At 43.3% G+C, this 68,674-nt stretch overlaps 1 protein-coding gene across 4 annotated transcripts; it reads left to right on the plus strand.

The window, feature by feature from the left end:
• Nucleotides 1–7,705: 7,705 nt before the first annotated feature.
• On the plus strand, nucleotides 7,706–56,294 carry PRRC2C (proline rich coiled-coil 2C). 4 transcript variants are annotated; one of them, XM_075286482.1, is made up of 35 exons: nucleotides 7,706–7,991; nucleotides 21,560–21,732; nucleotides 24,077–24,254; nucleotides 24,361–24,467; nucleotides 25,700–25,825; nucleotides 27,049–27,290; nucleotides 28,251–28,330; nucleotides 28,677–28,795; nucleotides 29,307–29,397; nucleotides 32,785–32,938; nucleotides 34,688–34,771; nucleotides 35,341–35,836; nucleotides 36,126–36,406; nucleotides 36,597–36,843; nucleotides 37,328–37,541; nucleotides 38,534–40,834; nucleotides 40,976–41,208; nucleotides 41,834–41,985; nucleotides 43,891–44,224; nucleotides 44,582–44,667; nucleotides 44,754–44,939; nucleotides 46,420–46,671; nucleotides 46,774–46,866; nucleotides 46,947–47,048; nucleotides 48,167–48,425; nucleotides 48,507–48,710; nucleotides 49,079–49,200; nucleotides 49,491–49,609; nucleotides 49,711–49,942; nucleotides 50,022–50,123; nucleotides 50,614–50,820; nucleotides 51,653–51,759; nucleotides 51,900–52,035; nucleotides 52,675–52,902; nucleotides 54,380–56,294. In XM_075286482.1, the coding sequence occupies exons 2-35, from the start codon at nucleotides 21,621–21,623 to the stop codon at nucleotides 54,653–54,655; spliced, it is 8,262 nt and encodes a 2,753-aa protein (XP_075142583.1). In that variant the 5' UTR covers nucleotides 7,706–7,991; nucleotides 21,560–21,620; the 3' UTR covers nucleotides 54,656–56,294. The 4 variants fall into 4 exon arrangements, with proteins under 4 accessions (XP_075142583.1, XP_075142580.1, XP_075142582.1 ...); XM_075286479.1 differs by having other exon boundaries at nucleotides 7,707–7,991; nucleotides 54,371–56,294; XM_075286481.1 differs by having other exon boundaries at nucleotides 7,707–7,991; nucleotides 41,834–41,979; nucleotides 54,371–56,294.
• Nucleotides 56,295–68,674: the final 12,380 nt, after the last annotated feature.

Raw genomic sequence — 68,674 nt, forward strand, 5'->3', positions numbered from 1 at the left:
CAATGAAACCTCTCTCCTTGAAGTTCTTGATGAAGCGATAGATTGTTGACTGAGGTGCAATCTTTCTAGCTGCGATACTCTTCCCTGTTAGGCCATTTTTGTGCAGTGCAATGATGACTGCACGTATTTCTTTAGAGATAACCATGGTTAACAGAAGAGAAACAATGATGCCAAGCACCAGCCTCCTTTTAAAGTGTCCAGTGGTGTCATTCTTACTTAATCATGACAGATTGATCTCCAGCCCTGTCCTCATCAACACCCACACCTGTGTTAATGGAGCAATCACTGAAACGATGTTAGCTGGTCCTTTTAAGGCAGGGCTGCAATGATGTTGAAATGTGTTTTGGGGGATAAAGTTCATTTTCTAGGCAAATATTGACTTTGCAAGTAATTGCTGTTAAACTGATCACTCTTTATAACATTCTGGAGTATATGCAAATTGCCATTAGGAAAACTGAAGCAGTAGACTTTGTAAAAATTAATATTTGTATCATTCTCAAAACTTTTGGCCATGACTGTAGTATTCGATTGAGTAGGTATTCGATCGAATACTACGGTATTCGAAATACTCGTACTCGATCGAGTACCACTCGCTATTCAAATGGAAAAGTTCGATGCAGAACCAGCATTGATTGGCCGAATGCTATACAGTTGGCCAATCAACGCTGGTTCTTCTCCTACCTTTAGACGTGTTCTCCGTGCAGCTTCCCCGCGGCATCTTCCGGCTCTGAATTCACTCTGCCAGGCATCGGGCTTGTAGTGCAGGCATGCGCAGTCGGCTCTGCCCAGGCCCGATGCCTGGCAGAGTGAATTCAGAGCCAGAAGATGCCTCGGGGACACTGCACGGAGAAGACTTCTCGGAGGATCCAGCCCGACCCTCACTCGTGGACTTGGTAAGTATAATTTGATCGAATGTTGCCTACCCCTGAAACGAGCATTTTCCCCCTATAGAGTATAATAGGGTTCGATATTCGATTCGAGTCGTCGAATATTGAGGGGCTACTCGAAACGAATATCGAACATTTTACTGTTTGCTCATCTCTATTACTTACCTCTCGGGATCCGATGTTAATCCTGGCTGGCTTTGGGTCTATATGTGTCAGGATACGGAGTCGCCGCGGTCTCCTTGCTGCGCGGCGTCTCCCTGGGAGACGTGTTAGGAGTTCTATTGGGTATGCTTAGGTCATTAAGGGTTAATCTTTTCCTTGCCTTCAGTCTCCATGACGTTAGCCATCAGGTGTGTTCTCTGCTGCTATTTAAACCCCACCCAGGCATGGATCCTTGCCAGCCATTCACTTTGTGTTTCCTGGTCCCCCTGCTCACTCAGATTCCCTGTCTGTTTGTATTCCATATGTTTCTTGGTTTTTAGACCCGGCTGGTATTTTTGACTATCCCTTGTCTTTTGATTCGGTACCTTTTATTATATCTCCTGGCTTGACCTCTTGCTCGTCTGACCTCGCCTTCTCTTCTGTGTCTTGCTGGGACTTGTGGTCCTCCCTGGTTCCATGCTGTTTAGTCTTTTGTTTTGCATTGCATTTACACTCACCGGCCACTTTATTAGGTACACCTGTCCAACTGCTTGTTAACACTTAATTTCTAATCAGCCAATCACATGGCGGCAACTCAGTGCATTTAGGCATGTAGACATGGTCAAGACAATCTCCTGCAGTTCAAACCGAGCATCAGTATGGGGAAGAAAGGTGATTTGAGTGCCTTTGAACGTGGCATGGTTGTTGGTGCCAGAAGGACTGGTCTGAGTATTTCAGAAACTGCTGATCTACTGGGATTTTCACGCACAACCATCTCTAGGGTTTACAGAGAATGGTCCGAAAAAGAAAAAACATCCAGTGAGCGGCAGTTCTGTGGGCGGAAATGCGTTGTTGATGCCAGAGGTCAGAGGAGAATGGCCAGACTGGTTCGAGCTGATAGAAAGGCAACAGTGACTCAAATAGCCACCCGTTACAACCAAGGTAGCCAGAAGAGCATCTCTGAACGCACAAAACGTCGAACTTTGAGGCAGATGGGCTACAGCAGCAGAAGACCACACCGGGTGCCACTCCTTTCAGCTAAGAACAGGAAATTGAGGCTACAATTTGCACAAGCTCATCGAAATTGGACAATTGAAGATTGGAAAAACATTGCCTGGTCTGATGAGTCTCGATTTCTGCTGCGACATTCGGATGGTAGGGTCAGAATTTGGCGTCAACAACATGAAAGCATGGATCCATCCTGCCTTGTATCAACGGTTCAGGCTGGTGGTGGTGGTATCATGGTGTGGGGAATATTTTCTTGGCACTCTTTGGGCCCCTTGGTACCAATTGAGCATCGTTGCAACGCCAAAGCCTACCTGAGTATTGTTGCTGACCATGTCCATCCCTTTATGACCACAATGTACCCAACATCTGATGGCTACTTTCAGCAGGATAATGCGCCATGTCATAAAGCTGGAATCATCTCAGACTGGTTTCTTGAACATGACAATGAGTTCACTGTACTCCAATGGCCTCCACAGTCACCAGATCTCAATCCAATAGAGCATCTTTGGGATGTGGTGGAACGGGAGATTCGCATCATGGATGTGCAGCCGACAAATCTGCGGCAACTGTGTGATGCCATCATGTCAATATGGACCAAAATCTCTGAGGAATGCTTCCAGCACCTTGTTGAATCTATGCCACGAAGAATTGAGGCAGTTCTGAAGGCAAAAGGGAGTCCAAGCCGTTACTAGCATGGTGTACCTAATAAAGTGGCCGGTGAGTGTACACTGTGCTTTCTGTTTAGGTGTGACCCCGTGACTCCAGTCCCTAGGACTTTCAGGGCCTCCTCTCCCCTTATCCTAGCCGCCGGATAGGTTAGAAGCCGTGGTAGGCGCACTTCAATTAGGAAGTGCATTGGTCTACCTCATCTCAGATATTACAGCATAGTTATATGGTCACTAACGGTAGTGTGAATGCCCCCTAACATACAAGGAGCTGTGTTGCTTGCCATACAGTTTGTAGCATGAGTTTAGGTACTGGAGCAGAGCACATCATATGGTGAGTGAGCAGCACAGCTCCCAGCATGTTGCTCCTGGTTATGCTGTCTCGATACAATTCATCAGCAGAGGTGTTGACTGTCAGACCCTCACTGACATAATATTATTTTTAGGATAGGCCATCATTATTAGAAAGGTAGATAAACTATTCAATATACGAGGCCACACTTTATATTGGCTGGACAGTAGAGATGAGTGAACACTAAAGTGAACACACTGTTCGGCTGTTCGAACGGATTTCGAACCCCATTATAGTCTATGAGTGGAAATGCTTGTTTCAGGGGTAGGCAACATTCGATAAAATCATACTTACCAAGTCCACGAGTGACGGACGGGCTGGATTCTGCTTGAAGTCTTCTCCCGGTGCAGGGTCCCCGCGTCCTCTTCCGGGTGGAATTCACTCTGCCTAGGCATCCGGCCTAGGCAGAGCCGACTGCGCATGCGGCTCTGCCCAGGCCCGACGCCTGAGCAGAGCCGACTGTGCATGCCCGCGCATGCACAGTCGGCTCTGCCTAGGCCGGATGCCTAGGCAGAGTGAATTCCACCCGGAAGAAGAAGCGGGGATGCAGCGCGGAGAAGACTTCGGAAAGGTAAGAGAAGAACCAGCGTTGATTGGCAGAATGTATAGCATTCTGCCAATCAACGCTGGTTCTGCATCGAACATTAAACTTCGAACAGCTAGTAGTTTTCGATCGAGTACGAGTATTTCGAATATCGTAGTATTCGATGGAACACCTACTCGATCGAACACTACTCGCTCATCTCTACTGGACAGGTAACACGATTTTTTCTATGCTGTTATTGTCTGAGGTATATGGAACAGACTGACAAACCTGTGGGATATTTTTATATTGTGGGCATATGTTTGCACTAACACACCCACAAAGTGTCCGTCACTTCCTGTTTTCAGCACTTTATTAGCATTGAATGACTTTCATCTGTTAAAGAGGACCTTTCACCATATCCGGGCACAGGCAGTTCTATATACTGCCAGAAAGCTGACAGTGCGCTGAATTCAGCGCACTGTCGGCTTTCCCGATCTGTGCCCGGTGTGAAGAGCTTACGGCCCGGTACCGTAGCTCTTCTATGGTCAGAAGGGCGTTTCTGACCATTAGCCAGAGACGTCCTTCTGCCTCGCGGCGCCAATCGCGCTGTGCTGTGGAGCGGGGAGGAACGCCCCCTCCCTCTGCTCACACAGCTTGTCCGTAGACGAGCATTATCAGGAGAGGGAGGGGGGAGTTCCTCCCGGCTCCACAGCACAGCGCGATTGGCGCCGCGAGGCAGAAGGACGTCTCTGGGTAATGGTCAGAAACGCCCTTCTGACTGTAAAGCGCTACGGTACCCGGACCGATAGCGCTTTACACCGGGCACGGATCGGGAAAACCGACAGTGCGCTGAATTCAGCGCACTGTCAGCTTTCTGGCAGTATATAACACTGCCTGTGTCCAGATATGGTGAAAGGTCCTCTTTAATTTTCCAATTGTCTGGGGGGGGGGTCAAGCACTCATTGGAAGGTATGTGGTTGTTCATGTGTTTGGAGCAGATGGTCATATGACCAGTGGTGTAACTAGAAGATCACAGGCCCAGTAAAGGCCTACCTATCATATGCCATTTAGAATATTGATATATTTTCTGTAGAACTCCCAAAGGCTTCAGGCCCGGCAGCGACTTCTACCTCTGTGCCCCCTTTAAGAATATCTCCCAACCACAGTTCTTTTCATAGACAGAATGGGAGTCTAAAATGTAATGTGTATGGCCAGCTTAAGGGATCCTTAGGTCAACCACTGTATGAAGCTATGTAGTTTCGCATAAGCTGTGTGTGTTATGCTTTTTATCAGCGGTTCCTCTATTTTTGTGGACAAAGTGAACAGTCTAAGGGTTGGTTCACATCTGCTTTTGTATTCCGTCCAGGGAGAGTCCGCATGGAGACCCCCCGAACGGAATACAAACGCAATTGCTGTAAAAGCACACGGACCCCATAGGGTATAAAGGGGTCTATGTGGTTGCTGCGTGCAGCCTACATGAACCATGTGGACAGGAAAGTAGATGTGAACTACTTTCCTGTCCGCACGATCCCTGCCGAGATCTGGCGGTAAATCAACAATAGACCAATTGGGTAAAACCCAAAAAAATATATAGATAACTGCGCTGAACCAATGTTCAAAAACACGATTTTTTATTGAAGACACCTATTAAAAAACACACGACGCTGATATGCCAGCGTTTCGGGGTAACCACCCCCTTTCTCAAGTGATACAAGGTATGGAGCAAAGTTGAACCTTAAAAAACATATAAAACAGAGATATAGAGATATTTCTTAATAAATAGTTTACCACACAAATTATATATAAATAAAATAATGGTTTAAAACAACTACAAATATCTATATCCAATTGATATAACAATGTGTATAAAAAGCACTCCAGGTGTGCATATTACTAACTGTTGTAACGAAATAACGTGTATTACAAACATATTCTATACATGCTTCACATCAATTTCAATGCTAAGAGATAATATTGTAAGCAACTGAAGAATGCTGATACCTGTAGTCCAATGATAGGCAGGCCTGCAGTGCTCGATCCTGTGTCTGTCAATAATGATGACACTCTGACATGTGGGAGCATCTTATAATACGAAATCCCGCGAACTAAAAGTGCACGTGCTTGGATCAATCCCTTATTAGTGTAAAAAGTTGAAAAATGTCTGGATTATTAGCCTCCTGGGCTTTTCTCTGTTAGGTTATACAGAGAGAATAAAGAATATTAGTTATTCAAAACTTATCAGTCTGTCCGACCGGGCTTCTAATACATTGTTTCGCGTCCCGTTACTATGCGCATGCGCGTCAGTGTTATCCCATTGTGAGGCTTGAATGCGATTGAATCGCAGACGCCGAGTGAGGCTTGAATGTAGCTGGACCGCAGGCGCCGGGTTGGCGCATGCGTACTCGTTCATACTATCGTCTCGGGAGGCAGCTTTGCCTTTGGTTATGTTGCTGATCACTATTATTCTCTGTAGTGGATGTTAGTTCTAATTGGCTTATTTCTTAGAACGGAACGCTGGATGAAGCTGAGGACAAAAAGAATATCATCCATAATCTACTCAAATGGTAAGTAAGTTATTGTTTATTTGGACTATTATTGTTGATGGTTAAAACTAAAAGGAGGGCAATCTTTTATTCTTCACGGTCTATTGAATTCACACGTACTAATTAATATTTATATTTTTAAGTGCTAATATTATATCCCTGACGTTTGTTGGTACCCTATAGTGAGATCTGGCGGTAAGCACACGGACCCCATTATAGTCTATGGGGTCCGTGTGCTTTTACTGCACCAGCGCTTGCACTTGCGTTTGGTATTCCGTTTGGGGGGTCCCCATGTGGACTCCCCCGAATGGAATCCAAACGCTGATGTGAATGAGGGCTAAGGCCTGATTCGGGATTCTGTTCGGGGAGTCCACTTGAGGACCACCCGAATGGAAACCTATATGCATAGCAAAGCAGTTACCTTGGAAAACATGCGGCTCCCATATATTATAATGGGGTCCGTATGATTTCCGTTCAGTTTCCACATCAAATCAAACAGGCTTTATTGGCACGTCCGAATAGATATTTGGCATTGCCAAAGCTAGTAATGGGGGCGGGGAGGGAGCTGGAGTCGAGGGGGAGAGTATGGGGGGGATGATTTGGGGTACAAAAGTCCGTAGAGTCTCATCTTCCTCTTAGTTGGTGACAGCTGTATGGGGGGTGGGGTGGGTGATTTGGGGTATAACAGTCCGTGAGGTCTCATCTTCCTCTTTTTTAGTGACTGCTATATATGAAACATGCAGAGAGAAAGGTGCTGCTTGCAGGGCTTTTCTCTCTAAAGGTTTCATGCGGAACCCGGGCGAACACCACACAGACCCCATTATAGTCTATGGGGTCCGCGTATTTTCCCTATGTGTATAGGTTTCCGTTTGGGGGCTCTCCAAGCAGACTCCCTGAACAGAATCCCTTACGCCGATGTGAATCAGGCCTAAAAGGACAAAACTGGTCATTTTCTAGAAAGGGGTCACACTTATTATTAATCACCTAAATAACGGGCTATGGGCTGGCACAGATATCAGCAGGGGGGGGCGCTTACTTATAAATCAGGCACAATCTTAGACAGTGCAGGAGATGTGAAGCCCAACATTCACAACCCAGATCTTCATGAATTTCCCCCTTTAATGTCATTGGGGCGATCAATTCGATCACATCTTTCATTTAGGATCTGAAATGGTGACAGGAATCTGGATTGATGGGTTGCTATGTGCAGCACACTGATTCCTTATAAGCACAGTACTAATTCAATGAGCCCATTTTCCTATTTAAAACGTGTGTGCAAAAAAAATTCCGTGTCCCGGCCTATCAGGACCCCATGCCCTGACACAATCCGGCACCCTCCATAAATCTCACACGCACAAAGCCGTCTATCTACCAAGCCCACTCGTCTTTCTCTCGTGTCTATTGTACCCGGCTGCCCAAACCAATCATGGCCGACGAACAATTATCCGTCGTTCTCAGACCGTCTAGCGTCACGTGCCGAGAACCGCAGGCGCCATCTTTGTTCCTGGCAACTTCCGCAGAACGTCTCCCTGGGCCACGCTTCTACGCCTTGCGTGTTGACGTTGTCCGTTGGCGGTCGGCCATCTTTTCTGGCGCCGGGGCTCTCGCTCTCTGGTGTGTACGGAGGGGAGTCTAACGGGGAGTCCAGGCTGCGAGTAACGTGCTTGCGGCCTGTGAGACTCCAAAGGGGGGTTCGGTTTACAGTAACAGACTCGGTCACCTAGGAACGGCAACTAAGCAGAAGCAGCATCCGTAGCGACCCTTTCCATAAGCGTCATAAGTACGCGCCACTAGCACCGCCATTCACTCCGCTGCCGGTCACACACTGCTCGCTGCTCATTTTCCGCTGGAAGACGCACGAACACCCAGGTGAGTTGTCCTTTATATTCTGTGCGGTTCTGTGGCGCCTTTCTGTGCAGGTTATTGATGTGCTGTGTGTGTAGTGTGACTGGTGACGTACAGGCCGCAGGGTTCTCACATCCTGCCCCGGCTCATAGTGGATGCCGGGGGCCCTGCACCTTCTTGTGGCCCTGGACAGGAGTCATTGCTCGGGCAGACCGCCTGGGATCGCACACCAGGGATGTGTGATCGATCTCCATTGATGTGGGGAGGATCCCCCACCCTAGTTGCTGATGGATTGCTTATACTGTACAATTCTAAAAAGATGCTGATTGCAGGAGATCGATTGTGATCTGTTGTAATCACTGATCCAAAAAATCCAAATCCTAGTGATCTGATGTCTAACCTACTACAGGTATGGGCGTGCTGCTACATCTCATATACATCTGCATTGATCAGATGAAGTGTGTGGATGAAGCCGCCACATGTATTGGATAATTCTCATATCTCATCCCCCCCCCCTCCCCTGGATCCTCCATTGATTGATGTTAATATGATGGAAGGTGCACGCTCAGGGTTGTGCAATCTGCATCTCCTCTATGGATTTCCGGTTCACTGCTGGTTAATGGAAAGGATGCAGTTACATCTGTCTCCACCTGCCCGGTGCTACCCCCATTGTATATAGATTTCCTCCTATCCCTTTACAGGCCCTGGCCATTATGTAGTGCAGCAGAGATGGTATAAATAATAGAGCAGGGCCGTTACTGCATTCATCTTGCAGCAATTTCACTTATGGCATGCCTTCTGGTATGTGGTTGTATACTATGGGACTATCGGTGTATAGTGTATCACTTCAGTCTACTTATATTCAGTGTATGTTAGGAGACAGCCGTAAGACCACCAGATGGGACAGGACGGCATCATCTTTGTCCTAGAATGGCCTCCTTGGGATTTCAGATACAATCTAATACACAAAAGGTTTCAGCTCATTATCTTCACAATGAAATCAGGAAGTGAGCTAATCTCTGCTGCCCCTACCTCCCTTTGTGGTGGGACCTCCTGGGCACTTTTTAACCCTGTCTTCTCTGCCATTCCCAAGTGTCATATCCAACCTAGTTCTGTATTTGTGTGTATAATATATGTATGTCTGGACCCAGTACAGAACTTCCTTTGTATATATCTAAAATATCCCCAATGTGTGTTTTTATCCCCCTTGTGGTTGAAATAGTCAAGACTGTCCCTTTAAGGACAAGAGTAATTATAATTTTTTATTTTTTAAGTCTCACTTCCTGCAGCGCCAGTTGTATTTCTTCCAGTGTCATGTTCCATTTACTGTATTTTTTCACTAAAAAAAATCTTGTATGAAACTAGGAGAAACCTGCTATACTGTGTTCGTTTTTGACATTGTTTCCACTGTTTACGATGTAGTAAAGTGACACGTTAAATTTAACATCAAATTTAGTTGATTTTTTTTTTTTTCTTTTTTGTTACATTTTACTACTTAAAAAGAAAAACTCGGGTTTCTGTATTCTGAGAGCCGTAACTTTATATTTTGATCGATGAACTCTCTTTTAAAGGGGTTATGATAGGTCATTAATACCGGATTGGTAAGCGTCCGGCACCCCCAATGATCGGTCTACCTTATAGACCTTGCATATACCATACACTGTCATTTCAGTATATTGTCAGGGGTATGTTCCTATTAAAATGGTTTAACTGGCTGACCGGTGAGGGGACCGAAGTTTAGATCTCCATCGATCTGATAATTAGAGATGAGCGAGTAGTATTCGATCGAATATCTCACGGCCATAGGAATGCGTGTAAGTGGCCGATCACCAACGGGTTATTAGATATCAAATATTCGATGCGCTTAACCCCTTGGTGATTGGCTGCTTACACGCATTCCTATGGCAGCGAGGTATTCGATCGAATACTACTCGCTCATCTCTAATATAGATGACTTCTAATGGCATAGCGTAAAAAGAATATTATTGCGAGCGGACTGTGAGCTGCCATGACCACTGTCCAGCACCACTACACTGACTTCCCAGACGCCATGGTCACTACTAACCTGAGCAGCTAAACTTCTGAGATTGGTGTTGTCTCCAGTCATTGAAATTGCTGATGTTCCTGAGCTGTATAATTTAGCCGAGCCGTCAGTATGTCACCTGTCCTGTACCATGCTGCCATCATTGCTGAGGATATTGAGCAGGATATGGAATATAATATAGCATCACACACGTTACTTGTATTATGACAGTTCTGAATAAGAGCCCGAGATCCTATGTCTTATACCTGTCTGTTATGGAATTGAATAGGCCCATAGAAGCAGGGCTGGCACATGTATGTTATCTGTGGGCTGCCTGTGCCATTTTACCATGGACCTAGGCCAGCCGTCTGTATGTAACCTTAATATGTCCTGCCCTTTCGGTTGATATTGGTTAACTTAAATTAGTTTATCTAGACCTGAACCCATTACTAAGAATTATTCTTGTATCAGGGGTTAATGCTGTTGTTCAGCAGCGCAGGAATTTTTTTAAAATAAAAATCTGACCCCTGCAGTATGGTGCATGTTCATATATGTGTGGGTTTCCTATATATACATGCAGTATGATGCATTCAAAGATGTCTAGAAATCTGTAGATAGAGGATGTGGAAGGTTTCGGCATACCGTGGTCCTTGAAGATTAAAATGGCCTCAGGATACAATATTTTCTGCATACAATGTATGGCTGGGGGAGTCCAAAAAAATCGTCATGGTCAATTCACTGATAAAACCCTGTATTAGTGACCGGCTGACTAGTAGCGCCTCCCTTCAGTATAGTGCAGTAATGCATGTTCTAGATGAGCCCCTCCAAGTGAGAGCGACCCCATGTTATTATTCAGGTGCACTCTATATATTTGTCCCTGTCACATCATAAGGAATGGTTTACAGCTTCTAGCAGCTCTTTCCGGTTTGTGTGTGTGTATAAGAATTCATTATATCTATTATCAGTTACTTGAGTTTTCTTTCATCTTTATATCTTTCTTGGTTTTTGGTGACATTTTAGGGTCTTTGCAACCAGTTACTAGTTTCCCATACTTGTGGTCTTGAGAGTCCCTGGTCGTTCAGGAACTAAAGTAAAATGGATGCTGATGATCTAGCCACAGAATAGAACATCGATATCAGATTGGTCAGGGTATGACAGCCAGATCGTATCACAATTTTCTGTTTCGGCCACTTGAAGCCATTTATTAGGTATACGGCTGATAGCAGCCCTGTTCCTGTTGAAGTGAATGGGTGTGGGGTCTGCCATTCCAGGCACCGCCATTATACTGTACAGTGTAGAATTGGCGCCTGGAACTGCAACCCTGCTCCCATTCACATGAATGAGTAAGGCTGTATTCCTGGTATACAGTAAAAAAAAAAAAAAAAGTATAGACGTCACAGCAGTAGGGCCTCTAGCAAAAAAAATGTCCTCTATGGGTTCTGCACCCCTGTTTGAATGGTTAGTAGGGTCCTGGGGATCATCCAAGCTATTCTACCTAAGACTGACATATAGTCCAAATATGTAAAATGACAGAGAGGCAAATATTTGAGAATTCTGCTTTATTCACTTTTTTAGGGTATGTTCACCTGGAGTTTTTTGCAGGCGGATTTTGACACGGGAACCGCCACAAAACCCACTTGCAAAAGGGCCTCCCATTCATTTCAATGGGATCCCTTCACCCTTTTTTCGCGTTTTTTTGTTTGTTTTGTTTTTTTTCAGCTAGCAGGAAAAAGAGACATGCCGCATCTTCCTGCAGATCCCGCAGCTCGAGACACACTCCTCATTAGGCACATTCATTTGGGCCTAATCAGAAGCGGCTAGCCGCGTTGGAGGTCACATAGCAGAAAAGGTTTCCGCCATGTGAACATACCCTTACATATACTGTTTGGTTTTTTTTAGTTGCAGTGGTAATTTTGAAAAGAGATCAGCAAAAAGTGGAGCCATAAGAGAAAGCGCTTCAGATTTTGATGGTTATCGGTCACTTTGTTACTGATTGAACAATGGAGCACATTAAAGAAGACCTTTCACCTCCTCAGTCAATGCCATCTCCTTTCATCGTATAATATGTGCTGCTCCACTGATTCCAGCTCAGTTTGACTTTTCTTTTTTTTTTTCCTGTAGCCCCCACCATTCTTGAGCAATCAGTGCAGTTATCCTTGATGCTCGATGTGGGTGGTGTCAGGCTAGAGGACACGACAGAGATCCAATCAGATGTACACAGTGTTAGAGCTCAGATACATGCCCCCTTGCCTGCTGCTGCCTGACACTGTCCATATGACAGTACAGATTGTAGCATATTGGACTCCAAAATTAGCAGCACTGATTGGTCGGGAATTATGGGGGCTAGAGAAAAAATTCCAACTGTACTGGAAAGGTAGAGTGGCTTCTATTTAAGGGATGAAAAGAGCTCTAGCTGGTGGTGGGGCTTCTGGGAGTAAATGCAACTGTGGCAACTTATACTAGCCAAATGGGCAGGTAACACTGCATGAGACGGCACACTTAGACCTTGTCTCCAGAGAAAACAACATTACCTGGCTAGTAGACTCTGAGTTACACTAACACCATAAGGGCTTATATCTGTGGAATGGCTGAATAGATTTGAATAACCAAAACTCTTAAATGCTCAGGGTGACAGCGGCCATCAGGTGACTTGTGTCATTGAGCTTTTCAGACCTGGTGACAGGCCCTTTATAAGATGGCTACATGGCGTTTACGCAGTCTGTCAATTGTCTGTTGCTTATTGTTACTTTAGACTTATAAGGAAACCTTTCTTATATTTATGAGATGGCTGATCCTAGAAAGATCGTCCCCTCCGACTGGACCAACGAGAAACAGGGCAGTGCGCACAAATCACATACACTGCTCAAAAAAATAAAGGGAACACTCACATAACACATCCTAGATCTGAATGAATGAAATACTCTCATTGAATACTTTGTTCTATACAAAGTTGAATGTGATGACAACAGAATCACACACAAATCATCAATGGAAATCAAATTTATTACCCAATGGAGGCCTGGATTTGGAGTCAACCCCAAAATTAAAGTGGAAATACACACTACAGGCTGATCCAACTTGGATGTAATGTCATTAAAACATGTCAAAATGAGGCTGAGTAGTGTGTGTGGCCCCCACGTGTCTGTATGACCTCCCTACAACGCCTGGGCATGCTTCTGATGAGGTTGCGGATGGTCTCCTGAGGGATCTCCTCCCAGACCTGGACTAAAGCATCTACCAACTCCTTGACAGTCTGTGGTGCAACGTGATACACTGGAGGCGCTACCAGGAGACAGGCCAGTACACCAGGAGACGTGGAGGGGGCTGTAGGAGGGCAACAACCCAGCAGCAGGACCGCTACCTCCTTTGTGCAAGGAGGAGCACCGCCAGAGCCCTGACAGACTGTCCAGGAGTTAGCAGATGCTTTAGTCCAGGTCTGGGGGGAGATCCCTCAGATCATCATCTGCAACCTCATCAGGAGCATGCTCAGGCGTTGTAGGGAGGTCATACAGGCACGTGGGGGCCACACACACTACTCAGCCTCATTTTGACATGTTTTAAGGACATTACATCAAAGTTGGATCAGCCTATAGTGTGATTTTCCACTTTAATTTTTTTTTTTGGGGGGAGGGGGGGGGGTGACTCCAAATCCAGGTCTTCATTGGTTAATAAATTTGATTTCCATTGATGATTTTTGTGTGATTTTGTTATCACATTCAAGTTTGTACAGTACAAAGTATTCAATGAGAATATTTCCTTCATTCAGATCTAGGTGGTGTTATTTGAGTGTTCCCTTTATATATTTGAGCAGTGTACAGTATAATAAGTCCTCTTTTGTCTGTAATGGTGCTGTTCCAAGGCTCTATTGTCTATGTAGCTGGCTGGAGATGCTTCTTGGGTCTTTGGTGACATATTAAGAACCAAGTACTACCTGGGATTGTATAATGCAGTGGAAAAGTGGCCATTGATGTTTTGCGTTTCCGGTTTTCTGTTTCCAGAGCTTCCTTAGTGTTGCTGTGTTCCAGGATTGATGTCACGTTGACACGTTGCAAGGTAAGTCTAGATTACCATGGCCAAGTTCGCCAGATTTACCGGCCTGACCTTCATGCCAGGAGTGGGATTCCTTACAGTACGGTTATCCTGCTTCCGGCTTGAAGATCAGGCGAATGCACGGACTGATCGTGAAAATCTAGGCTAAGAGCGCTGAAATCTGTGCTGGTCATGTGATAGTTGTCCTGCAGCCCAGTAAACTAACCCCAAAATGAAGCACTGCAGTATAATCACTGGAACGGCTGGTTTTCTTATGGGCAAGTATGCTATTATTTTTACAGTGTGTGTTTTTTTTTTTTTTTTTTTTTTTTTTTTTTTATGATCTCACACAAACTTTAGCTATAAGGTCTGTATGATTCCTAGAATAGAGGGAAGGAATTCTGAATATTAAATCAACATGAGCACAACCGTATGCATTAAATGCTACAAGGGCGCTTCCACAGCCCCATTCACCGATGACACGGAGCATGGGCCACAAAACAGACAGAACTAGGACCTGTCCTGATATTTGCACTGGGCTCACAGGCCCATACATGGGACCTTAAAAATGCACGGCCGTGTGTACGGGCCCTTGGAAATGAATGAATCAGTGAGCTAGCTGTAGCAAATGCTGCCTGAACATAAAGCTGACACCACACATTGCAGAAAAACTTATTTTTTTATTTTTAAAAAAGCCATTAGTGGCTTCCAAGAATGTGTGCATTATATTTCACAGTGGCATCTGGGCCCAAAAATCCAGTCAGTACATCAGGTCGATTTCCCGACTTGCATCATAACCTCTCGTGTTCATATAAAACAGGCCGGAGGAGACTCCCAGAACCTTAGACCACTGCATGGAGTCCTGCTTGTAGCACTTTTTCTCTCTGCATATTTCGTGCAGAAACCACACGGACCCCATTATAGTCTATGGGGTCTGCCGGTTTTACAAGGTAACCTCTTTTTAATGCGTATAGGTTTCCGTTCGGGGTGTCTCCAAGCGGACTCTCCTAGCACTTATGTGAATGGGGCCTAAGTCTACTCCTGACTTTAGCTTAAAAATGCAGCTTTCTGACCGTGCGTCGTCTCTAGAAGGGTTTTATTCTTTACATTTTTGTCATTCACCTGTGTGGTTGGTTGCAAAGTGACATTTTTCCTGCAAATCACAAGTCGCATTACAGTTGGGCTGAATAAAATACATAAAGCCGCCATTGTTTTGTAAGAACGTCCCTTCTTCACACCTGCCTGTATCCATAGTGACCGACCGCAAACAAACCCATATTCTATATCCTATAACAATGGCCTGCTTAGATATGATAATCTATGTTTACACACTTTGCCTTGATAGCATTTGTGGGTTTCTCCCACTGGAGACTGAACCCGGGAATACACATCAGTTGTGGGTTTGTTTTTTTTTTGCCTGTCTGTCAAACCTAGCGAGCATCCGTCTGAGACAGGTGCGGGCAGACTTTCAGCTGTAAGGGTAAGTTCACACTGAGTTTTTTGGTCAGGATTTTGAGGCCACATCGCCTCAAAATCCTGACCAAAAAGACGGCTCCCATTGAAATCAATGGTTGAATGAATGGTTCAATGATTGAATGATTCAATGATTGAAATCAGTGGGAGCCAGTCAGTTCTTTTTTTTCCGGAAGCCAGAACAAAGGGCTCCCAGAAAAAGAAGCAACATGCTCATTCTTAAGGCATATTCGCCTTGCGACATCCGCCTGAAGAAACTCCCTCCTCCCAACTAGGCCCATTCATTTGGGTCTAATCCAGAGCGGTGAGCGCCACTACACTTGCACACTTGGTACACTTGCAGTGGCATCCAGTCGCCGTTACCCGTATTTTGGTCCAGAACCAGCATGTGTGTGGTCAGCAGGGCTGTGGTGGAGTCCATAAGCCAAACCACCGATTCCTCTGTTGTTCTTCAACCCGACTCCTTCATAAATGGTTGACAGCCATGGTTAGTCCGAATCTGGAAAAATTATTTTAATTCATTAAAAATCCTGTTATTACTGTGAAAGGTTTTTTTTTGGCTTTGCTATTGTCAGGTGGTGTGCGGTGAACGTTTTTGTAATATACTTCATTAATCTATCAAACTTCCTTTTAATAGAAAACAGTCCCTTAGTATTACTGTAACTAAGCATTGCCTTGGAGACTGAGAGTATATACACCGTATATACTCGAATATAACGCTAGGTTCACACCTGCGTTCGGGTCTCTGTTCTGTGGTTTCCATCTTCTGCATGCAGAAGACGGAAACCACAGACCGGCCCTGGCCGTGAGCAGCGGTGAGTGTCTTATGCTCTCCGCCGCGAAACCGTTTCTTTTAAACCGGACACAGAGTACTGCATGTCCGACTCTGTGTCCGGATTTAAAAAAAAACGGTTTCGCGGCAGAGAGCATAAAACACTCACTGCCGCTCACGGCCGGACAGCTTTCAAACCCATTTAAGTGAATGGGTGAGAGAGTCCTGCAGGTTTCCATATCCTGCCTCTGTTTTGTGCAGGAAACGGAAACCTGCAGAACGGAGACCGGCGCAGATGTGAACGAGCCCTAAGCTGAGGCCCCTAATTTTACCACAAAAAACTGGGAAAACTTATTGACTCGAGTATAAGCCGGGGGGGGTTGGGGAAGGGGAGGGGGTGTTTTGGTTGTCTGTCTGTCCCTTCCCTGAGCTTGAGGACTGTTTTTTCTTCTCCCACTTGGAATTCAGCCTGGCTGAATATAGGGTGTCTGTAGTGCTCCTATTTCGCTTCAAAATCAGCCTCCATAAAATGTAGCCCTATGTGAATTGCTCGTTTTTTTTTTTTTTTTTCTGCTAGCAGAAAAAGACGCGACATGACCTTTCTTCAGGCATTTAACGCCTGAAAAAATGAATTGGAGTCTATGGGGCGCTGAAAAAACCGCTAGCGGTTTTTGGTCGCTTATTTTTGCAGCTGTTTTGGCAAAAACAGCGACCGAAACCGCTAGCTTTTTTTATCATGTACTTTTTTGTAGTGCAAAAAAAAAAGCTTAAAAAAAAGCGACTGAAAAAGCAACGCTGAAAAATCAGTGCCAAAATCAGCTAGGCTTTTTTCACATGTGAACTAAGCCCTCTTCCCGATGGAACAGGAGCTCTGCAGATCCCCTATATTCAGTAGACCGGGCACTGTCAGGCACAGGGATACCTAAGGTGTTTGTGTTTCACAGTCATTTTCTACTTTTATATGTATGTATTGTATTTTTTTTTTTTTTTTTTTTTAAAGCTTTTTTCCCCACTATTTTATGGGAGATTCTATACATTACGATTTCAGCTGGTCATAGACCCCCCCACCCCCCCCCCACCCCCACCCCCAATTTTTTTTTGTTTGTTTGACTGGAGTATAAGCAGAGGGGGGGGGGGGGGTTCTGCACTCGCATACATACGTGTAGGGCATAGACATGAAGCATTTACCTAAGGGAGATGGTCCCTTCATACGACTGTATCTTCGGTTTTATATCACATCGCAAAATGTCTCTGGTACATAACAAAGCTGAGATTCTCAGCTTTCTTATGATGCCAAGGCTTAAGAATTAGCTATAACAGAATCTGGGAAATCACTAGTTAAAACCACAGCCTGGATTGTGATTTTTATACGCAGCATAACCTACTACATATTAAGTTGAGCTTCCCAACTATTTTTAACTAATATCTCAGATTCTATTGCAACTATCTTATTTTTCGGACTAAAAGATGCCCTCTTCCCCACCCCACCCCTAAATTTGGGAGGAAAATGGGGGGTGCATATTATAGTCCGAATGTGGGGGTTAAGGGGCGGAGGAGCGGGGTCTCGGCATTGCTTCCAGCTTCCTGCAGCAGTTGGAGGGAGACAATGCAACGGACCCTGGGCTGGAAGGAGGGGGTGCCCTGGCGGTGAAAACTCATCCGCTGTATAATATAATGGGTGCTACGGGTCCCATTTTTTCTTTGGCCAGACACAAACTCCTGCATGTCCGACTTTGTGTCCGGCCAAAAAAAAAACCCCCAAAAAACGGTTTCCCCGCGGAGAGGATGCAGGCGAACCCCAGCGGTTTGTTTTTAAAATCCATTCAAATGAATGGGTTTTAAAATTGAGCGCTGGGAAGCCGTCCCCTGTCCAGTTACTCAGGGCTGAGAATGGAAACCCGGCAGAATGACACAGGGCGGGCACAGGTGCAAGTGTGAGCGCCCCCTTACAGTTAATAAGCCAGTTTTCAGACAATCTTGGGTTTGACATGATAGGGCAAAAAAAAAAAAAAAAAACGTAGTCTCTAGGTGCTCACAGATGGTAGAGACAGACCCCAAAAGACTTGCTGTAATTACAGAGAAGGGCAGCTCTACAAAGTATTGCCATAGGGGGGCGGAAGACTTTTACACGTCACTTTTCATATTTTTATTTTGGTTAAAATTTAGAAAACCGTGTATCATTGTCATTCCACTTCCCAATTATCTGCTACTTTTTGTTGGTTATTTAATTGAGATTTTAAGTAATACATTTGTTTGTGGTTGTAAGGTGACAAAATGTGAGAGTTCAAGGGGGTATGAATACTTTTGCAAGGCACTGTAGGTTCAGATGTTGCTGCTAGGACTGCCATCTCCATATAGTATTCTGGAACGGAAAAACACCAACCCCGATCCAGCTGGTGCTTTGGGATGAGCTGTGCCTTTCTCCTGGGCAGTGGTGTGCGCCAGGCTGGGTAACCTGCTAATAGTTACCATTGCACTGAGCTGTTCTATTTATATAGGAAGGTCTCAAAGCACAGCAGTGATGTACAGAGCGAAGAGGAACAGATCTCACGGTCCCATGTAGAGGGTTGGAAACAGTGCACTAGGCCGGGGCTACTAATGGCAACACAATTTTGCTAATTCCGTATTACCCAAAAGGGCGCTGCCATTAACCACCAGTGTTCTTACAAGTAGCTTCTACTGATCTCTTCTTGTGGCAGAGCGCATTACACATGTGCAGACCTACGTGTGTATCCCTGTACAGTCTGACTTGTAACATCCAGTTGGCGATTTAATTGGGAATTTCTAGTAGGAATAATGGCATATATAATTATACTGAAACAGAAATGTTCTGGCCACATGTCTTTACTGCATCACTGAAGTGGAAGCCATATTTAGAAGTCCTGAAGGTTTGTTCCTTTTGCAACTGAAACAGAGTCCACAGAAGTAGCAATGGGTTTACGTTAAGCTTTGAGGCGGTATTGGCTTATTCGGCATAAATTATCCGACATGCTACCTTCAGGGTCGAGACGCATGTTGCGGCAAACACCGTGTCCCAATCCCCCATCACAACGTTGTGCAGGGCCGTTGCGGCAGCAGTCTGCACACTCCAGTGGTTGATGTTGATGTGTTACATGTCATGGAATGGATTATGGAGTATATATCTCTTTACAAGGTTATAAAGCTGGGCTGTGGAATCGGCAGACGGCCACCAACTCTAACCCTTGGTTGGACTGGTTGACTGTTGAATAAATGGGGACATATTGCCACACACGAGATGTATGTTCCTCATTAAAATTATTCTAAATTGTAGTTTTGTCATCAGTGTGTGTGTGTGTGTGTAATATAATTTTTTTTTTTTTTTTTTACTATATAATTTTTTTATATTTTCTTTATTTTTACATTTTTTTCCCCCATTATTTATCCTTTAACGATTTAATTTATTTCTAATTAGTATTACGGTATATCGATTTTGTTTTTCTTATGAATGTTTTTTGTTGCCTATTCAGACTTTTGTCTGACGTGCAGTGTACTTATGGGCATTTTGCCAGTTCCCAATATGGCCACTCTGTACCCAGAGAGAGCTTCTGCACCTGCGTGGACATGCACAATGGATGGGATCCAGTTCTTACATGGGAACACTTTCCTTCCATGCGCAGCAGCAGTAAATGAACGCTGAAAAACTTACATGTGGCTTTTTCATTGTCTAACCTTATATCAAGTACCTTATAGTAAGAGGGATGTTACCAATGAATTGTTTTAATATCACCTGCATTCTTTATTAGCTTGTATACACGCTTATTATTATTATTATTATTTTTATATGACTATTATTACACTTATTTTTTTTGCACTTTTTACCTATGATATATCCCAATGGATTTTCATATGTAACATATATGCGCTGATGCTTTTTGCATCTTTGTAGTAATTATATTTGATTGTGATAATTACACTGGGTGTCGCTCACACCTTCTAATGTTGCTTCTATCATTATGTCACTGATTGAGAAAAGTTCCAGTGTGAGGGACCGAAACGTTGTATATCTTGGAGTAAAGGCACCAACTTGAGTTTTTATTATTTGGAGTGCTGCCAGCTTTATCTATTCTATTCATTAAAAAGCCAGTGATTGACTTCTTAGGAGAGTAAATCCGTAATAAATGGTGTAATTATACAGTATTGATAATTGAGTAATATAATTAAAAATAATGAATTATTTTACATGGAGTCATCTGTCCCAGTCATTATAAACTGTAACCATAGTGCTGTAAATGCAGTAACATAAAATAGAAAGGTAGGATTTTTATTCATCATGGTTGACAAGTAAATGAATACATTAGGAGCACTGGGGGTATTACCTTTGATCTGTATTTAGAGATGAGCGAACACTGTTCGGATCAGCCGATCCGAACAGCACGCACCCATAGAAATGAATGGAAGCACCTGTGACACCGGCCGCCGGCAAAGTCAGCGTCACAGGTGTTTCCATTCATTTCTATGGGTGCGTGCTGTTCGGATCGGCTGATCCAAACAGTGTTCGCTCATCTCTATCTGTATTCATTGCAGCACACCCCTTGATACTGTTAGTGCAGCCCCCTGGGCAGGGATCTGCTCTGATGTCATCAAATCTGTAAAATCCTGTGCATGTGCTATATATCGGCATACTGCAAGGACCCATAACCACTCATGGCTCTTACTCCATAGCCCTGTTATAAAGTACTCACCCCTTTACCTTCACCAGTTGTACATAACAGCATAGATGGCCTGGCACGCTCTTCTGACGGCCAGGGTTTAATCCCATTAGGTCTGACAGCCGCCGTTATGTGTCAGTGTCATGTGCACCACTTAAACCAATCTTAATGTTAGGCCTTTTTTTTTTTTTTTTTTGATGTTGGATTCACTTATTTTTTGTTATATTTTTAGCCTTTGTACACACACAAACAGATTTTCCTACTTTTAACATTTATGATAGATCTGTTGCACTATAGACTGATCTGTGACACTGGGCATGAGCTCAGATTGGATGTATACTGTTACTCTTACTGTTTCGAATACCTCACTCCCATAGCAATGAATGGAAGCGGCCGAACACCAAAGGGGTTAAGCGCCGGCCGCTTCCATTCACTCCTATGGGAGCGAGGTATTCGAAACTAGAGTTTAGAATACTACTCGCTCATCTCTGTTACTAAAGAGAATTTTCATTTGTGTACCTTTTATGTTTCTTCTATATCCTAAGTGTATGAGATTTGTTGAGGATTTTTTTTATACTTAAAATATTTATTTTTTTATAATAATAATTTTATATTTCATGTGTAGATAAGACCTGGGCAGAAAAGTGAGGCAGAGGCTGTATCAGACTCGATGAGTTTCTTTCGTCATGTCGGAGAAGTCGGGCCAGAGCACAAAAGCAAAGGATGGGAAAAAGTATGCTACCCTCAGCTTATTTAACACGTACAAAGGAAAATCTCTAGAGACTCAAAAGACTACAGGTGAGTCCCTGCAATGATTTCTAATCTTACTTTTGTATGTTGTAAACCCCTCCACATAATGCGTTTGCGCCATAGTTGCCTTTTTCTGTGCCCTTATTTTGCTCCAGTTGATAGACAGATGTGGCAAGTGAAAGTGATGACCTATTTAAAGGTCCATTCACACTAGTTTTTTGGCGCTGATTTTTGACACTGAATCTGTATCAGAATCCACGTGGAAAAAAAGCCTCCCATTGACTTCATTGGGTTCCTTTTTTTCAAAAAAAAAAAAAAAAAAAAGGAACCCATTGAAGTCAGTGGGAGGCTTTTTTCCCACATAGATTCTGATACGGGTTCAGCGTCAAAATCAGCACCAAAAAACTGTGTGAAGGGACCCTACAGATTGGTCTTCAACATATAAGCCAAGAAAAACCCCTTTAAGCGTATGGCCACATGTTAAAACAATACAACGTTCTTGGCTCTTGCAAGCAAGTGGCAAAAAACAAAAACCCTTCTACAGTACCAGCAACAAAATGATTGTCTTCTCTGATCCACACATTGTGGCAATAAAATGCATTTTTATAAAAGCGGCGTGATCATTTCATCTGAGGAAATACTGCGCTTCCCCCCCCCCCTAGACGTACATGGAGTGGGGAAGGCTCTTGGTCTAATGCATTGGTTTCTAGAAGTCACGCGTCTTCAGCAGCTTTAGCCATTTTCATTGGTGTAGTAAAGTAGCACATGCGTAGTATCCTTAAGGCCATTAGCATCTGCTGCAGTGTGTACAGCGCCCTAGCTATGGTTAGGGACATTTTTTTGTTATAGCCCATGTTGGCGACAGATGCAATAGATCCGCAGCTATGGAAATCTGAATATGAGCCTTTCTCGATTTGGCTGCTGGAGTTCTGCCATCCTTGTATTGGATTGAAAGTCTTTGTTCCATCTCATTTGAAATGCTTAGCAAAAAATGCATTAGCATAATGACAATCCGCAACAGAAGGGAACACCCACTTGGATTTTTATGATTTTGTGATTCTTGATTTTCTTTTTGTAATTAGCACATTTTTTTTGTGTAATCTTTATCTTTAGATCCTTCTCACCCATAATATGTAATGACCACTTATTACCGTAATTACAAGTTATCCTTTATTCTATGCATGCATTCTGTCTAGTCAGGGGGAGTTTGACTGCCGGGAACCCCAACACTCACAAGAATAAGAGGATTTTATATCACTTTCATGTATGAATGGAGTGGTAGGCGGCACATGTGCACTGATGAACCTCTAAAGGGAGTCTGTCATCACAAAATATGACCTTAATCCAGTGATTGTTAATCAGGGTTCGATCGAACCCTAGGCCCTATGCACGGTTCATTTTTTGTACCAGTAAAAAAAAACACATCCCTATGTCTTGAATTTGGAAAAAAATCATATTTGATTTATCACTAAAGAAGGGTTCGGTGAATGTGCATATGAAACTGGTGGGTTCAATACCTCAAACAAGGTTAAGAACCGCTGCCTTAATCTAATCTCCATACCTTGTAGGGCTTCTGACCGTTTCCAGATATGCTTTTTCTTATTTCTGACCGCTGCTCTGTTGCAGATAATAATTTGTACTTTTATAAATATGCAAACTGAGTGAAAGGGCTTTAGGGGCATCTAACCTACAGCTTGGGCTTCTATCAATGCTACAGATGACTACCCCTGTCGCTGAACTCCATCCTCCCTCACTTGCTTACTTGCTTGTTCATGTCTGTCTTTGCACTGAGCATGCTCACTATGTCATAAAGCATGTTTAAAAACTGTCAGAATCCCAACAAGGTACTGTGATTGGATTAAGGTTTTATTTTGTGCCGACAGACACCCTTTAAAGTCTATGGGATTGAACGAAGTGGAAACACTCTCACAGCCTGCTGCTCTATTCATATGGGACACACAGGACCCCTGACCATTGTTTGGCTTTAGGCGCACTATTCTAACCCTTCCACCTTCTACACTGCATAGTTATCAGGTTTGGGACTTGGGTTCCACTTTATGAATGTGAACCCATCTTACCCTAAAATAATATACAGTGTCTACCCCAAAAAGCAGAAGTGACACGTACATGGAGCACCTCACGACTCGTAACAGGGAGCGAGCCCACTTGGTGAAATGCTCTTGCTTGTCGGATGGATCTTGTATCAGATCAACTTTTCCTTTTAACTTGACAACTTGAGCATGGTTTCAGGTTATGATAGTACGGTAGTAATGTTCCCTGAGAAATGACTATTCAGTGCTGGCATACCTATAGGTTTTGCACATAAAAGTGGTGACCGTTATAAAATCGTTACCTTTCTGTGCTGACTATAACTATCTTTTTGTGTTCATAGTTGCCGCACGCCATGGTCTTCAAAGCCTGGGAAAAGTCGCTGCTTCTCGGCGTATGCCACCACCTGCAAACTTACCCAGTTTAAAGGCAGAAAATAAAGGCAATGATCCAAATGTGAATATTGTTCCCAAAGATGGCACCGGCTGGGCATCCAAGCAAGAGCAGGCCGAAGAGGAGAAGTAAGTTCCACCCGTTAATGCTTATGATACTTGTCACTTGCTTATGTATCAAGGAAGAGGATCTGAATACTCCCCGGTATTAACTTGTGTATTTCCTGTTTTCTAGAACACCTGAAGTGCCTCCTCCACCTCCAAAACCAGTTGCTCCCCCTGCAGCTGAGGTTCCTATGGTTACTAAATCTTGGGCCAATACCAAGCCAGGTGGGCAAGAAGGTAAGATGAGTTTGAGACACATTTTGCATTAAATCTGCCTGCAACAAAGGTCTCGCAGTTACCCTACTGTTAGTTACCAGTTTCAGAAATTTTGATATTTACTGTACCACTGCCACATTTTATCGTTAGGCTTACATAACACCAGTGCAAGGTATGCCAAGACTGGCAAATATAATCTCACTTGTCATGGATTCCCCCTAGCCTTGGTTCACATCTGCATTTGGTAATCGGTTTGGGGAGTCCGCATGAGGACTCCCCTGAATGGACTATCGAATGCATTTGCAAGCAGTGTGCAGTGAAAGCACACGGACCCCATAGACTATAATCGGGTCTGCGTGCTTGCCGCGCACTGCCCACACGAGTCATGCGGACAGGAAAGTAGATTGTGAAGTACTTCCTGTCCACATGTTCCCTGCGGAGATCTTGTGGCAAGCACACGGACCCCATTATAGTTTATGGAGCCTGTGTGCTTTAACTGCACACCGCTTGCAAATGCGTTCAGTAATCCGCTCGGGGGGGGTCCCATGCAGACTCCCCCGAACGGATTACCACTACTGAAATAGTGTAGTAATAATGGTATAGAGCTGCTTTCGAGGTTTGGAGTGGTCCCGTTATTTCTAGTGATGGGCTATTGCTGCAGTATACAGTTATAGACTATTGTATATGCCCTCAGTTTTGTAGCAACAATTTAGGGAAGACTCTTTCCTGCTCCAGCATGACAGTGCCTTGTGGACAAATTGAGATCCATAAAGACATATTTTAATGAACAGGATGTAGCAAAACTTTAGTGAACTGATCAAAACCCTGACCTGAGCCATGTGAAACATTTTTGGCTGAGCCAGACCTACTCAACCAATATCAGCACTTATCCTCACAGAAGCTCTTTTGGCTAAGCACAGGTCATGAAATTATAGGCCTTTAAAACCATAAAAAGAATCCAAACTCCATAATAATATCAATGGATTTGGAGTGGGATGTCCATGGTCATATAGGTGTTAAAAAAGGTTTCCGATCCTTTGTCTTATAGTGTTCCTCTTACTGCGTTATGACCTAAATGTAACTTGTAAGCAGTGTACGTGATGATTACTTGTAAGATAACATTCAGGTGGCCTTATGATCCCCTTTGGCAGTTTACTGCTGCCCCTAATGTAAGTTGTTTCTAATGCATTTTGCTATTAAGATGGTTGTCTACATTGTATCTGCTTGTAAAGTAGAGATTCTTTTCCTTCCAGGTGTTCAGGTGAACAGCTATTTCCAGCAAGAATTCCCAAGTCTGCAGGCAGCTGGGGAGTCAGAAAAAAGAGACAAAGATGCCCCCGATGACAATTATGGACCTGGACCCAGTTTGCGGCCACAAAGTAATACATGCGTCAATGTTCTGACAGTTTGTTCTTAATCGTACAATCAAAGGCATAAATCTTGCCAATGGATAATAAATAATACTTAGGGCGGGTTCACACCTGCGCCCCGTCTCCGCTTTCGGGTTTCCGTCTTCTGCCGAGAGAAACTGGACAAGAGAAACCCGGCAGTCTGTTGTCAAACCCATTCACTTGAACAGGTTTGCAAAGTGACTGCCCGTGAGCGTCTTCTGCCCCTCCGCAGCGAAACCGTTTTTTGTTTTTTTACCTGCATGTCCGACTTTGTGTCCGGGAAGGGTGTTCCTGACAGTCAGGCAGGTACGTCCTTCTCCACAGCAACGGATATCGCACTGTACAGTGTGAGCGGGGAGGAACGCCCCCTCCCTCTGCTCACAGTGCTCACCCATAGACGAGTATTATCAGGAGGGGAGGGGGCGTTCTTTCCCGCTCACACAGTACAGTGCTATTGGCGCTGCTGTGGAGAAGGACGTACCTGACAGACTGTCAGGAACGCCCTTCTGACTGTGAAGAGCTACGGTACCGGGACTGATAGCTCTTCACCCGGGGCACAGATCGGGAAAGCCGACAGTGCGCTGTATTCAGCGCACTGTCGGCTTTCCAGCAGTATATAGTACTGCTTGTGTCCCGGACCATGAAAGGTCCTCTTTAAAGAATTTTTGGTGAAGTTTTTAAAGGAAGGAAAAATCGGTATCGCACTAGTGGCAGCACCTTGTATACTTTCCACAGATGCCTTGTATCGTATAAAGCATTACATCTCCTTTTTCATGAAAACTAGCGTTTCGTGCTTTATGCAGATTTGCTGTAAATTACTTTAGGAGTGTTTCTTCTGCAAGGGCTTCACTTTCCGCTCTAAAAAACCGCCCCTAAGTGCAGGCCAAGTATGTCATAGTGGAAGCTGTCACTCAAACAGCGGGGAATGGAGGGATTTATCTAAAGTCTCCTAGAGAAGACACGTTCCTAAAGCTCTTATTTCGGCTAAATTTCATGAGAATAAAAATCCTGTCTTTCATGAAAATGGAGCTGCAATGCAGAATGAGAAAGGCATCTTAGGAAAGTGCAGGAAAAGCCCTTCAAGGTGCTGTCTGCTTTTTGCTCCATTCTCAGTTGCTGATTCCTATAAAAACCAATGAGACTGTGAATGGAACCTTTTCTGTAGTATGTGAACAGAGCCTGACTTCTAACCACCCTGCTTGCTTACACAGCTGATGTGGCCAGTTGGAGGGAAGGTGGAGGAAGGAACCTTGGAACTCCGCTAGCACCGTCTGACCAAGAAAATACCGCTTCACTTGGGGAGGAAGGATCAGCCCATCCTGCTCTCCCTGGTGCTGCAGACCAGAGCAAGATTGCTGATAAACGTACTGCCACGACTCAGCTGAAGCTGAATGGACAGCAACCAGGCCTACCTCCTCAGTACAGGGGCATGATGCCTCAATTTGCTGGAAATGTAAGTATCCATCTCCATTTTTTGGCTCATTACAAGCTGTCTTTGCATGTAGCGTCATTCAGGCTGTCATTATGGATGAATATTAGTCCAGTTGAATACCATAGTAAGTAGCTGGAGTTGTGGAAAGGCTAATAATACCTTCACTATTGTCACACCTACAGTCAAAACAAACTATTTCCTTAGGACAGGTCATCAGATCAGTTATGCAGAGAGCCAAATCTTCTGATGGTGTATTCACTAATATAGGTGCCACTCCCCTGTTGTGCGGATTAGATGCTTTGCATAGCGCCGCCCGGGGACCAGAAGTGTTTAAGTTGTAGTCTCTTGATGGCAGTCTGACTTTTGATTACGTGTCCAACACCTTTCTACTCCAAGGATAAGCAGCAGTAGATCAGGGTCAGCCATGTGATCTAGAGTCAGAGCATCATCAAGAGAGCCAAACTAGAAAACTCCCGGGATTCAGGCAGTGCTATACGAACCACCGAATCGCTATATAAATAATGTTGTCCTTCTGGTGTATTGGAGACACTTCAGGAAGGTTTGACTCCTCTAATAATCTAATCTTTAGGATAGGCTTAAATATCTGATTGGCCAGGCTCCCGGTGCTGCAGCTTGGCACTCATTGACCTTAGTGGACACTACACAGAGCAGGGAGCCATCTTGATATGCATCGGAAGTGGCCATGTACAGCTGCTTCATGCAGGGGCGCCCCCCTCCCCCACCTATCAAATATTTAAATAAAAGATGTTGGGTACGAATTTGTAACCTTTGGGGCGATTACACTGTACTGCTATGTCTGCTGCTGGAGCGCTATGACCCCTTCAACAAGGTTATCCTTATGTGTGTCCAGAGTCTGACTCCCACCAATCTGATATTGGTCACCTGTGTTTAAAGCTCTGGAAAATTCCTTAATATTTACACTAATTTCTTCCAAATCTACTTTTTTTTTTTCCTCCCCAGATGTTCCCTTCATATCCTCGGCTTCCTTTTCCTCCTGTGCAGGGACAAACGAGATATCCTGCACAAGCTGAGGCCAACAGGTAAACTTTGGGATTTATTGGGGACATATTTAGAGGCTGAGCAGTCATATATGATCAGGGAGTATAAGCGCAATTATTTAATGTATATAATCTAGCTTGTAGGTATACTTTTTATGTATGTGTGTTTTTTATATCTATCTATCTAATATATATATATATATATATATATATATATATATATATATATATATATATATATATATATATATATAATCTCTTTTATGTGTGTGTGTGTGTGTATATATATATATATAAGTCTAGTTGGTCGGCTTATTAATTGGAGACCAGTTAAAAAAATATCATTGGGAATGTGAAGTGATTGCTGTATTGGATTGACTATTTTCAGAGCACCTCGACGACCACAAGCTTGGGCTGTGGAAGGTGTTGAACGTCCCTCCATCATTAGCGCTAATGACATGAAAGAGCTGGATAACCTGGACACTGAAGCAGATGAAGGCTGGGCAGGTACAGTTTTAGTTTCTGTTTGTGTAAAGCGGGACAAGGCATCAGAAAAGTATATTCTGCATGTAGAATTGAGTTTCTACTATGCATAAATTTAGTTTGTGCAAATATTTTGTTATACCACTTTCCGCTATATAGCAGTTCCTGGATTTTTAATATCTCTTGGCATTGCAGTCAATGTTGGTGTTTTTTTTTTTGGTTTTTTTTTTGTCTCACTAGGGGACTTCATACAATCTTCCAGTCACTGATTTGATTCATTCCAGTATATTATGCCTGTGACATGCGTTCTATTGGGCCCTTCCTCTAGCAGGGTCTATTAGGTATACTTGTATAGTAGTACTGTGATCTGTTACAGTAGCTAAAGCCCTATCAGCACCTTACAATTAAAGGGGTGCTAGGGTGATGCCATGATATCTAAAGGATTATATAACTGCATACAGCAGACACCCACTGCTGCTTTTGGATCAGATTTTTGTGTAACCTCTTGATACCTAGTGTATTGTATCCGTTCCAGGGGCACAGAGCGAAGTCGATTATACAGAGCAGCTGAACTTCAGTGATGACGATGAACAATCTCCCAATCAGAAAGAGAAAACAGAAAGCTGGTAATCTACCCTCTTTGTTTCTTATCCCAGTATCTCTCCAGAAAGGTTAAGATTTTTTATAAACGTTCTGTAGTCGCGTGACGTTTAGCTGTATTTCTTTTTGTATTGTTTGTATTTACCCCCTTCTGTACTTTGAATTAAAATACTGCTTTTTGTACTCCAAGCGTTCTTCCCTGTATTTTGTTTGGTACCACTGACAACATATGGGTTGATTATTGACTGTCCATATTGGTACAGTTCATGCTATAGAACAGATCACAACACTCTCACTAGTAAGAGTATATAACAATATAGTTCCCCACCCCCACTCCACCCTAAGTAGCAGTCGTGTTTCCCACACCATGACTGAACAGACAGTGCCTAGCGCAGGGGTTGTTGCTACTCGTTTCAACTACACTTGCGTTAAAGGATATGCACACCATCTTGATCGATGAATCTATTTTTGTCGAGAAAACATTTTTCAGATATGGTTTTATTTAAGAATTCTTTTTCCTTTTTCTTCTATAGCCTTATAGATTCTTATAAAGTGCACGTTGTTCTTTACCCTTCTCACACTGATCCATCTGAGAAGAGGGAGTGTTATCTATGTTGTCATAAACCCTCATTTAAGCTGATTTCTTATCAAATTGATAAGAATTCAGACTAAATGAATGTTTATAAGTAGATAGAAAAGCAGAGAACAAACATTCACACTTCTATTCACAAAGAAGAGGCGCTTGCTCTATGAGTCTATAAGGCTATAGAAGAAAAAGCAAGTGGGATTTTTAATAAAACCCTATTTGACTATTTTCTAATGGATATAATGAAATAACGTACTGCCTTTTTGTAGCACTACTGATTTCATTTTAACTATTGAATGAGTTCTGCGGTGCACAGGGTTACATACACCTCACTTTTATTGCTATAAACTGAAGCTTACTAGTGAAAATCAGGGGTTTTATGAAGATATTTTCGCTATTTTCTTTGCCTCTACACCAATGTACAGAGCTGTGTCTATCTGAAACACCCCGGCGAGCGGGCAGGGATTCTGACCCCATAGATATGGTATTGATGACGTAGCCTAAGGATATTTCATCAGTATTAAAACTGAGAACTAAATATGTGTAAAATGGGCTGATTTAAACTTTGTTCTTCTATGTATGGTTTCTTAGTGCATACACAACTCAGAGTGGTAATATATATATATATATATATATTTTTTTTAAACACCCTGTGATATGCACAGTTTAACATAATAGGAAGTTATCCATATTCTAAAACGGTAAGCCTATTCATGAGGTGGGACTGTTGGGACCCCTGTGCAGATGCAGATTCCAGCATTTTTTACATAGCAAGTAATCCAATACACTTGGATAGGACGCTACTACAATCCTAATCACTACTCGCCACACCCAGTATATAACTGATGCCAGGGGCTGATATGGGTGGGTCGGATTCTGACAATCTAAAATTGATGGCCTATCTTATTTTTTTGTTCCGTGTTAGCCAGTGGGTATGAAATATAAAACAAAAAACTTGAGTCTTCAGTAGATGATACCTTTTTTCAATGGCTAACTAATAATGATGACAGATTAGGAAGGGATCAAAATTATCACGAAAGCTTGTAATTTGTCATCATTATTAGGTAGCCATTGAAAAAAGGTATCAACTACTGAAGACTCAAGTTTTTTTTATATTGGCCTATCTTAAGGATAGTCTTCAACTATAATCGGTGGATAACTTCATTAATGCGGTGATATAATATACGAAGTGAATAGTGTACGGGAATAGTGTTCTTGATATGTATCATAGAAGAAGTGTTATGTGAAATGGATTTGTACATGGATGGCTTGAATATTGTATATACGTCATGACTCGGGGGCCTGCCTGTGGATGTTTCGGTGTTCATACTCACATGGTCTGTTTCTATACAGCGACTTGGCCTTTCTGCTTTGAACATGGAAAGGAAGGGGCACGTTCTGGTAGAGTTGTGTTTCTTTACTTGGCTAGTGATATTTGGTTAAAGCTGGCCATATACATTAGCTTTTTGTTGGCCAAAATGGGTCATTTCAGCTGAAGATCGGCCATGAAAATAGGGTGACTGGAAGTTTGTCTGCCTAAGTAGTTTTGGCCAGCAATCCGTTAGATATTAGTGCTTGAAATGATCAGCTGTTTGTGGCTGATCCTCAGCCAGCTTGCCCAAAATCAGAATGGACTAAAAACATGAAAGAAACATTACTCACCGATCCCTCACTGCTGCTGTTCCGACATTTACTGGGTCGCCGCTGGTCTCTACTTCCTGCTCCTATTTCATCACATGGGAAATGGCCACTCAGCCCTTGACAGGCTGAGGTGGGTCCCAACTGCGCCCAGTGACTAGCTCAGCCAGTATCTCCTATGGATCGATGAGGTGAGTATTGCTGCTTTTGTATTTTTAACCCATTTTAACATTTTTGCACTCTTATAGTCACTGCTTTATTTGAGGTTAAAACCGTCAAAACCTTGCTGTTTCTCACACTGGAGGACCTGCCTCGTATTTGATAAGATTTCATACTTTTTCCTATTTGGCTTCAGTGATGGAAAACGATGTGAAATCACAAGTACAGATTGTGCCATTTGTTGAACCTTCCTGGGTTCCTCCTCATTCATTCGTTTATTTGTCATATAGCCATATAAATCTATGGGTCTGAGTTAAAACACCAAGCGATACCACTGTAAAATGTACAACGCGATTCGGACATGATGCATGCGGGCTGTGCGTAGCAAGTGGGGTCCGTGTGCTTTTACAACACAGCACAACACGTTTGTATTCTGTTTGTGGGGGTCTCCATGCGGACTCTTCCCGGTCAGAATACAAAAGCCGATGTGAACTAACCCTAACTTTTTGTTGCATTGCTGTACCATATGGGTATATCTTAAGTTTCTGTAGTGGCCTTAAGATTATATTTAAAACGGGTGTAAATTTTTTTCCTAAATGCTCCAAACATCTTTAAATTTATTTGACTGCAAATAGATTCCAGGCTTGTTCTCTCTTGGACGTGTCCAGCCTTCTTCCAGGTTCAAATCCACATCTGTATCTGCACCCTGAATGGCTTTGATAGTGACATATATATATATATATATATATATATATATATATATATATATATATATATATATATATATATATATATATATATATATATAATAGATATTATGCATATGCTTTGATACGGGTCGGGATTTGGGTTCTCATCTTGCCCTTAGGTATCACAATTGTAGTTGCTATGTTACAGGTTACATATCAAGCAATCCTTTATGACTGCAGACACTATGAATGGTGCCCGACTTTTATTCATTTCTTTAGTGTGCAGATATCTGAAATGATTTATATTCATTGTAATATTTGTGTAAAACTTTTCTACTTAGGGATGATCGCATCTCAAAAACAGAGCAGGTTCAGTCCAAACCTAATGATAATTCAGAAATCTGCAAAGAAATAGAAGAGCGCTCTGCCAACACTTCACAAGCACCTACCGGGCAGAAGTCTCTCCTTGGGAAAGGTCCACCTCCTGATACACAGGTAGTTTGGATTATAAGATTATATCAATGTTCTGGAATACTTGCAAGTTGTATAGATATTTAAGATTGGAGGCTTTTAAGTTTGGGTCATTTGTGCTTTCTTGTAGATTTATTGTATTTCTTATAATATAATATATATTTATGACCCATTTCTGTCAGTGACACTATGGTTTGTTGGTTTTGAGGGTTGTGTGGGATAAGAACCTGGTGGTTTTCTTTCACACACCAGACCACACCTGTCCATCAGTTCATAGAAACACTAATGGTAAGTTCACTCGGCGGAAACCTTTTCCGCTGTGTGGCTCTAACGCACGGCTCGCCGCAATGGGATCCTGATGCGGTGTAGCGCCATCCCGCTCCTGATTAGGCCTGGATGAATGGACCCAATCAAGAGTGAGTTTTGAGCCATAAGACACTACGGCTGACTAAGCCGCGGGGAGATGGGGCATGTCGCTTTCCACACACACCCCCCCCCTTCCCCGCTAGCTGAAAAAAAAATTGCTAGCAGGGGGAAAAAAAAGCGAGGGGTTCCCATTGAAATGAATGGGAGACATTTTTGCAGGCAGATTTTGAGGCGGATTTCGTGTCAAAATCCACCTGCAAAATATTCTGTGTGAACATAGCCTTAAACCTAGAAATGAATGATTAAAGTGGTTTTCCAGGATTTGGGTCAAACTCCAGGATGGCTACAGTGGATGTAAGAAGGGGGGGGGGGGGGGAGAGATACTCACCTCACCTGTTCCCTCAGCAGTCACTTTGGCATAAACAATTTACCATGGCTATCATGGTTATAGCCACACAGTGCTGCATATGCAAACACTATTTTAGCCAGCAGGGCCTTGGAGTCAGTCGGGACCAAATCAGGGTTGATATTGGATAAAAAAAATCTAAATAAAATTACAATGAACAATATACAATTTACGCACTTAATTATATAATGTTTGCATATTTATTTTATAGGAATTCAATCAGTAGCACTTTCATTATTTTTACTCCTTCTGAATGACCATGGCCGTCATTTATGAAGGAGTCTGAGTTGGACTGTCGAAAAATAGAAGTTTGTAGTTTGGCTACCGACTCCACAGCCCTGCTAGCCAGATTGTTAGTACGAAGTAGGTGGGCTGTCTGACCAATCTCCTGGGGCCAATGCATAGAAAAATGTTCACGCTTGTCACAGCCGCCCTGTGAGATCAGTTTGGACCTAAGTAGACTAAGCAGATTTTAAGAGGATGAGATTTTAGTAGTTTACTATGCAAAGGGGCTGTTCACACGGCTGAAGATGAAGGGGAATTTGAGGCAGACATCCATATTAGAATATCTACCAAATCCCACTGCATGAGCATACCTTTATTGGTGATTACTAGAGATGAGCGAACACTGTTCAGATCAGCCGATCCGAACAGCACGCTCCCATAGAAATGAATGGAAGCATCTGTGACGCCGGCCGGCCACCGGCAAAGTCAGCGTCACAGGTGCTTCCATTCATTTCTATGGGTGTGTGCTGTTCAGATCGGCTGATCCGAACAGTGTTCGCTCATCTCTAGTGATTACACGTACCCACATGCTTGTATTGGAAGAAGCACTGCCGTTTTTGAGATAAAGCCAGAAGGGAAGTCTTAAGGAATATGAACTATAAGGAAAGACTTGTGTTCCTGGCTTTAGTTCAATTACTTGTGTTAATAGATAAGTATGACAATAAAATATGCTGTCCATTTTTCAATATGTAAATCATTTGAATCTTATGCTACAGGAGAGACGCCAAATGCCTCCATCCCTATTATCTCTTGATAAGAATATTCCACCTCTGCTGCAACCAAAAACTGCTCCACCACAGGTATGGATTGTAGAGTCTATTATGTAGTTTCATATAGGTAAATATATCTCATCCGAAGAAAATGTCTTCTATTGTCAGTCCGTGAAGATAGGCTGATGATCATAGAAGTCTATGGAGGGAAACCAAACACTCTCTATTATCTGAGGCAGCATGGATCTGTCTTTCTCACTTACTGACCTCCCCCTAATGTAGACCTCTATATAACATGATCTGTCGGTGAGCCCAGGCTAGCTTCAATGAAGTTTAAGTAGTGAATTGAGCAGTTTAGCAGGCAGTGAAGGCTGATAAGAAGAGAGAGAATTTTTTTTTTTTTTTTTTTTTTCTGATAAGATCTATTGCAAAGTTTTATGTTCAACTCAGCTATTCATTTATGAAAGGGAATTGAAATCTATTATATATATTTTTTTATCCAATGTACTCTTTATTTAAACACTGATACTATTGTAGGGGTTTCTAGAATGATCACTTTTTCATCTTTCCCTGCAGACATTTGATTAGATTTTTTTTATTTTTTTTCTAAAGTATAACAGATTATCCATGAGCAAAATGAATTTCTTTATATATTATAGCATCCGTCTCAGAGCCGCCCAGGGGCCCCAGCAAGGCCCGCACCTTTGCAGTCTCGTCCCAGCGAAGATGAGATATGGAAGCAAAGACGTCGCCAACAAGCGGAAGTTTCTGCTGCTGTAGAACGAGCCCGTAAGAGACGCGAGGAAGAGGAAAGGAGAATGGAAGAGCAAAGGAAAGCTGCGTGCGCAGAAAAGCTAAAGCGCTTGAATGAGAAGTTTGCAGCTACTACACCTGTCACCTCCTCTGAGAAACCTGTATGTGAAAAAGCACTTGATGAAAAGCCAGTCACTGAGCAGTCCCCTCGAGAGTCTCCCCTTCCTCAGGTGGAAGAGGATGTCCCTAACCACGAAGAACCTGTGACAGAAAAAGAACCAGAGAGGCCAGAGACCCCAATGCAATGTGAGGAAAAGGAAGATGTCATCCCTCAACCTGATATTGAACCACCAGAAGAAAGTGGAGGTGCCATTGTTTTTGAAGACAAGCCTACTGAGCTAGGTAGGGAATGTGTTGTAAACTTAGTGTGTCCAACGCACTTTCCTCGACCATATAGAGGTTTCATAGATGTAAGGAGACGATACCCCATAAAGGGAACATGTAACTACAGTGTTCAGCATTGTGCTTTGTATGTAATGAGGAGGCCGCAGAGATCACCTGAAGAATACCATTTGCATTTCTCGGGTTCAATTGCTATGTGGTACCAAAGAAATGAGGATGTGAACTAGGAAGTACTAGGATATCATGAGCCCATTGTTCCCAATATTAACGTTGTTTTGTTTTCATCCAGCAGTTCCCGAAGAACCACCGTTTGCTAGGAAAGATAGCATTTCAAGTGACAGAGCGGACACCCCTCCATCCATCCCTGTCCAACTGCCAGCACCCATTCTTCAACCACCTTCAGTTCCAGCTTCAGTATCTAATCTTCCACCTTCCCCATCACCAGCGTCTGGGCCTGTCATAGCACACGAGAGTGAATCTGAAGGTGGAACACAAACACGTCCTCCACTTTCTTCTGGATACTCGAAACAGTTTCAGAAATCTCTGCCTCCAAGATTCCAACGACAGCAGGTAAAATTCTGTACAAATTTTGAGAAGTAGTTCTAATAAAACATGTTAGAAATACTCGCTGTTGTGGATTTGTGTGCTTTGATGCCCACCTAGGACAACGGAGATGTGACTCCCTGATAAGGTTTTCTGCTTACATTGTGAGAAGTGAAGACAGGCCTTAAACTAGAAGTTCCCTTTTTTATTTTTTTAGGAACAGATGAAACAGCAGCAGTGGCAGCAACAGCAGCAAGGTGTACTGTCCCAGCCAGCGCAGTCACAACCTTCTAGCAGCCCTGTTCCTCCACCACAGCACAGGCCTCTTTACCAGCAGTTGGGGCCACATCCTCAACATTTGGCTTCTATGGCCTTTGACCCTCGCTGGTTGATGATGCAACCTTACATGGATCCTCGGATGATGTCCGGAAGGCCAGCAATGGACATTCCACCAATGCATCCTGGTATGATTTATTTCTTTGGGTTTTTTGTTTTTTTACAATTTTTCTTCTTATTGTAAAAAAATAGATTAAAGGGGTTGTCCATCTCCTCTTTAATTGTCACCCTCAGGATGTCAGTGACAGACACCCTGGACCCCTTTGTTCATTTGGAATCAGCTTCAGAGCTTTTATGAGCATGTTGTCGTCTTCAATGATTATATTGCATGCTGTCTGTCTCATAGGGGCAGTGTGATGACAAAGTGTACCATATAAAAATTGAAGAGGTCTTGGCTCTCTTACAAGCCAAGCAACTTGACCTCTCCAAACGGCTCATGAGCTTGGGTCCCAGGTGCAAAATGTCTGCAAATCTTATTTATGACCTATGATAACAATAGTTCATCAATAAAAAAAAAAAAAAATTGATTGTCCTGGACTTCTCAATATCTAGTACCTCCCCCCTGACCTTTTACCTGTTTGTATAACCACTTTATGCTTTTTGTTTATACAGGAATGATACCAACTAAACCTCTGATGAGACGTGAACAGATTGAACCTTCAACATCTTCTTCTGAACCATATGAACATATGGCTCGCTCCGTTAGAGACCATGGCGTCCCAATATCTGAGCCTCGTATGATGTGGGGAGCTGAACCCTACCCCCACCCAGACAGCCCACAGGTTTCATCCTCTACTAAAGAGTCAGAAGAGCCCGAAGATTACAGGTAGGACCATGTTAAACAATGTTTAGCTTTATATGATGAGTATAACTGATGAAGGCTTTCTTGTCCTACAACCAAACTATTGACCACAATGACAAAACTGTTGGATCATAATTATGAAGAAAATCAGATTTGTACTGCTTTAAGGAGAACCTGTCAGGACAGTTTGGGACTCTTAAATCGCCCATGGGGACTGGAGAAGGAGCTGTCTGATCGCTCTGTTGATGGATTTATCACAGAAAGTTCTCTAGCGTGTATTGTAGTATACATACATGACAGTATTTGTCATGCTGTATGTTTTTTGCATGTTTTGTGCTGATGTAATTGCATTCTATAAGAACAGGGTAATATTTAAGCTTGTAAGGGCTCATTCACACGGGGAAAGAGGGGGGGGGGATTCTGACGCCGAATCCACCTCAGAATCCGCCCCCTCACAATAGAGGTCTATGCAGACCGCTAGCTTCCTTTTTTCCGTGAGCGATATGTTCCGGCTCACAGTAAAAAGAAGCGAGCTGCCTTTTCTTCAGGTGGATTCTGCAGCTGAGTCAGCCCCGGTGTCCGCCTTGCGACAGCAACCTCTGGTCTAGGCCCATTCATTTGGGCCTACTCCGGAGTATGAAGCTGCAACAGTCGTGGCTTCCCGCATCAGAATCAGGACCAAAATATGTGGTTCTGTGCTCCGTGTGAATGAGGCCCTAAGGACCTGCCTTTGGTGTCTTTCATGTGAAGATGGTTTTTAGTAAGTGACACCAAATTTCTTGGAGAATACAAGAGTTTACTGAAAAGAAAAGCTATAAGGAGAGCTGACAAATTCTCACTGAGTAATAAAAAGCTGATATTTATCATTTGTCATTGAAAATCTTACAAGTGTAATGTAGGTATAGTGTGAACCATAGTTTAGGGATTAGTAGATTTTTGTGGTCTCCTGTTCTCTATTAAAATGCGCACTCGATCTTTACAGTAACTTTTTTTTTTTTTTTTCCCCTGTATTTTAGGTCTGAAACACCTCTGGACCAAGATGTTATCACTGAAAACTATTCCCTGGACCATAGTCCATTCGAACCTCAGCATAAAGCTGATTTCTTTTCCAGAACACGAGAGCCTGATATCCACAGTGCACCTGTTAGACATGCTGAACCTATTCAACTACCTCAAGCCGAAGAAAAAGACACCGGAATATCAGCATATGAACCATCAGAGAAGCAAGCACCTCCTGAAGAGCCACCACACATTGATATTCAGCCTGTGCTAACCAGGACTTTATCCAGCGAATCTGCTCATACCCAGAAACAAGAAGAGAGGAGAGTCGACACCTTACAGATGAATGCAAAAGTATCTGTTAGACCACCAGAACCCGCAAAAGAAACCATAGATGAGAAACAAAGGAAAGAAAGTTTCCAGAGTTCCAAGCCACTAGATTTATCAAAAACCGAAAAGCCATTCAAACCCAAGTCTGAAACCAGATGGGGCCCGAGACCAGGTTCCCGAAGCCGGGAAGAAGGTATGGATAGGCCAGTAAGACGATCCGGTCCTATTAAAAAACCTATTCTTCGTGACATGAAAGAGGAGCGTGAAATGAGAAAAGAAAAAGAGGAGGAAAAGAGTGGACACGAGAAACCTATGAAACAGGAAAAAATTGAAAAGAAACCAATGCTGCAGCAGCCGGTGCCAAGTTCAGTGTCAACTACAAATAAAGCCGAGCAAGATAAGCCTTCATCCGAAACGGCCGCTCCTCCTAAAGTGTCAAATACTAGCGCGTTACATACAGAGAAGTCAGTGGAAAACACTTCTGATCCGATACCCAAACCTGTTGCCCAACCAGCTCCAACCACACAGCCAAATAAGGAGGATAAAATAGTGCGTGTGGTTAGCAAGGAAAATAAAGAACTTCCTTCTGAAAAGCCCAAACAAGATACTAAACCTCCCATAGCATCTCAACCCTCACATACAATGGTGCCACATCGAAGGGATCCGGTTCTACCACCGAGAGCTTTCAGGAAAGAGGCCAGAGACCGAGACTGGTTTCCTGATCAAGGGTATAGAGGTCGAGGCCGGGGTGAATATTATTCCCGAGGAAGGAGCTATAGGGGTTCCTACGGAGGCAGGGGACGTGGAGGTAGAGGGCAAAACCGAGAGTATCCACATTACAGGGATTCTAAGGCACGTTCTGACCCAGCTCCCCCTGGAGCTGTAAGGCGCAGGGACGAAAGCGAAACCCGTAGTGAAAGCTCAGATTTTGAAGTCCTACCTAAAAGGAGGAGGCAACATGGTTCTGAAACAGACTCTGACAGTGAAGTTCATGAAAGTGCAAGTGACACTCCTCTCTCTGATAAGGAGACCTCTACGAGAACCAAGTCTCGTAGAGATGATCGCACTGATATTAAAAGAGCACCTAAATCTGTTTCAGCTTTGAAGTCCGAAGCTGGAACTACACGGGCCGAAATCAAACCACCCGAAAGACACTTTTCTAGAGAAGATGACAGTCGAACAAAACCTGGCTTCTTGCCAAAGGGTGAGCCTTCTCGTAGAGGAAGAGGAGCAGGCAGTTTTCGTCGTGGTGGCAGGGAACCCGGTATTCGCCCAACGCGCCCTCCTCCACCAAGGAGATCAAATTACAGAGACAATCAGTGGATTCCACGGCAGCAGGACTCAAGACCACCACCGCCTCCACGTATGGACGAAGGGGATAACAGGCATCAAGAGCATCAAGTATTACCACCCGGCGATAAGAGACCACCTATTAAGTTCGAACGCAAATTTGACCCCTCAAGGGACAGACCAAGGAGGCAAAGGCCTACTCGACCACCCAGACAGGATAAGCCACCACGATTTAGACGTTTAAAAGAGAGAGAAAGAGAAGATGCTGGAAAACCAGTGGAAGTTAGCGGATCTTCTAACCAAGGAGTGCCAGCCTCAAATAGTGTCCATGAACTCCCATCAGACTTTTCAGGTAACAAAACTCCAGACTTGTCCAATCATAATTCTTCAGACCAGGCCAATGAAGAATGGGAAACCGCTTCTGAAAGTAGTGACTTTAACGAAAGAAGAGAAAGAGATGAGCGCAAAGCGGCATCCTCCGCTAGTATCCAGACCCCAGCCCCTAGCAAAACAGCCGATGGCTTAGCTCAATCCCCACCCAAAAGGGAAAGCGCAAAAAGAAGCTTCTCCAGTCAGAGACCTGGCATGGATCGTCAGAATCGTCGTGGCAATACCGGCGCTCCGAAACCTGGCAGGCATTACTCTGGTCCCAGGGGCGAAAGGCGAGGTGGAACATCATTGCAAAGGGGAAAACGAGGGTAAGGCATCTGCTATAGTTACTGTTGTGTTAATGGAGCTAGTTGTCTGATTGGTAATACATTTCCTAGATAATGCATTCATCTGGTTTTGTTCATGGTTTGGTTGTAAATAGTTTTTGTATCTTCTTATTGGATCACCAGGACAGTTGATGAGCAGACATCAGGATTAGGCGTAGCCGATTCATCGGGTGGCAGCGGTAATACTCACCACTATCACAGCTATCATTCACACTCTGAAGAGGGAAGTTCCTCCACCCAATCGAAATCTGCAAAGGATGCCCCTGGCAAAAAGAAAGAAGAACCTAAGCTAGTTGTCAAGAAACCTAAAGAGAAAGTGGATGCCTTGTCACAGTTTGACCTGAACAACTATGCAAGTATGTTCTTTTTTTAGGATTATTAATATGCTTTACCTGTTATATAATATTTTCCCTAAATAATGCAAAAAAAGTGTTTCTTCTTAATAACAGAATGTTTTTTTGAGGGGGGGTTTTCTGGAGACTTCCAGTTGAATATGTATTGGTTTATAGTTTTCCTAAATATGACATGCACTTGCCTGCATTCTGTCACTGCTTTATTGTCTTCAGTCATGGGGTATGTTCACATGGCGGAAAATGAAGAGGGATGCCGATGCGGTGTATCAGGATTCCGTCGCAACATCGCACTTATGATTAGGCCCGAGTGAATGGGCCTATGTAATGACAGATAACTGATCCCAAGAGACTTTTACTGTAATCAGGTGCAATGGCGATCCATTGTTTTCTTTCTCACTCAGCCAGACAAAATTGTCATGCTTGCAGGACCTTTACATCTGTGACTACAGGTTGTGTCTACTCTGGAAGGACACAACACAGATATGAACATAGCCTTAGTATTGTGTCTGCATGTTCTAGTAATGGCAGGCCCTGTTAATATTTACAGTAATTCCTTCTACTTAACTATTACACATACTGCTTTTCTTTTCCGGTCATCCACTTAACCTTTTGTTTTCTTTGGTTCTAGGTGTTGTAATAATCGATGATCATCCTGAAGTAACAACACTAGAAGACTCTCAATCCAATCTCAATGATGGATTTACAGAAGTCGTCTCCAAAAAGCAACAAAAACGCTTACAGGATGAAGAACGGAGAAAGAAGGAAGAGCAAACGGTACAGGTATAATGTAACAGCGGGTAGCTTAGAAATAGAAATAGTTCTCACCGTACAGGATAAATAAGTCTTATTTTGATAGTTGTGATCTTTTTGCCCACTAAGGAAATTGTTTTTGGGGTTGCACAATGTATGTTTAAATAATAATAATAAAAAAATAACAAAGTATTTGTTCTATACAAATATAAAAAATTATGAAAATTTATGGTTAACGTTTTCTCGGATATTAAAATAAAGAAAAAACAATTGTTACTGAAAAAATCATATATACAGTCCTATGAAAAAGTTTGGGCACCCCTATTAATCTTAATCATTTTTAGTTCTAAATATTTTGGTATTTGCAACAGCCATTTCAGTTTGATATATCTAATAACTGATGGACACAGTAATATTTCAGGATTGAAATGAGGTTTATTGTACTAACAGAAAATGCGCAAAATGCATTAAACCAAAATTTGACCGGTGCAAAAGTATGGGCACCTCAACAGAAAAGTGACATTAATATTTAGTAGATCCTCCTTTTGCAAAGATAACAGCCTCTAGTGGCTTCCTGTAGCTTTTAATCAGTTCCTGGATCCTGGATAAAGGTATTTTGGACAAACAATTCAAGTTCAGTTAAGTTAGATGGTCGCCGAGCATGGACAGCCCGCTTCAAATCATCCCACAGATGTTCAATGATATTCAGGTCTGGGGACTGGGATGGCCATTCCAGAACATTGTAATTGTTCCTCTGCATGAATGCCTGAGTTGATTTGGAGCAGTGTTTTGGATCATTGTCTTGCTGAAATATCCATCCCGGGCGTAACTTCAACTTCGTCACTGATTCTTGAACATTATTCTCAAGAATCTGCTGATACTGAGTGGAATCCATGCGACTCTCAACTTTAACAAGATTCCCGGTGCCGGCATTGGCTACACAGCCCCAAAGCATGATGGAACCTCCACCAAATTTTACAGTGGGTAGCATGTGTTTTTCTTGGAATGCTGTTTCTTTTTGGATGCCATGCATAACGCCTTTTTTTTATAACCAAACAACTCAATTTTTGTTTCCAAAATGAAGCTGCCTTGTCCAAATGTGCTTTTTCATACCTCAGGCAACTCTATTTGTGGCGTACGTGCAGAAACGGCTTCTTTCTCATCACTCTCCCATACAGCTTCTATTTGTGCAAAGTGCGCTGTATAGTTGACCGATGCACAGTGACACCATCTGCAGCAAGATGATGCTGCAGCTCTTTGGAGGTGGTCTGTGGATTGTCCTTGACTGTTCTCACCATTCTTCTTCTCTGCCTTTCTGATATTTTTCTTGGCCTGCCACTTCTGGGCTTAACAAGAACTGTCCCTGTGGTCTTCCATTTCCTTACTATGTTCCTCACAGTGGAAACTGACAGGTTAAATCTCTGAGACAACGTTTTGTATCCTTCCCCTGAACAACTATGTTGAACAATCTTTGTTTTCAGATCATTTGAGAGCGGGCTGTCCATGTTCGGCGACCATCAAACTTAACTGAACTTGAATTGTTTTGCAGAAAGAAATGGTCCAAAATACCTTCATCCAGGATCCAGGAACTGATTAAAAGCTTTCTCTGTTGAGGTGCCCATATTTTTGCATTGGTCAAATTTTGGTTTAATGCATATTGCGCATTTTCTGTTAGTACAATAAACCTCATTTCAATCCTGAAATATTACTGTGTCCATCAGTTATTAGATATATCAAACTGAAATGGCTGTTGCAAACACCAAAATATTTAGAACTAAAAATGATTAAGATTAATAGGGGTGCCCAAACTTTTTCATAGGACTGTGTGTATATATATATATATATATATATATATATATATATATATATATATATATATATATATATATATATATATATATATAATCATACTAGAACGTTACGTTATTCTTTTAGGTTTGGAATAAGAAGGGTTCAGGAGAGAAAGGACGAGGCCAGAATTCTAAGCTGCCACCCCGGTTTGTGAAGAAACAACAGCAACAGGCGGCTGCACTACAGGCGCAATCCTCTGGGCTGAATGCACCACAAAGTATAACCCCAGTAGTACCTGCTGCGATGCCCCCAAATCAACCCCCAGCGCCTGTTCAGACGCAGCCAAGCACAAATGGGTCTGAGTTTTCTGGACCTGTAAAACCTCAACCTCCATCACAGCCCCCAAGTGCTCTAGGGACTGAGCTGTGGGAGAACAAGATGGCTGCCCCAAGTGTTCTGAATGACTTGTCCAAGAAACGTAAGTAATGATTTGTCCATGTTTACACGTTAAGGATTGTGTCAAGATTCTATATCCCATTTACATGTTGCGTAAAAAATAAAAATCTGCATAGAGTACTGAGGTGGGTACGTATCCATCAGGTATTTATGGCATGTCCAATAGATATACCTATAAATAGTGAGATGGTAAGGGTCCGCTAATCGCTGCCACATTTGCAGGAGAAATCTGTTTCTCTTGGTTTTCTGCTACAGAAACTTCAAGAATCTAAGAACTCTGCAACATGTGAACATAGCCTAAGGCGGCGGGGGTTCATAGCCTATGAATGTAAACCAGAAAAATAAAGCATAATGTAATAACTATTGTCTTTCATCTTAGTGGGACCTATAAATCCTCCACAGCCGCCATCTTCCAGTGCCTGGAATAAACCTCTAACAGGTTTTGTGTCAGCCACCAGCTCTGAGGTACGATTAGCACAGTATGTAACTTAGTTTATATGGAGTATATTGCGCGTTGCTTAAATTTGAGGATGTCTCTGTTTGTGCCGTAGACCTCTAAAAATGGCCAAGATGTTTCTGTTGACCTGGCAATGGAAGCTATTCAGTTTGGTGCCCCAGCATCCAGCAGCAGTGACAATGAGGGCACAACATCCCTCTCAGAGAAAACCGAGTCTTTACCGGAGCCAAAAGAGCAGAGACAGAAGCAGCCCAGGGCCGGCCCCATCAAGACCCAAAAGGTAGTCTTATTGGATTTGGCCAGGGGTTCTTTTTTGTTTTTATATACTTATGCCTCTGGGAAAGGGGGGGCAGCTGTGCGTGGAATGAAAAGGGGCGATCACAGTGTGTTACTGTCATCTCTTCCCCCCTGTACAGCTCTTCAAAGGTAACCGCTTCCCTCCAAACAGAAACCCGAGCGTAAATTTGGTATTCCCATAATCCTACTGATCCACAAAATAAAGTTAGTGTTTACTGTAGAAGGAACGTGATTGAAAAAAAAAATGCCCAAAATTATTTCTTTTTTTTTTTTTTTCATTCCACCCATCAAATAAATGTATGAATACATTACACGGTGCATTGCATGGCGCTACTATGCAGTCCAGTCACATTAATATGATCACATGTCAAAATCCAGAATAACCCCCTTTGGCAGAGCGGACCGCTGCGAGACGTGCAGGAAGAGAGGGGATGTTGTGATGATGATCACTGGGATTTTGAGCCATGCCGACTCCAGTGCTGTGGCCAGCTGCACTAGGTTATGCGGTTGAGCATCCATGGCGGGAACAACCCGATTGAGGTGGTCCCACAGATTCTCGATTGGGTTCAAGTCCGGGAGATTTGCTGGCCAAGGGAGTACGGTAAACTCATCCTGGTGCTCCTTGAACCACGTACGTACACTGCGAGCTTTATGACACGTCGCATTGTCCTGCTGGTAGATGCCATCATCCTGAGGAAAACATTTCACATGTAGGGGTGAACATGGTCCACAAGGATAGATGTATACTTGTGTTGATCCATTGTGCCTTCCACAATGATGAGTGCACCCAGATGGCTGATGGCACGTGCCTTCTGTGATTGGTTATTTAACGTTGACGTCAAAAGTAGGCGGTGATCACATTAATATGACTGGACTGTGTATATTGTACATCTTGTCCTATAAAAACAAGACCTCACACGGATATGTCAATGGGAAAAATAAAAACGTTAGGGCTCTTGAAAAAGAAGGATGAAAAATGAAAGCTTGGTGACAATTGGCATCAGTGGTGAAGGCTAACGGCGTGAAGATTGTACCTTGCTACACATGTTCTTCTGAAGGAACAGACTGAAACTTGGCAGAAGAGAGTGTGAGCAAAGCCTCAGTAATGTTTTGTCACTTTGGGTTTACATTGAGTAGATTGGTATACTACTTTAATGATTGGTGGCTTCACTGACTAGGACAACCACAAGGTGGCAGTCTCTCACCCTTCACTCACATATCACGTTCTATTACATCACTCTGATGTAAACATCACTTAACCGCCGCTATATCCGTATGCTCCCAACTAGGTTACAGGAAGGTAAACTTGATATTGAGCTTTTTAACTCTTTCTACGCCTTGTGTGAGTTGCCCTCCTGCACTGCGGTAACAGATTCATGTATGATTGTGCTTCCTCTGTACTTGGTGGCATATGTTGCACATTTCATGGATCTTTTACTAACCTTCTGTATAACTTTTTGCAGATACAGGATCTTAATTTAATTCAGAGCAAAGAATATAAGCCAGGACCTATTGGGAAGGAGCGATCCTTAAAGAACCGCAAGGTAAAAGAAGTGCAACAGTCCGAACCAGAGGCTCAAGAAAAGCAGATTCCAAATACAGTTCACACCCCAGAGCCGGTTCCAACAAAGGACAGCAAAGTTATAACAGAAGTGGCCACTGAAATCACCAGTATGTTGTCTGTGACCGCTCCTGAATTTGGAACAAGTACGAAGGTACTAAACGTCAGATCATGTGATTGGAAACAATGTAGATGTGTATTGGATGTAATTGTTAAATATGTTACATTTTTGCTCCGTTCCTTTTCTTTCTCTAAGGACACTGTAACAGATTACACAAGCCTTTCCAATGCCCTCCCGAATTCTGCATCGTCTGGGAGCTCGAAAATGGAATCCTCTTTGGTGCCTAATGTAAGTTTTACGCTTGGTAAGGATTCTCATATGACTCTACATCTGAAAACCATCTCTAACTTGTAGCACTTTTATTTTAGGTACCCATTCCCCACAGTCTCCCCCTATCCCGAAGAGAGACCCTTCAACAGAGTTCAAGCCTAACCCCTGTGTCCCCTGCAACTGTTGACCTGACTCTCAAGGTAGATCATACATATGTATTGTTACACATAGTACTACCCGTACTATGGCCGTGTGTGGATCATATGTCCTGGACTGAACTCTGCCATGTACAATGGTGATTGGACCAAACCAGAACTCATTGTGTCATAACTGACCGTGATGCAGCGAGTTCTGTGCACACTACCCTGGCACTCAGTCTTGTGTACGGGGCATTAACCTGCTCCCCTAATGCATAATTTAAAACACATGGGTCTCGCAGTAAGTGATGCAATGCCTAGGTCCTGATGCCAGCAAAAATAAAGGCTGAGTGTGTACAGAGCACACAGGGCCCCAAGCTAATAATTTCCGACTGTATGTTCATCTATATAACTTAAAGGGGTATTCCCAACTCACCTGTTCACCACCATGCAGGCTGTATGCTCTGTTCACTCCCTGGTTTTCTCAGTAAATTGGTGGGCGAGGTTTCACTTGCTGTCTCCCAGACAAAGCCAGATCTACTATCTCTTGTCATAGCAGTACATGTTTGCAGTCAGTAATGAGGGATGGTTGTAAATAAATTAGCACACTATCACTGGAAGATGCACAATATGAAGCTGATGTAGCAGAGCTGGATTTGTTAGGTGATGAAAATCCCAAACCTATATGCTATAGGACAGAGTCAGCTTGCAATATACTCACTTTTAGGTCTGTGTTTACATACAGAGGTAAAAGACTCCCTGTCTCAGCCCTTGTCAGCAAAATTCAATTAGCCAACTGATAACTGGAACAGGGAAATAAACAGCTCAGAAATACAATCCCGAGCACTCAGCTCCTCTTCCCTCCTGAGAGCAGGGAGCTACGTCACTTGTCCTGGGTGGAGAGAGATAAGATCATCCCCAGGTCCGTGGTTATGGAAACACAGTGTAAACAATGAAGTGAATAATCTCATATAGCGGCCAAACAAAGCAGTTTTGCTTAAGCAGTGTATTTAGGAAAAGTCTTAAATCCACCTAAGCTAGCAGTATAGATAGGATCCTTGAGATGGGACATCCCCTTTAAATCAGACTTTTTTTTTTTTTTTTTTTTTGCAATATATGCAAAGACACTTTAGTCGCCATGATTTCATGTGTTGTTTTTTATTTAACATTCTTTTCTCCAGATGGAGTCTGCTCGCAAGGCATGGGAAAACTCCCCAAGTGTTGCTGAAAAAGGGTCCCCAATCACCTCTGCCGCTCCTCCTACCAGCACGTCAGGGGTAGGAGCTTCCTCCAATTCTAACACTGGAGTTGGTAGTGTAGCTGCCAATGGTGGAAATACCGGTCCTCCTCCCCCCAGTAGTGTCCCGTACAATTCCTTCTCCAGTGCATCTATGCCGCCTATCCCAGTAGCATCTGTAACACCAACTACTTCCTTATCAGGTAATTGGAAATCACAACTTGTGTTTTTAATGCTTCATATATATTATGCAGATTTTATATGCCGACGCTTTTTCTGTCTAGGCGCTGGAACATACACAACGTCATCACTTAGCACAAAAACGACCACAACCTCCGATCCTCCGAATATCTGCAAAGTGAAGCCTCAGCAGCTCCAGAGCAGTAGCAGTATGCCCTCTGCCAGTCACTTTTCCCAGCTCAGCTGCATGCCCTCATTGATGGCCCAGCAGCAGAGTCCGCAGGTGTATGTCTCCCAGTCCGCAGCAGGTATACCTTGTCTTCAGCTTATTTATCATGGTATAGAGAACATTTTGTGCATTGATATAGATAGGAAACTGCAAACTCTGTATAAATTGATATGTTTAACAGATGGTCATAGAATCTGGAAACTGCTTTCTTCTTTGATGTAGTCTATTGTGAAGTGAAATATGGGATTGGGACCAAGAAAATACACAGTCGTGTATGTGGCCGTAGAAATGAATGCTCCATTGTGCTAGTGAAAACACAACTAGCACTGACTATGCACACGATCATGTGCATGAGGCCTAAGCTTGAAAGAAAATTGGGAATCTGAAGAGTGTTGTCTAGTGTGACAGTCTCCTTTTCTTTTAAATGATGTATTTTTTATGGCACAGGTCCGGCGGCACAGATACCTGCATTCTACATGGACACAAGTCACTTATTTAATACTCAGCATGCACGATTGGCTCCCCCAACCCTAACCCAACAGCAGGGATTCCAACCTGGTCTCTCCCAGGTGAGTTTTGTTCTCTCTTTGTACTTGCTGTGGCTATAAGGGATTAGTCTTTAGAGAACTGTTCACAGTACTAGGGGGAAAACCCTCTTGAATGGATATTCTCATCCAGATGCTGCAACTAAAACTCAGTGCAAATTGATCCAGAACATATCAATTGTTGCAGATTTCACTCCCAGGTTTCAACTTTGCAGTTAAGAAGCTTGGAGAGGTTTAAAAAGATGACTCTTCTGCATTTTTAATACCCTATTGTGTTGTTTTTCGCTGTATTTATTTTTTTGCTTTACATTTAGATCCCAATACCCATCTATGCTCCTCTGCAAGGACAACATCAGGCTCAGCTTGGCTTGGCCCCCGCTCCCCCTGTATCCCAAGCCCAAGAATTGTTTACTCCCTCTCTCCAGCCGTACAGGTAAGAAAATGTTGTCATGTTTGTTAGCAACGTATATGTAGAATGAGAAATAGTGAAAGAAAAATGATTGTATCATTTAATATCCAACATCTTTCTTACAGGTCTCAGCAGGCGTATCTGCAGAGCAATTTGTCTCAGCCCTCCCCAGTCGTCTTGTCTGGTGCTGCCTTACATAACTTCCCAGGCGTACAACATCAAGATCTTGCTAAAGCCCAGTCTAGTCTGGCATATCAGCAGACAACGAATACTCAACCCATTCCTATCTTATATGAACATCAGCTTAGCCAGTCTGGTTTGGGGGGATCTCAGCTTATTGACACCCACATTCTTCAGGTACGGGTTTGTTTGCAGTAGAACTGTTCTGGTCTGGCCCATTCAGAACATGCAATTTATTTTACCTTCATCTCCACAGACTCGACAAGGGCTTGGACAGCCTTCTAATCTGTATTCTGGGCAGCAGCCTAGTCAAACTAGCTTTTACAACACTGCGCAGTCTCCTACAGCTCTTCAGCAGGTGAGCATTGGCCAGAGAATGTTGAATGTGAATTGTATGAGAGGCGACAAAAATCTGCTTTTAGTTATATCCAGAAACAGCGCCGCCTTTGTATACGGGCTGGTTCTGGTATTGCATCTTAGCCACATTCAGGTTACAGGGCACCATCTTGGCGTTGGGCATGGATAGACATCACTGAATGAAGGGTGGGAAATATAGAATAGAGAAAACACATTCTCCAATCGCACTAATAGTCCAGTATAGAACTAAACGTTGTTTTTATCATGAGTAAATTTTCGTTGCGGTTCTAATCTTTTGGGGTACACAGGGACTAATGGGTTAAACCTTTCTCACTACAATGTAGTTAAAATCTTTCTGCATTATCTCTAAACGTATCAGTAAGATTTAGCAGATTCCACATTTGTGCAATGTAGTTGAGTTTTTACTGCTGTTCTATTAACCTGAATTACATTCATGTGTTAGTGAGAATCTCTCAACCTTGTACTTCCAGATGACGGTACCGTTGCAAGGATCACAGCTGTCCTTGCCCAACTTTGGTTCTACCGGGGGACAGCCCCTCATTGCTTTATCTCAGACTCTACCACCTGCACCTCAAGCTCAACATCAGAATCTCTCTAGGACCGGCCAAGTGAGCCAGGCTTACCGTGGTCTAATCCCTTCCGGCAGTCAGCATGGAATGATGGCTGCCCCTGGCAAGGTGACAAACTTATCCTTTTAGCGTTCTGCTAATTCATAGTGCCTGTGTCCCCAATTGTATTAGAAAGTAAAATAAAAAAAAGCTGTCATTTAAAACTCGGATATCTTAGGACATCTGGATGTTGTGTTTCTGGACCTTCCTCAGTGACAAACAAGGTGCCCATGCATTACATAAACAGCTAAAACCTAAAATGAGTTAGGTTGGCTGAGGGCGGGTTCACATCTGCGCCCGGTCTCTGCTTTCAGGTTTTTGTCTTCTGTCCGAGAAACTGGACAGGAGACGGAATCCGGCAGTCACTTTTCAAACTCATTTGGGTTTGCAAAGTGTCCGGTCATGAGCGTTTTGTGGTCTCCGCGGCGAAACCGATTTTTAATTTTTTTTAACTGGACACAAAGTTGGCCACGCAGGACTTTGTGTCTGGTTAAAAAAAAAATCTTTCGCCGCGGAGACCACAAAACGCTCACTGCCTGACACGGTGTGCTGGGTTTCCGTCTCCTGTCGACAGAAGCCGGAAACCTGAAAGCAGAGACCGGGGCGCAGATGTAAACCCGCCCTTACTGTGAACTTGACATCAGTGGGTGCCTAACTATGGTAACAATGTCTGTATGCTATAAGCATCTTCAGTCAGCTGATCTGTATGGGTTCTGCTGTTGGCCTCCCACATGTCGGGTCCTTAGGACAGGCCATTAAAAAAAAAAAAGAATCATGATGAACCCCTTAAGTAGAAGAATATGGTCAAATGTACAATAGCTGAAAGTTTTCACCAGAATGCTAATTTCACTAAAATTCCACTTTATTATTTCCTAAATCTGTATTTTCTGTCTTTGTCTAGGTGACTGATATAGATCTTAAAGCTTATGGCAGTGGCTTGGACCATGTGAAGCCTGGCACTCCGCCTGTAGCTGGCAGAAGCACTACACCCACTTCCAGTCCTTTCAGGTAAGATAAGCGGTTTATTGGCTTGTTATTGCCGCAGCGCGCTCATTACTTGTCCGTCCTGATATCTACATAAACCTTGCTTTTTATTTCCACATGTACAGGTCCTATCTTTATGGTCCATTCTCTCTGTGTCTTTCTAGGGCCAGTTCAACTAGCCCCAATAGCCAGTCAAGTAAGATGAACAGCTTGGTCTACCAGAAGCATCAATTTCCTTCCACAGCGGCCAGTGTGAGGATGGGGCAACCACCGTTCCCTACACCGCAGTTCCCTCCTCAGGTAACTTACTCCTCATGGTGGGACTATTAAAGGATTATCTTATCTTAGCCATTCAATAATGTTAAATCAGTGCTCCCCCCCCTACTATAAATATCCTGGTTTTTGGTCCTATTTTAACCCTATGAGTGAATGGGGTTTTTGTAACCCTATCCACCTGTAAAGCGTCTATTCAAGGGATGATAATTGTAGTTCAACTCCATTCACTAGAATGGGGATAAGCTGCAATACCAAGACGCTGCCTGTGGACAGATGTGGAGCTGTTTCTGCATAGAAAAAAAGTGGGCTGTTTTTTTTTCCTAATACAAGACAATCCCTTTAAGACAAGGTTCTACTGACAGCATTACCATGCGCAGAGATCAGTGATGCAAATTTTTGGATTTTGGCAGAATTGGATCTCTTGACAGTGCTTGGCCAATCTAGTTTCCCACTATTGCTTCTTATTACCCTATTTGCCCACTGTGTAAACCCCATAAACGTGAATGGAGTGCAGTGAACATGTGCATCTGACATAGGATTCCTAAAACTTCACAGACTCCTTGCAGTCAACAGTTATCGTCAGTTTTAGGAAATGTAGGAGAAATTTTCATGTTTTTTTTTAATCTTACCTGCCTAAAAAATACCATCCTTTTTCCTTTTCAGATACTTTCCCAGCCTAATTTAGTCCCACCTATGGTCAGGGGACCACATCCGAACACGTTCCAGCCTCCTGTTCAGCGTCCACCCATCCAACTGACCAGCCAGATGCCCCCACAGATGCCCACAGGCTTAATGAACCATCCACGACTCCATCACGTGTCCCGCGCCCCACCGGTTCCACCTTCTGGTGTGAGAGTCAATGCTGCAATAAAGGCAGAGCAAGATCTGAAGGTCAGTTTGGTTTCTGGGGTGAGACTTCAGGTGTCTCCTAAATTTCAAAGTCTTTCATCAAGTCGCGTAAAGTTGAAGACCTTTATGTGAATTAAAGTGATATTTTCCTAAAGGACGTTTATCACCAGTCAGCTTGAGTTGTGATAAAGGTCTGATGGCTGACAACTTTGTAATCACCAAAAACGCTGGTCTTGAACCTTCTGGTTTTTCTGCTCACTGCACACACACGAGGAGTAGTCAGCCATGCACTCCATGAAATGTCTGTGGGGGCTGAAGAGAACGGTCAGTCACTACCTTGCAAGACTGTATATGAAATGGTTAAAGGGATTCTACCATTAAAATCACATTTTTTTTCTCGATAACACATAGGAATAGCCTTAAGAAAGGCTATTCTTCTCCCACCTTTAGATGTCTTCTCCGCGCCGCCGTTCAGTAGAAATCCCGGTTTTCGTCTGTATGCAAATGAGTTCTCTCGCAGTACTGGGGGCGTCCCAATGCTGCAAGAGAACTCTCCAGCGCCGCCTCCATCTTCTTCGGAAACGGCCTCTCTGCACGTCTTCTTCCGGAGCTGGGTTCAAACTTCTAGGCCTCGGGCAGAGCCAACTGCGCATGCCCACAGGCCACAAGAAAATGGCCGCTTACTGTTTAAAGAGCACCTTTCACCATTTTGCCCACAGGCAGTTCTATATACTGCCGGAAAGCTGACAGTGCGCTGAATTCAGCTCACTGTCGGCTTTCCCGATCTGTGCCCGGTGTGAAGAGCTTACGGTCCCGGTACCGTAGCTCTTCTATGGTCAGAAGGGCGTTTCTGACAGTTAGCCAGGAACGTCCTCCTTCACAGCACAGCCAATCGCGCTGTGCTGTGAGAGCCGGGAGGAACGCCCCCTCCCTCCCTGATAATGCTCGTCTATGGACGAGTACTGCGAGCAGAGGGAGGGGCGTTCCTCCTGGCTCTCACAGCACAGCGCGATTGGCTGTGCTGTGAAGAAGGAGGACGTTCCTGGCTAACTGTCAGAAACGCCCTTCTGACCATAGAAGAGCTACGGTACCAGGACCGTAAGCTCTTCACACCGGGCACAGATCGGGAAAGCCGACAGTGCGCTGAACTCAGCGCACTGTCAGCTTTCCGGCAGTATATAGAACTGCCTATGGGCAAAATGGTGAAAGGTCCTCTTTAAGTAGCCATTTTTCTTGTGGCCCGGGTCCCTGACCCGGCTACCTTGCAGTCTACTCTTTAGGAGTAGCTCCTGCTCTGGTGGACGCAGCTCGCGCTTACGTTACATACATGGCCTGAATCATTTTAGTGGTTGGCATGTATGTCCCGCTGATAACTTTGCTTTGGATAATAATTTTTTCAATTTCAGAGCTGCAGAAAAGCGGTCTAATGAAACAAGTGCACGAATATACCTTGACACATCTTAATTTATGGGACACGTCTCTTTTGTTTCCCTTTTTCCGTTTCCTTAAGGCAAAACAGAGAGCAGAGGTCTTACAGTCGACACATCGCTTCTTCGAACAGCAACAACATCAACAAAGCAAACCTGTGATCCCCAAACCACCGAAAACCGCAGCGGGCCCCTCAAAGCCTTCCGACACCATAACAGAGCCTTCAATGGTCTCGCAGGAGAAGGTAGAGGAGAACTCGGCCGCCTCCGCTTCCTTGCCTCAAGCTACAGTGCCGACCACCACAAAACCCATCAGAACTGGACCAATAAAACCTCAAGCCATCAAAACCGAAGACACAAAATCGTAGAGACAGCTAGGCAAAGCGTCGCGTTCTAAGCACTACACTTAGGTGTATGGATAAGAATTTTATTGTTTACCGAGATGCAACAACTGATCTAAGATTAGGACGAAAACAGCAGCTATAGTTATCTGTACCGATCAGAACAGTGTCTATCTATCCTTTCAGCATTTCAAGGTGCGAAACGCGGAAGATCCCAGCTTTTGGGACCTTCTCGTTTCTGCTAGGGTTGTCTGTGACTAGCGAGTGCAGCGTCATGCTGGCTTGTATAAATTTTCAGTGTAAAACACTGTATCACACAGGAAAGCTCTCACTGTACGGTGGATTCCAAACACTACCCTGCAGAGTTCTCGCTAAACCTGAGTGAGCTGAGGCGCAACGCCATCCTATATGTACGCCCAAACACGCTTTATGGTCTTGTTTAGGGTTACATAGTTGGCTTTGTCTCACCCACAGTGTTGGCTCTCCCAATATCTTCTTTTGTGTGTCGTGTGTATGTCGTGCCCTTGATTACAAGACGTTCTCCCGAAATGCTATCGAGCAATTTATCAATGTTAGGATTGGCACAGATCTGACTCGAGGAAGAGGGTGCATGTGGTCTTACAGGTTCAAGGCACCGAGCAATGGGGCTCCTGTATATTATTTTTTTTTTTTCCTTTGAGGTTACAAATAGATATATGGTCAGTGGTGTAGAAATGGAAACCATGCCAATGCCATGTCGCTGCTGTCGTTTCAACAATATCGGTCTATACTGTATCTTTAAGATCTAACCTTCTTCTGTGACATTTTTGTTTTTTTTCTCCTTTGAAAGTGAAATCCCGCTATACAGCAAACCTTTTTATATAAATAGGAAAGCAGGAGTTCACTTCTGTCGCGGACAAGACAAGAAAAACTGTACATTATAAGATATCTTGTAAATGCAGCTATGTTGTGGTAAAGGTGTTCTTATTAAACTAAAAGAAAACTTATTTTGCCCAGTATAAGGGTTTTGCTTATGTTTTTTTTCGATAGCTTAAAAAAAAAAAAAAAAAAATGAAAAAAATCCGAGTCTGAAGGAGTTAAAATGAATTGGTATGTGCTAAAAAATCTGCTGGAACGGAGGAGTTCAGATTAAAGGGACACTAATGGTAGACCAGTCGTCATGGGGGTATGGCCCCTTTAAGTAACTGTTACCCTCTAGCTCAGACTGTTAGTACTTGTATTGCCAGTAATTTCCATTTAGTATTTTTTATTTTTTTTTTTACCTGTTTCTGGCTGAAACGGTAGGTAAAAGCTACAAGTGATTTTTTTTTTTCCCCTCCTAAATAGTACCCAGAAATCATTGCGTAATTCTCTCTTGGCCTGCTGTACAGAATAGTTGCAGAACAGCTGCAGTTTAGTTGTATTTTTTCTTTTTTCTTTTTTTTTTTTTAATATAAATATATAAATATATATAAATATAAATATACAGTTTTGTTTTTTTTTCTTTTTAGCTGTTTTGTCACCTTTTTTTGCAATTTAAATAATGGGATTAGTATACTGTAGTGTCCCACACATCCTTTTGGCTTTGTACAGAATTTCTAGCCATCCCTTTAAAGCCCCTGCTCTGAGAGAGAGAAATCCATTGTATGAAATATGTAAGGTCTTTACTTTATCCAGGTTTGATTACAGGAACTAATAAAGTATTCTCTAAATAAATGACTGTTGCTGCTTGTCATGCATGGATGGTTTTCTTTTGTGGGAATTGAAGAGTTAAGCGTAGTGGTTCAGTGGTGCGGCCTGCTCTTATAGGATTGGACTCGCGTAGCGGGTGGCATCACTCATGGAGAAAGGGCCTTTTCCAAAAAATTCCAAAGCCTTGGTGAAAACCTTAAAATAAAGGAAAAAAAACAAACATGAAATATTCCTGCACAGATGAGTCAGGGATATAAAATCAGAAACATCGACCTCCATGGCCCTAGTGGGGTTAAGTTTTATATTTTTTGGCCCTCCATTGCACTGGACCGTTTCAAGTTTGTTTTTGCCTTTGCTTGTCCTGCAGACGGGTTCCTTGCACATGAGCTTGTCTTGAGATTCATTACCTGCTGGAGACTGGTGAGCGGCTTCTTTCTTTTACAATAGAGGTTGCCCAGAAGTGTAAAAAGTCTCCTTACTATCCCTCGCTGCTTCCATGTTCCACCTCCCACTCCAGCAATGACATCCCAGCACAGATCTCTGCTAGTCGCCAGCTGCTGCAGTGACTCCGTATAGCCGGTTGTCACATGTCTGTGTCAGGATGTCATCAATGGAACAAGAAGTGTCGGAATGGAGCTGAAAGATACTGATATGGCAAGTGTGGCTACTAAGTTCTTCTTTTCCCAGACTGGTCTTGGCAATTCTCTCCTTATGGAGGGACAATATCCCATCAACCCTGTCTAAGCCTCTCACCTCTGCCAGATCAGTCCTCTATGCGCCAAGCTGATGAGATGCAAAAACATCGAAACAGCTGTCCTTGGCTGAGAGACTGTACCTGGTAAAATCCCAACATCATTGCAAACAAAGGCCTCTGAGAAGGTCGGCATGATGTTAAAGGAAGCGCCCTCTATTGGTTTACATGACTGAGACTCTGTCTTCCTAATTACATCATGGAAGATAGACTTGCACATTCTCAGTCAGCGCCCTCTATTGGTGTGCATTTTTGAGGCACTGGCATCCTAATTACATCATGGAAGTCAGATTTGCATATTCTTCCCATGGTCTTAGCAGTGTGAATGAAATGATGTGTAATCCCATGAGCTCCCCCAAAAGATGGAAAGCTAGTGTGCACAACACATGGCAAGTGAGTTCCATTCGCTCAAACGTGGTGTGTCCCATATCATGGCCTTGTGAATGTATCGTAACAGTCACGTCTGTGCTGTTATGCTTTTGTATGGAACTGAGGGGAACGTGACCTAACCCCATTGAGATATATGCAGCAGGTTTCCACCTCTGAGCGTGTACTAATACATAGTGTAGAGATGGTGTGACAGCGGGTAACATGCCTACTGCTCTGTATTACAGAAGATTGGTGTGCTAATGAGCTGGGTCATGAGGCCGTATGCAATTCTATACTATTACCAGTATATTCCAACGTGGACTTGCCAAAGAGAAAGCATCTACTTTGCTGTTACATCTGTGCTATACCAGAAATTCGAGTGGAAAGATGCCCATGGACAGAACCACTGCGACATGTCCTGGAAAACGTGTGGCCTTATACTGCGCTGTGTAACGTCTGGCCGCTGTGTTACATCAAAGAGCATAGAGACCGCCAATGTATGCCCTCTATGCAAATGACACATAGGACCACAAAACTAAAAAGTCTACATACATATTGTGCTAAACCCATCAGCAAAAACAGAGTTACTAGTGTAGATCAAGGATTAAATAACTGTAGGGTGAAACACAAAGATTCCCCTAATGCATGGTGTGCACGGGGTTTATCACATTCAATGTTAGGCCTGGTTCACGTGTTCTGTAATCCATTTTTCTTGCTATGGCCAATGGGGTCGTCCCTTTGGCCTTTATATGAACATACTGGTGCCAAAGGTTTCAGACTCTTTAGAATGGCTTACCAGGGCGCAGTCAGTACAAAACTGGAAAGTTAGTTCGCCAGTTAAATAGGGGTTAAAGAAATGAGCACCGGGTGCCAGATGAACACCAATAACTGGGAAGGATCGGAAAGTGTTCTCTATTTGTGACCAGTATTCCAATATGTCATTGAAGTTTTTATACTTTGCATCAAAAAATATGGAGCTCATGAAATATGCTTCAAATACTGCAAGGGCCCTGTGGACCTCAGTGGATGCCCTATTAGGGGTCCTTACAAAACAGTCCTCTCTATTTGCCTAGTTTTTGAGAGATAGACACATAGATTCCAAGTATATGAAGGTGGTGTCTGAAGCGGAATCCAAAAATTCCTCTTGGATAAATCCGAATTCTATGTATGACAGAGCAGCTGTATCCAAATCCAGGTAAACAGTCAGTAAGTAGCTTGCACTGCTCTGGCACGGCGGCTAGGTGGCAGCATTGTTCTACTGTAATCTACACTGTCTGCCAAAATAATCTGTATCCCCACCATTAATAAAGCCTCATGACCCTGGTGTCTCCTTACATCAGGCACCCAGTATACATGTCTTACACATAGCTATGCCTCTTCATACTATGCCTGCTTTTTGTACTTAATTCCTGATAGCAACATGTATTTCTTTTGCTCCACATAATCATTGCTAGCTGATACACAAAAATAAAATTATTGTTTATTTATATAGCACCATTAATTCCATGGTGCTTTACATTTGGGGGTTACATACAATACAAAGAATATACAGGTAGATATAATGCTAACAATGACCGACTGGCACAGTGGGGTACAGGGCCCTGCCCGCGAGGGCTTACAGTCTGTGAGGGAAGGGGGTAGAGACAGAAGGAGAGGGGGGGACTGTACAGATGGCGGTGTGGTGACAGTAGTGTTATTGGAGGTTGTAGGCCTTCCTGAATAGGTGAGTCTTCAGGGCCTTCTTGAAGCCTGTGATTGTGGGGGTCAGTCTTATGTGTTGTGGTAAGGAGTTCCAGAGTATGGGGGATGCACGGGAGAAATTTTGGAGACGGTTGTGGGAGGAGCGGATGAGAGAAGAGCGGAGTAGGAGGTTATTGGAGGATCTGAGGTTACGTGTGGGCAGGTAGCGGGAGATGAGGTCAAAGATATATGGAGGGGACAGGGTGTGGATGGCTTTATATGTTAGCGTTAGTAGCTTGAACTCAATTCGCTGGGCTATGGGTAACCAGTGGAGGGACTGGCAGAGGGGAGCAGCTGATGAAGATCGGGGCGTGAGGTGGATTAAGCGAGCAGCGCAGTTTAAGGTGGACTGGAGGGGGGCGAGGGTGTTAGCTGGGAGTCCATGGAGAAGGGTGTTGCAGTAGTCTAGGCGGGAGATTATGAGGGCCTGGACGAGCATCTTGGTAGTTTCTGGGGTGAGGAAGGAGCGGATTCGGTGGATGTTCTTGAGTTGGAGGCGGCAGGAAGTGTTGAGGGCTTGAATATGTGGCTTGAAGGATAGGTCAGAGTCCAGGGTTACCCCAAGGCATCGGGCCTGTGGGACAGGGGTAATTGTGGTTCCATTAACTTTGATAGATGGGTCAGGTGGAGGGGCCATACAGGATGGGCTGAAGATGATAAACTCTGTTTTCTCCATGTTGAGTTTGAGAAAGCGGGAGGAGAGGAAGGAGGCTACGGCCGCTAGACAATCTGGAATTCTGGCCAGCAGGGAGGTAATGTCAGGTCCAGAGATATCTGGGTGTCATCAGCATAGCAGTGGTACTGAAAGCCGTGAGATTCTATGAGTTGGCCCAGGCCAAGGGTGTAGATGGAGAACAGGAGGGGTCCTAGGACGGAGCCCTGGGGGACACCTACAGAGAGAGGGCGTGGGGGGTGCTCGGAGGCCCGGGGGGACATCCAGTGTGCTCGGTGAGCCTCATTTACATAAATGAGGCTCACCGAGCACACTGGACGTCCCCCCGGGCCTCCCGGGGGTCATTTGCAGGACTAAAGACTATTTGGGCAATAGTGTATGTTTAGCTGAATGATAGAATCCCTTTAATTGAATTGACCTAAAATAATCTTTTTTTGTTTTTATTTTTAGTATCTGCTTAGGGTGTCTGGATAATGGATACACTAAACACACATGGAAATGGATAGCTGATAGGGAATTTAGATTGTGAGCCCTATATGGGACAGTGACTGTCAATGTCTATAAAGCGCTGTGGAATATGATGGTGCTATATAAGTAAGCATAATAATAATAATAGCTATCCATTTATCATAGACTCTAATGGTGAAAAAAAAACAAAAGAAAAAAAGAAAAAATCCAATCAGGGAGCAGGAAGAATGAACCTTCCTCCCAAAGGTTGCCTATGGGCGTATATACGTAACACAACATTAGTATTTGCAATTCCAGAATAAATTATTCTGGGCTAAACATTGCTGTAATTTACTTACTTTAAGTCATGTGATCAGGAAAAGAGACTTGTCCAATAGGCAGGAAGCAAATCAGTATATAACAAGTGCTCAAGTGTCATGATAATTCTGTATGTCCAGAGGCAAATGGGAATAATATTTCATATAATATAATATATGTCTAACAATAGACAAAGGCTCTCACTTAGGTGTACATGAGGTGCACATCTCCTTGACTTTTGGAGAAGACAACATTGGACAAATTATCTCATTTATTAGAATAATACCCGGACATCCAATGGAAATGAAGACACAGACACATCAGGTAAGGAGGGAAAGCAGCATTTTATTTCTAGTTTCTAAGGTAGGGAAGATTTTAGTTTTTTACTGTTCTGTTATTTTAACAATCTTTAAATATTTTTAGGCTAAATCTATATTTTTATATCTATTTATATTATGTTACATAACTGACTATTTCACTACTAAAGTCAATATTATTCCAATTAAAGTTATATTATATTAAACTTATTTTTTCTTATTTTTCTTATTTATGTTATCACATAGTTTGTATTAAATATATATTTTATATTATTTCTATGAATACTTAGGTGACACATAAAGTTAAGTATAAGTTACATCTATGTAAATATAAAGATCTATGAACTAAACCTATCTGAGGCTGAGTTGATCCAGAGGAAGGCGAAAACCCCCTTGAGGAAAGAGCCAATTATCCTCATGTAAGGGGGGAAAATTCCTTCCTGACCCCAAATATGGCGGTCAGAACAAGTCCCAGGATCAAAAGCCGTTACCTAACCTACACTGTGTATAGTCTGGAGTTTTTATGTTTTTGTATTTTTATCTATTTTTTTATGAAGCTAAATTTATCTATATTTTTCTATATTTCTTTTTTTTAAATATATTTTTCTATATTTATTTTATGTTAATAATTTCTTCTATATTTTACAGATTTATAATACTAAACCTATCTGAGGCTGAGTTGATCCAGAGGAAGGCGAAAACCCCCTTGAGGAAAGAGCCAATTATCCTCATTATAAGGGGGGAAAATTCCTTCCTGACCCCAAATATGGCGGTCAGAACAAGTCCCAGGATCAAAAGCCGTTACCTAACCTACACTGTATATAGTCTGGAGTTTGTATGTTTTTGTATTTTTGATTATCTATTATTTTATTAAGCTAAATTTTTCTATATTTTTTCTATATTTCTTATATTTTTTTGTATTTTTCTATATTTATTTTATGTTATTTATTGCTTATAAATTTTACAGATTTATAATACTAAAGCTATTTAAGGGCTGAGTTGATCCAGAGGAAGGCGAAAACCCCCTTGAGGAAAGAGCCAATTATCCTCATGTAAGGGGGGAAAATTCCTTCCTGACCCCAAATATGGCGATCAGAACAAGTCCCAGGATCAAAGCCGATGTCTACATCTAACTGTTCTATCTATGTGTCTGTGACTATACTTGTATCTATCTATACGTCTATGTCTAGTGTCTATACTTCTATGTATATATGTGTCTGTGTGCCTATACTTATCTAGGTGTATGTAATGTTGTTATATATGTGATGCATATAACTTACCAGGCCTGTGCTGTGATGGGATCCGTGCACAGGCCGCTCCTGGTTCTCTGGAGGATCTTCGGGAGGTAGTGATGTCAGAAGCAGCCAGATATTGAAGGTCCAGGTACGGGAAACAGCATGGTGGTAGATTTGCAGCATTAGGATGGTCTGAGAGGATGTTGCAGGCAGCTGAGGTCTCTCCAACTTGCTGACATGTAGTCAAATTCAGCCACGTGGTGAAGGGTCTGATCTTTCGGCCACGGCAGGTCTTCATTCTGCAGTTTTGCTTTGGAAGGTGTAAATGGCGGCTTTGTTCTCCGCATCTCCAGTTCCTCCCAGCTGATGATGTTGAAGAAGGGATGTTCTCTTATGTTGTTATTCACACCCAGCCGCTTCTCGGGATCTTTCTGCAGCAGTTCTATGAGCAGATCTTGTAGTTGGGCATCCAGCCAAGTTGGAATCTCTGGCTCATCTCTGGTGACGTTGCGGTAAAAGTCAAATGGGGAGCTTCCTGTTGCCATTCTGGACACAACAATGCCCAGGCTCCACCAGTCCACTGCTGCATCATATACCAGTCCGAGAAGCACCTCAGGGGCCATGTAACGGCGTGTGCCCGCGAATCCACGGATCTTACGGGATGAGGTGACACCATCGCGGGCAATCCCCAGGTCGATTATGCGGATGTGGCCATTCCCGTCCAGCATGATGTTTCCTGGCTTTATGTCTCTGTAATAAAAGAAGACAGATGACATGTAAAAAAAAACAGCTATCTATCAGGACTCTAGGAAAGCTGGGTATATTATATCCACCATTACAATGGAAATTCATTGGATGATGGTGTGTCCGTGGAGAAACTGGAGGCCGCATGCAATTTCTGCTGTGTAGAATCTGAAAGACAGAGTGTAGTATCAATGACAGCAAATACTTTTCTGGCAATCCCCTAATATCATGTTATTATCAGTGTCACCAGCAGTGGAGAGGGGGCGCTGTATATGGCCGCCTGTATCCCCTCCAGTCTCTGCAGTCTTCTATACCTGTGCTCTTATGTCACCCTATACTTTCCACCCTTCAGTACATTTCCAGTCATTTTCCCATCTCCTGATACGTCATTTACTAACCTCACGTTGTCGGTGTTCAGACTGCCGCACATTCCGATTAAATCCTCCAGGCTGCCACCGGACAGATACTCCGTGATGAAATAGTATCCATCCTGGGACTGGTGTGCGGCATATAGATGACAGATGAATGGAGAGTCTTGGGTCTTCTGGAGTATCTGCCGCTCTCGTAAAGCTGCTATGTAGGGCTGTGTCTTAGCCATAACCTTCACGGCCACAAAGGTATTTCGGCCGGGTAATGATGCCAGGACCACCTGAAATAAAAGATGGCAAATTCATTCAAAGTGGTCACAGGGAAAGTTCTTATACATTTATTACATGGGCCTTTGTCTGCGGGGGTTTTTGGATATTCTGCTGCCAGTGACAGAGGGGTGGACTGAGCGGTCGGTCACTCAGGTTGATCCAGACCCTACAGCAGAGGAGGGCAAATATAATGTGATGTCTGTGCTTCTGAGCTTTATGGGGATGACTATACAGAATATTTACATATGGATTGGACCCTGCAATCCATGAGACCAGCAACTCATTACACTTTCTATCAGACTAGACCTAATGTGGAGGCTTATTACAGTACAACACAGACACATCGTGAAGCTCCAGTGCAAAATCTGCCCCCCCCCCCCCACAGGGTCCAGGACCGGTAGCTCCTACTACTGCAGCACCCCCATAGCTACACCCCTGTTGTACAGCTCTACAGAAAGAACTACTGATACCAGCCACACATATAGATAGAAAGTCAGAGGAGGTTCTCAGCACTGGAGATATGATATATAAAGGAGTGACCGCGGGGCCATGACATTTATGGACATCTTAGCATTCACATAGTTGGAAGAAACTGCTGTTAGTCTCTGATATGCATTAATTGGCTGATAACACAAAACAATAGCTTGCATTTAATTCAGCAAGAAATAAAAAACTGAATTGTTAAAGAGTTTGTTCCATTATAGACACTTATACCCTATCAATAAAGAGCCCACAGTCCCATAGAAGGGAATGGAGCGCTATTCACACCAGCTCACTTGCACTCCATTCACCAGGAGATCTTAGGGGAACTGTTGGCCCCCCATCCTCCTGATCACTAGGGGACGCTGCAATCGGGCCCCAAGAAATTGGTCACTTATCCCCTGTCCTGTGGATAGGTAATAAGTGTCCATAATGGGTCAACTACTTTAAGTTCCTCTTTCCCTTTATCAAAAATTAAGAAGTCATAAAGCTTACTTTGCCAAAGGAGCCCCTACCCAACACCTGATGGATGGTGAGACGACTGATGTAGAAGTCAGGGTAGGGGCTGGATGTTCCAGGGTCCTGGTTGCTGCCTGGTCTTGGCCCATCATCCTTCAATATTCTGGCCTTTCCTCCTCTCTTCTTCTTGATCTTCCTTGATCCAATGTTGCTGTCATCTTCTCTCTTCCTCTTCTCATCCTTTCTCTTCTCCTCCTCTTCTTTCTTCTCCTCCTTTCTCTTCTCTTCTTCTCTCTTCCTATCTCCTTCTCCTCTACGTCTAGTATTCACCATTCTCTGAAGTTTTGCAGTAATCCTGAAGTCCAGTCTAATCGCTGCCGTCGACAGTTGAGACTAAATGACAGTTGGCCGTGTGCAGGTCACATGATGGCAGAGGTCACGGAATCCTCAGGTGTCACCTGCCTGCCAGTACTACATGTACCAGCTCTGCCATATGTGATATGGGCCTCATGACTGATAGTCTAGTGTCCAGAGGAATGGAGGACTTCATGGCTGGTTCTTCTATTGCTGTATTATCAGTAGCTGGGGCAGGAGATGTCACTTTATCTCTGGGTTTCCCATAACTCACTAGTAGAGGCTAGTATTGTAGAATAAGTGCAGTTGTGTAGACATTTATATGATCCAGATACATTACAGTATGATTTATTTCCATAGGATTTAATAGACAGTGCCCTTATCACTGTAGATCTAGCTGTACAGAGAAGGAGATGCTTCTATGGAGGTTAAATAGGGGTTTCTGCAGAGAAACAACTTCAATCTCCTGAGCCCTAATGTCTGTAATGGGGCCCCTACCTAACTCATGCTATTTAGTGTAGTAGTATATTTTATGTCAAGGCCTTTTTGGGCCACCTCAGGGTCCATGGCCTGGTAGTACCTGCCACCACTGCAGCCATTATAGCTATGTTCCTGGGATTCTTCCACTGACATGTTAGAAAGATTTCATTTACAAAAAATAGGAGTCTCATTTATAGCAGTCATGGTTTGGGTCATTGTAGTGGGAAATGTCCCAATAATGTGTATCCTGGATTCTAAGGCTTGACATACACTTAGAGACTATATTTATGCTATCTCATGAATGATTTTTTATCATAAAGATATGTGCGTATCCAATCTACAGTACAAGAGAGAAGATATGGTTAGTTTCTTAGAATATTATTATTTAGTTGGTGGTCCTTAGGGGCAGAGTATGGTATTCATGATGCCAGAGGTGGTAGTCAATTCAGTAGATGAGAACAATGTGTCCCCAAGTGCTTGGCATCATTCTATTCACATGCCAGGCTATTCAAATAAAATGTATGGCTGTGACAGTCTGACACTACACTATATAGCCATATGCTTACTGCAATATCAATTTGGGATCTGACAAGTTCATTTAAAAAATAGCCATAAAGTATTACTAGCAACGATATATCTTAACCTTATGGGTCTTTTACCCATAAGGTTAACTCCAGAGGATGTGCCAGTCTGAGACAGAGGGAGGAGAACAATGGGGATGGGGAGAAGGACTGGTCACCACAAGAGTCCAGTTCTACGTTATAGTAAGAGCTGCTTACGGTGATCTTACAGTAGTAGGCCCTTCTTTCTGGTTTCTACATAGTCATAATGTGACCCTGAATAACATTGGGATGTATTTTGGTGCACCAGTTGGATTTGTATGAACACCTCTACCAAATATTCATTTTGTCTGTTCACATCAGATATGATCTGCTTGACTTGAAGCCTTTTTTGTGACATGGCATGTTCTCTACCATGTGCTGCTCCACAGATATGTGCCTACAGGATGGCTATTGGTCACCAACATGAAGTAGTTGCTGATTCTCCCCATCGCCGTCTCTAACCTCCCCTCATCTCTAAACTCCTGGATCACTTAGTCTATACCCGCCTAATCCGCTATCTCTCTGCTAAGTCTCTTCAGGACCCCTTACAATTGGGTTTTTGTGCATTACACACAACAGAAACAGCCCTTACAAAAATTTTCAGTGATCTCCTGATTCCTAAATATAAAGGGAACTATTCAATACTTCTCCTTCTGGATCTCTCAGCAGTATTTGACAATGTAGACCCCCAACTCCTCCTCACTGTGCTCCACTCTATTGCCCTCAAGGATACTGTGCCATCTTGTGTTTTTCCTATCTTTCTGACAAATCATTTAGTGTATCATTCGCTGGTACAATTTCTTCTCCTCCCCCCTTGATATTGGGGTTCCTCAGGGCTAGGCCTCCTCCTTTCTTACTTGCACAGTCCTATTGGATAACACATCAGCAGATTTGCCTTTTAATACCATCTTTATTCTGATGACACCCAGCTATATACCTCATCCCGTGACATCACCCCTGCACCACTATAGAACACCAGGGACTGTCTCTCTGCTGTCTCTAACCTCAGGTCTTCTCTTTCACAATCTGAACTTCTTGCGTTCCCTCCATCTACTAACTGGCCTAACCCTGATATCTAAACACTCCAGCAGTCATGTAGGTGTATGACATGTAATCACTGCTGCAGTCATGTAGATGTATGGCATGTAATCACTGCAGCAGTCATGTAGGTGTATGACATGTAATCACTGCAGCAGTCATGTAGATGTATGACATGTAATCACTGCAGCAGTCATGTAGGTGTATGGCATGTAATCACTGCAGCAGTCATGTAGGTGTCTGACATGTAATCACTGCAGCAGTCATGTAGGTGTATGGCATGTAATCACTGCAGCAGTCATGTAGATGTATGGCATGTAATCACTGCAGCAGTCATGTAGGTGTATGACATGTAATCACTGCAGCAGTCATGTAGATGTATGGCATGTAATCACTGCAGCAGTCATGTAGGTGTATGACATGTAATCACTGCAGCAGTCATGTAGATGTATGGCATGTAATCACTGCAGCAGTCATGTAGGTGTATGGCGTGTAATCACTGCAGCTGTCATGTAGGTGTATGGCATGTAATCACTGCAGCAGTCATGTAGATGTATGGCATGTAATCACTGCAGCAGTCATGTAGGTGTATGGCGTGTAATCACTGCAGCAGTCATGTAGGTGTATGGCATGTAATCACTGCAGCAGTCATGTATGTGTATGGCGTGTAATCACTGCTGCAGTCATGTAGGTGTATGGCGTGTAATCACTGCAGCAGTCATGTAGGTGTATGACGTGTAATCACTGCAGCAGTCATGTAGGTGTATGGCGTGTAATCACTGCAGCAGTCATGTAGGTGTATGGCATGTAATTACTGCAGCAGTCATGTATGTGTATGGCAAGTAATCACTGCAGCAGTCATGTATGTGTATGGCAAGTAATCACTGCAGCAGTCATGTAGGTGTATGGCATGTAATCACTGCAGCAGTCATGTAGGTGTATGACATGTAATCACTGCAGCAGTCATGTAGGTGTATGGCATGTAATCACTGCTGCAGTCATGTAGGTGTATGGCATGTAATCACTGCAGCAGTCATGTAGATGTATGGCATGTAATCACTGCAGCAGTGATGTAGGTGTATGACATGTAATCACTGCAGCAGTCATGTAGGTGTATGACGTGTAATCACTGCAGCAGTCATGTAGGTGTATGGCGTGTAATCACTGCAGCAGTCATGTAGGTGTATGGCGTGTAATCACTGCAGCAGTCATGTAGGTGTATGGCATGTAATCACTGCTGCAGTCATGTAGGTGTATGGCATGTAATCACTGCAGCAGTCATGTAGGTGTATGACATGTAATCACTGCAGCAGTCATGTAGGTGTATGGCATGTAATCACTGCAGCAGTCATGTAGGTGTATGACATGTAATCTCTGCAGCAGTCATGTAGGTGTATGACATGTAATCACTGCAGCAGTCATGTAGGTGTATGACATGTAATCACTGCTGCAGTCATGTAGGTGTATGACATGTAATCACTGCACTAGTCATGTAGGTGTATGGCATGTAATCACTGCAGCAGTCATGTAGGTGTATGGCATGTAATCACTGCAGCAGTCATGTAGGTGTATGGCATGTAATCACTGCAGCAGTCATGTAGGTGTATGGCATGTAATCACTGCAGCAGTCATGTAGGTGTATGGCATGTAATCACTGCAGCAGTCATGTAGGTGTATGGCATGTAATCACTGCAGCAGTCATGTAGGTGTATGGCATGTAATCACTGCAG

The sequence above is a fragment of the Leptodactylus fuscus genome, chromosome 9 (assembly GCF_031893055.1).
Source record: "Leptodactylus fuscus isolate aLepFus1 chromosome 9, aLepFus1.hap2, whole genome shotgun sequence".
NCBI lineage: Eukaryota > Metazoa > Chordata > Amphibia > Anura > Leptodactylidae > Leptodactylus > Leptodactylus fuscus.

Excerpts from the sequence above, each read along its gene's own strand:
- PRRC2C (XM_075286479.1), top strand. The coding sequence starts at position 21,621 with ATGTCGGAGAAGTCGGGCCAGAGCACAAAAGCAAAGGATGGGAAAAAG. Across the intron at positions 32,939-34,687 it reads GTCCACCTCCTGATACACAG|GAGAGACGCCAAATGCCTCC; the intron begins GTAGTTTGGATT and ends CTTATGCTACAG. Across the intron at positions 35,837-36,125 it reads AGACAAGCCTACTGAGCTAG|CAGTTCCCGAAGAACCACCG; the intron begins GTAGGGAATGTG and ends GTTTTCATCCAG.